The sequence below is a fragment of the Salvia splendens genome, chromosome 1 (genome assembly GCF_004379255.2).
Source record: "Salvia splendens isolate huo1 chromosome 1, SspV2, whole genome shotgun sequence".
Classification (NCBI taxonomy): domain Eukaryota; kingdom Viridiplantae; phylum Streptophyta; class Magnoliopsida; order Lamiales; family Lamiaceae; genus Salvia; species Salvia splendens.
The window spans coordinates 14556190-14626634 of NC_056032.1; the positions used below are offsets into that span (position 1 = coordinate 14556190).

The 70445-nt window shown below is 42.4% G+C and overlaps 7 protein-coding genes across 7 annotated transcripts; 5 read left to right on the forward strand and 2 right to left on the reverse strand.

The window, feature by feature from the left end:
- Positions 1 to 322: 322 nt before the first annotated feature.
- Positions 323 to 1559, forward strand: LOC121796630 (transmembrane protein 45A-like). Its single transcript, XM_042195440.1, has one exon. It carries the CDS (start codon positions 384 to 386, stop codon positions 1323 to 1325), a length of 942 nt encoding a protein of 313 aa, XP_042051374.1. The 5' UTR covers positions 323 to 383; the 3' UTR covers positions 1326 to 1559.
- Positions 1560 to 20634: 19075 nt separating this feature from the next.
- Positions 20635 to 26739, forward strand: LOC121743552 (E3 ubiquitin-protein ligase BRE1-like 2). Its single transcript, XM_042136882.1, has 19 exons — positions 20635 to 21054; positions 21570 to 21731; positions 21823 to 21910; positions 21987 to 22217; positions 22316 to 22483; positions 22664 to 22875; positions 22968 to 23051; positions 23131 to 23250; positions 23321 to 23507; positions 23586 to 23746; positions 24051 to 24122; positions 24210 to 24286; positions 24491 to 24685; positions 25212 to 25284; positions 25395 to 25481; positions 25595 to 25732; positions 25811 to 26013; positions 26128 to 26290; positions 26468 to 26739. The coding sequence occupies exons 1-19, from the start codon at positions 20938 to 20940 to the stop codon at positions 26597 to 26599; spliced, it is 2670 nt and encodes an 889-aa protein (XP_041992816.1). The 5' UTR covers positions 20635 to 20937; the 3' UTR covers positions 26600 to 26739.
- Positions 26740 to 27145: 406 nt separating this feature from the next.
- Positions 27146 to 31698, reverse strand: LOC121743560 (mucin-5AC-like). Its single transcript, XM_042136890.1, has 9 exons — positions 31542 to 31698; positions 30617 to 30916; positions 30133 to 30258; positions 30012 to 30051; positions 29829 to 29911; positions 29397 to 29474; positions 29243 to 29296; positions 29008 to 29139; positions 27146 to 28924 (listed from the first exon to the last, which is right to left on the reverse strand). The coding sequence occupies exons 2-9, from the start codon at positions 30908 to 30910 to the stop codon at positions 27362 to 27364; spliced, it is 2370 nt and encodes a 789-aa protein (XP_041992824.1). The 5' UTR covers positions 30911 to 30916; positions 31542 to 31698; the 3' UTR covers positions 27146 to 27361.
- A 9644-nt stretch (positions 31699 to 41342) lies between these two features.
- LOC121796479 lies at positions 41343 to 43266 on the forward strand. The gene is made up of 2 exons (XM_042195323.1): positions 41343 to 41854; positions 42967 to 43266. Exons 1-2 carry the CDS (start codon positions 41387 to 41389, stop codon positions 43009 to 43011), a joined length of 513 nt encoding a protein of 170 aa, XP_042051257.1. The 5' UTR covers positions 41343 to 41386; the 3' UTR covers positions 43012 to 43266.
- Positions 43267 to 45553: 2287 nt separating this feature from the next.
- Positions 45554 to 48939, reverse strand: LOC121743571 (F-box/kelch-repeat protein At1g55270-like). The gene is made up of 2 exons (XM_042136897.1): positions 48465 to 48939; positions 45554 to 47006 (listed from the first exon to the last, which is right to left on the reverse strand). Exons 1-2 carry the CDS (start codon positions 48531 to 48533, stop codon positions 45756 to 45758), a joined length of 1320 nt encoding a protein of 439 aa, XP_041992831.1. The 5' UTR covers positions 48534 to 48939; the 3' UTR covers positions 45554 to 45755.
- A 6002-nt stretch (positions 48940 to 54941) lies between these two features.
- Positions 54942 to 56285, forward strand: LOC121802234. The gene has a single exon (XM_042201889.1). The coding sequence runs from the start codon at positions 54942 to 54944 to the stop codon at positions 56283 to 56285; it is 1344 nt and encodes a 447-aa protein (XP_042057823.1).
- Positions 56286 to 59471: 3186 nt separating this feature from the next.
- LOC121802322 lies at positions 59472 to 61934 on the forward strand. The gene is made up of 4 exons (XM_042202006.1): positions 59472 to 59826; positions 59935 to 60010; positions 60959 to 61658; positions 61920 to 61934. The coding sequence occupies exons 1-4, from the start codon at positions 59472 to 59474 to the stop codon at positions 61932 to 61934; spliced, it is 1146 nt and encodes a 381-aa protein (XP_042057940.1).
- Positions 61935 to 70445: the final 8511 nt, after the last annotated feature.

Here is a 70445-nt window from a genome sequence, read left to right on the forward strand (position 1 = left end):
TGACTTTTTTCACAAGAATTTCCCTTCACGTACATACCACAACTCAAATAGGCATCGTCCACTAATGAAATATTCTAGAAATTTTATTTTACATCCAAACCTCATTTCATGTCACCCAAGACAGCTAGGACTGGTCCATGGTCTACTCTTGTTTTCCAAGCCTTAAACATTAGAAATTTGAGTTCCAATTTAATTAACTCTAAACAATTTCTAAATTCTACCCTTTTGGAACCCTCTAGACCTCACAAATTTTCAAATTTTTATGACAAAACCACATATAAAACTCCCCCCAATTCTAGTGTCCCTTTACATATCCCCACTCCCTCTCTCTCTAATACCAAACATCAAGAAAACATATCCATATCCCACCCAAATAAAAGCATATGGGCACTTTAGTTGGGCATGTGGCACCTGGATTTGGCTTCTTTATCATTGGATTATGGCACTTATTCAACCACATCAAGCTCCATGCCCTCCACCCCCAAAAATACACCTCCTCACCATGGTTCCCTACTTCAAAAATCAAGTATTTGGAGCTCTACTTGATCATGTTTGGAAGCTCCATGTCCATATCCATGGAGCTATTCATTGGGCCCGAGCGACACCAGCCTCTCGGGCCCGATGGAACCATCCCTTCCAACCATCTACACAATTTTGAACACTCAAACATATCCCTCACTTTCCTCGTCTACGCCTTGTTCTCAATCTTGGTCGACAAACTCGACCCCCCTGCCCGATACGGGCTCACCAACTTGCTTGGCGCAGCGGCGTTCGGGCAGCAACTCCTCCTCTTCCACCTCCACTCCACTGATCACATGGGGGTGGAGGGCCAATACCATTGGCTACTACAAATTGCAATATTTGTATCACTTGTCACAACTCTTTTAGCCATTAATCACCCTAATAGTTTCTTGAATAGTTTTGTGAGGTCGGTTAGTATATTAATTCAAGGCGTTTGGCTTATGGCTATGGGGTTCATGTTGTGGACCCCTACCCTAATTCCTAAGGGCTGTTTCATGAACTTGGAGGAAGGGCACCAAGTGGTCCGGTGCCACGGGGAAGAGACTCTTGAACGTGCTAAGTCGTTAGTGAACATTCAATTTAGTTGGTACGTTGTTGGGGTCATAATATTTTCCGTGACCATTTATTTGGTTATGGTCCGATTTTATTCAGAGAAAGTTGAGTACCAATCTCTATCAAAAACTGTGATGCACGATGAGGACGACGTGGAGGCGCAAAAGAAGGCGAATCGAGATAGCGTAGAGCAACGTAAGAGCTTCCTCCAAATTGGAGTGCCGTATGCTGCCATGGACATCGAAAGGTAGAAGTTGGACATTAAATAAGTTTGTTTGAAATAGATAATTTCGTGTGCAGATTATTTTTTAATTTTGAATTGATGTATTAAGCCCACAATAACGTTGGCTTAGTTGTGAAAATGTGTCAAGGGAAAGAAAATGGTGTGTGAAATCACATAAGGTTTGGTTATTTTAGTTTTCTCGATTTGTTTGTACTTTGTACATGTACAGTTCACAAAAACTAAAATAGTGTTTCTTTTTCAATTGTGTAGTAATTTTTAATAAGTGGAAAATATTTTTAATCATTTACACAAAAAAATAATCTAGACGTCAATTTTAATTTTATGTGATTTCTTTATATTTATCGGTCATTTAAATAGCCGTTGGGTTTCTTCCTAATCTCGTTTTGCTATTATTAACGCATATACAAGAAAGGAAACGTAAGAGGTATTAATCGTATTTATTATTAACAATTAATACGGCCAAAGAAATGAAAACTTATATAGTGTACTAGTAACTAGTAATTTATTCATTATCAGTAGCATAATAGCTTTGACTTTTGTCTCATAATGTCTTTACACAAACATAGTTTACAACGCCGGCCAACATTAATTACTGTTTATACATATATTTAAGGTATCTTGAGTTATAAAATACGATCATCTAATTAGTAATATCCATAAACACAAAATCGTTTACTCTACAAATTAAACAAGAGTATGCTGATTACTAATGTATATTACACTAAATTATGCGTAAAAGATTAATTAGGTACACGTAGCTAGGTAGCGATTAACTTTTTCTGATTATATATTGACGGCGGAAGGAGGTGGCGCCGCCGGATAGCTGCCACATCATTTAGTCATAAAAGATTTGTCAATACGAACTATATATGAAAGAAAGAGTAATTGATAAAATAGAATGAAATCTCTTCATCTTAATTTAATTGGATAATATAATCTGACGTATGCTCTTGCATAATTCTGGGTGATCATTAATCATAAATTAATGGATTGGTCCCTCACAATAAATGTTTATAGGGATGGATAATTAAGTTTATTAATTTAATTTAGTTTTAGCTATCTACTTGTTAATTAATCGTCCTTAAATTATTATTAATCTACAACTCGTCTTAGTTTCAAGTACTTTGTCTATATATTATTTCTAAATTATAGATTTATTATTTTTGTTTTGACAAATTATAAATATAGTATTTTTTTTCTGAAACAAAATAATGCTATTAGAGAACGAAAAATTATCTCATCTGAATTCTATAAATATTATAGCATGTAAATAAAATTGATGTGGTATACTCCTTCCGTCCAAAGTAGTAAAGTCATTTTGTCATTTTGGTACATTTCATAGTAGGCGTGGAGTTGTTGACATTTTTAGTAAAAGTCAACTAATTTCTTCTCACCTACTTTTTCTCTCTCTTATTTTATTCTCTATATTTTTTCCCATCTCCTAATTTATTATCTTTTTATTTAATACTATATTACACTTCTTTTCCTTAATCATGTGCCGAAAAGAAATATTTCCACTAACGGAGGGAGTATAATACTATCAGAATGCATATATACGCAAAATAATTTAAAAATGAAAATAAAAGGGACTTGTACGAAGACAAAAAATTAAGAATATATAGTGGAATCTTGAATCTAGCTATATTATACATTTGGGGTTTTGTTCTGTTGGGTTATCACAATAATTGTTTCGTTATAAGACCGTATGACATATTTTTATAAATAAGACGAATCAAAATTCGTGATTTCTGATGATCATATATGATCAAATGTTATGGAAATTTAAAATTAAATGGACAATTATATGTGATGTTGATAATCTGGTCAAATGAAATAACTTTAATTAATATGTTGCATAAAATCAACTAACTCATTTTCTAAGAAAGATTAAGCTGGATCATTTCTTATTTTATTTATTAATGTGCTCATCAAGCAAAGTGAAGGCTACAAGTTTAGTTAATTTATGAATTTTCATAAAAAAGATTCAACATAATCCCTTGGATAATAAGATAAGAGTTGGCATACTATGCCAAAGAAACTCCAGTACACGCTACATATATAAGATATGAAAACTACTTCATTGAAATCTATAGTATAATAATACTCTCTCCGTCCCTAAAGAATATGCACTTTGAGTTCAATACGTGTTTGATGGATCCGCGAATTTCTGATGTTAGTAAATGCTGGTAGAGAATAAAGACTACGACACAAAGAATTTACGTGGTTCGATTTACTGAAGTAAATCTACGTCCACGGGAAGAAGGGAGGGCAAGATTGTATTGCTTGATCTGGGATTACAGCTTACAACACAGACTTGCTATATGATTTTATCTCTAGAGAGCTTAACCTTTTTCTATCTGATCTAAGTTCTATTTATACCTTGAACTAAGGTCGTGGTTTGCAGCCCCACTAACAAGATCGTGGGTGAGCAATAACTGCTCAATAACTGCTTCGTACCACTAAATAGATCGTGGGTATAGCGGAGGTCGTGGAGACCTTTCATGAGTCCACTAACTCCTAGTTCGGTCGAATGCTGAGACCGAACTGCTGGACTTTACCGATCAGCTCTTGCCGATCTGAGAGGAGAGCTTGACCGGTCGGCTTTTACCGAGCTGTAGGCTGAGTCCGAACTCTTTGGTCGTGCCGAACTCTTTGGTGCCGAACAGATACTCTTTCTTGGGCTCTGGGCTGTCACTGTTATTGGGCTTGCCATTAGGGTTTAGTTCGTACCCCATCACTACCCCCCCCGAAAAGCGAAGTGAATCACTTCGGCGAGGTGAGTCACTTCGGCATTCTGGATAATGGTAAGGGGGAGGCTGACGTCAGGGGACGTGCCTTGCGCGTGCCTGCATTAAATGCGACAGTAAAATCCGGCCGTTGAATCCTGAAAAGGTGGGATTCGAAACAGCGCAACGATCTCGAAATCTTTCCCGAATCTGATAAATATGCTCTTTCTTCCTCATTTGAACACCTTTGCTGTTGCGTCTTCTATACTCTCTCTTTCTCGAGAAATTTTCTTCCGCTTTCAAGAGCTTCTTCAGACTTTCTTCACCTTCAAAAAGTAAGAAAAATGTCTTCTTCTTCTTCTTCGGAGTCGGGTAGCGTTAGGAGAGGCGGTAAGGGGTCTTCTGGCCGGAAAGAGTCCGGGGAGAAGACCGTAGAGTATTTCCATAGTATTTTGAGTAAGGATACTGTGGTATCCCTACCCGAAAAATACTTTTTTCCTGGGGGGAGGGCGGTGGTACCTGACGGTGATCATAGGGCTGACTCCCCGCCGGAGGGTTACGCCACCGTGTACGAGGCCTGCTTAGAATGCGGGCTTCGTTTCCCCCTCCCTTCTGCCTTTATAGATTTGCTAGATTTTTTTCAGCTTCCTTTAGGCCAGGTGACTCCGAACTCTTGGAGGCACTTGTCGGCCTTCGCTGCCGAACTCCGTAGGTTAGGAAGGGATTTGTCTTTGAAGGCGATCCTTAAATTCTTTCAATTTAAGAGGAAGGGGTCTTGGTTTTACTTGATCCCTGTACAGCCCTTTAGGGCCTTTTGTAAAACGAAGTGGCCGAAGTGGCAAAACCGCTTCTTCTATTATGATAGGACCGCGGCTCCTAGTTTTCCTTGGAGAGGGCCGAAGTCCGTTATCCGTCATCCTCGGCCTGAACCGTTGGACGAGCTCGATGGCGAGCTCAACAAGATTCCCATAGTTAGGAAACAATACACGGAGTCTGAGCTCGTCAAGGGCGACGTCGTGTTCGACATCTCGTCTTCGGACGAAGAGGCCGAGGGTGAGGATTTCTCTTTATCTTTATGCTCTACTGCTTTAACGAAGAAAATCTGACTTTGCTTTCTTGCTTTTTGGCAGTGTACATGCTGAATAAGGCTATCCGAAAGTCCCCCGAGCTTGTGGAGCCGGAGAGGCAGAGGGCCCCTAGCTCGGCGTCTGAAGCCGAGAAGAATCCGAAGAGGCAAAAAACCTCTTCTTCGGATCCGAAAGAGCCGGAGTCGTGCTCGGCTAAAGGGAAGGGGAAATTTCATGAGTCCCCAAGAGTGCCGGGGAAAGACCTGGTCATCTCCGAGGTGGTTGCCGACATCCCGGAACACGTCCCTGAGCCTTTTCAATGGCCGACGAATTTTGTGGAGGTAAGCTTTCTGACTTGGCTTCTTTTCTACATTTTTTGATGGCCATTCTGTTGAGTTTTTTCCTTGTTCATCTTCAGAGAGCCAAGCTCGTCTCCGTGGAGCTCTCCAAAGCATCCCACGACTACGAGGAGATGCAGAAGAAGATGCATCTTGCTCGTAGTCTGGCCGAACAGGCTGAGGCCAAATTTGAGAGGGCCCGAGCTGCTAGGATCTCGGCTCAGGATGAAGCCCGGTCAGCCAAAAACCAGCTCATCATCCTGCAAGAGCAGACGAAGCACCGGGAGGCTCAGAAGGAGGCTGCCGCCGTGGCTGCCCAGGGGGAGGCTCTCCGTGTTTACACGGAGAAACTCTTTTTGAGCAGCCAGTTCTCGGCCTTTGTCGGTAGTCTGGTAAGGCTAATTACCGATAAGGGCGAGCGGGGGGCCGACGTCGTGCTGCCTCTGTACAGCCGAGAGATAGCAGCTCGGCTTCAGAATCTGCCGCTCCTTGAGGAGCTCGCTTCATCCTCGGTCCTGCTTTCTGCAGACCGAGTCCGGAGTTGTCGAGCTGATCGGGACGAGAACCTGGAGGCTATCTTTGCCTCCGTGGGACCCGTTTCACCCGCTTCGACTTACAACGGAGAGGGTGAGGCCGAGCCGCTGGAGCTGGAGGCCGAAGTCGAGCGGGCCGGGCATCCGGAGAAGGAAGCCGATCAGGAGGCGGAGGCGAGGCCGGCAGGATGCGAGGCCGAGGCTGAGGTAGCTCAGGAGAAAGAAGCTGAACCAGACCAAGGAGCCGGAGACGAAGCTGGTGGAGTATGATTTCGTCTCCCTTCTCTTAGTCTAGTTTCTTCCTTGTAAAATGGCCTTGAAGCCCTCCTAGTGTAAAAAATTTTCCTTGCGAATGAAAAATTCTCTACACTTGTCTTCGTATAGCTTTTCGTACGCGCCTTTATTCCTGTTGTATTTTACTATCTGCTCGGTACAGCTGCCGAACTAATATAGCTGCTTTGTACTCAAGGAGATGGAGATACTTCACTGGAAACGGCTGTACTCTTCGGCTTTAGACGAAGCTGAGAAAAGAGCTATAGCCGATCAGACGAAGAATGACGAGCTTCTGGCTCGTTTAGTGAAGCTGGAGGCCGATAATAAGGACTTAGAGTCCGATAAGAAGGATCTGGAGGCCGAGCTGAATACGACCATTGCTGAGAGGACTGCGTACGAGGATTACATCCGTGTGCGCGGGGGAGTGACCATATCAGATGTTCAGAGTCGAGTTGACGAACTGTGGGAGGAATATCATGTACTCCGGAGGAACAATGCGCTGGAGAGCTCGGCTTGCCAACAAGTTGTGAAATCATTGCGGCGTTGGGCTTCTCGGTACGACATCATTCTTTCCCGGCGTCCCTCAATCGGGAGATTCCTTAGGCATTTCCCGCCAACAGATGCTCGCACTCCAGATCAAGCCTCTGGTTCCCTTGTTCAAAATCCGACTCCCAGTCAACAACGAACTCCGGAACAGCCGGAAACGTCAAGACGAGAACGGGCTCAGGAGCAACCGGAATCGTCAAGACAGGGACGGACTGAAATTCGCCGAGGAGTTGTGACTATGAGCGAGCAAGATCAGCAGATGCTTATTGCAGAGACTCTTCATCGCCGAGGTGTTAGGACTTCTCGGGCTCGGGGAAGAGGCGTTGGGTCGAGGATAGCATCTCGTCGACCTGCTTATTCTTCATCTGCTCGGAATAACCGAACTCGGCTTCCAGAGGATTTTGCAGATAGGTGGCTTAACTTCAGCAACCCTGGACAGTAGAATAGTCCTTTGTAATAGCGTAACTCCATTTTGTAGGGTAGCGGAGTTGTATGCCGAACAAGATTTGAAAAATGAAATTTTGTTTTCGCTTCTAACACTGTATTTACAGCTTAGCGAAAAAATTTCATCGTACTTGTCCTCGGTCTTATGAAGTAAACTTCTTTGACCGGACTTGGTCCTTGGTCTTATGAAGTAAACTTCTTTGACCGGACTTGGTCCTTGGTCTGATGAAATAAACATCTTTGACCGGACTCGTCTTTTGGTCTGATGAAATAAACATCTTTGACCGGACTCGTCTTTGGTCTGATGAAATAAACATCTTTGACCGGACTCGTCTTTGGTCTGATGAAATAAACATCTTTGACCGGACTCGTCTTTGGTCTGATGAAATAAACATCTTTGACCGGACTCGTCTTTGGTTTGATGAAATAAACATCTTTGACCGGACTTGGTTTGTGTTCTAATTTGGCGATTTTTGTCGCCGGGATCGAACTTTCCCTTGTCCTAATTCGGCGAGTTTTATCGCGTGGATCGGACTTTCCCAGTTAACCGAAGTGGTCTTATGCAGTAAACCTCTTTGACTAGACATGGTCGTCCCCGGTCTTATGAGGTAAACTTCTTTGACCGAACTTGGTCGTCCTAATTCGGCGAGGTTTATCGCGTGGATCGGACTTTCCCTTATTGCAGTTCGTTTCAGACGAAGTGCTTATTTCTTAAGCCGAATTGTGGTCTTGTATCTTCCTGAGAAGCTTGGACTCACAATCGTTGGCTTATTGCAGTTCGTTTCAGACGAAGTGCTTGTTAAGCTGAATTGCGGTCTTGTATCCTCCTTGGAAGCTTGGACTCACAATCGTTGGCTTATTGCAGTTCGTTTCAGACGGACTGCTTGTTAAGCTGAATTGTGGTCTTATATCCTCCTTAGAAGCTTGGACTCACAATAGTCTTTAATAATCGATCTAAAAAGGGGATCAGTCTTTAAAGAACGATATACCTTGGTACCATTTGTAAGAGACGACAAGCACATAGAGACAAAACACATAGAGAAAAAATGAAAAAGATGGAAGAAAAAAACTTTAAACTTTTTATAAAACGACAAGTAAAAGGTACAAGTAAAAAACAAACAAATAAAAACATATACCCCTATGACCGAACTAGACACGAGACGGACTGACCGGACCTTTGTCTCTTACAAGTGGAACTTCTTGAGGTTGGAGACGTGCCATGTTCGGGGTACTTGTTCTCCTGACCTGTGAGTCAATTTATAAGACCCTTTGCCGAGGACTTCTGACACCCGATATGGACCCTCCCATGTGGGTTCGAGTTTGCCCAGCTTTTCTGCTCGGCTTACTTCGTTGTTTCTCAAGACGAGATCTCCCACTTGAAATTGAAGCTTTTTCACCCTTTGGTTATAATACCGGGCTACTTGCTCCTTATACTTGGCTGCTTTTATGCACGCCAATTCTCTTCTTTCTTCGGCGAGATCTAGTTCTGCTCTCAGTCCGTCGTCATTCATTTCTGAGGAGAAATTTAGAGTTCGGGGACTGGGTACACCGATCTCCACCGGAATTACGGCTTCAGTGCCATACGCAAGACTATACGGAGTTTCACCATTGGAGGTTTTGGGTGTAGTTCGGTAGGACCATAGGACTTGAGGGAGATTTTCTACCCATTGTCCTTTGGCTTGTTCTAACCGAGCTTTTAACCCTTTCACCAGAATTCGGTTCGTTACTTCCGTTTGTCCGTTTGCTTGGGGATGGGAGACCGAAGTGAACCGCTGTTGAATGTTCAGCTCTTGGCACCAATTCTTGAACGTCTTGTCGGTGAACTGAGTCCCATTATCCGAGATGAGGATGTGGGGTATGCCAAATCGGCACACTATGTTCTTCCAGACGAAGTCCAATGCCTTTGAGCTCGTTATCGTAGCTAATGGTTCCGCCTCCACCCACTTCGTGAAGTAGTCCACGGCAACGATAAGGAATTTCATTTGCCGAGGAGCTTGAGGAAGTGGTCCCACTATGTCTATGCCCCATTGCATGAAAGGCCAAGGGCTTTGCATAGTGTATAGATCGGTCTGCGGCATCCTTGGGACATTTGCATGAATTTGGCACTTCGTACACTTCTTGACGAGCTGCACTGCCTCTTGTACCATGGTTGGCCAATAATATCCCCATCTCAGAACTTTTTTAGCTAAAGCTCTGGCTCCGATGTGGCTACCGCACGATCCTTCATGAACTTCTCTGAGGATGTAGTCCGTCTCTTCTGGTCCTACGCACCGCAATAACGGCTGGAGGTAAGACTTTCTAAAGAGGACTCCTTCATGAAGTTCGTACCGAAGTGCTCGGCACGTGATCTTCCGAGCTTCTCTCTTATCCTCGGGCAATTGTCCTTGATCCAGATACTGCAAGATCGGCGTCATCCAGTTCGGCGAGCTGGATACTGAATGTACCTCGGCTTCATCAATGCTTCGATGCATTAATTCTTCCGCCTTTGAGCTCGGATCTGAGGCCAACTTACTTAAGGTATCTGCTCGGCTATTTTCCGCTCTAGGAATGCGGATTATCCGAAAATAGGAGAAACTTCGGCTGATGCTTTGCGCTTTGTCCAAATACTTCTTCATTCTCTCGTCACGAGCTTCACTTGTACCCAACATGTGATTTACTATGACTTGTGAATCACAATGGACTTTGAGAGATTTGACGAGCAGACTTTGCGCTAACTGGAGTCCGGCCAGGAGGGCTTCGTACTCGGCTTCATTATTAGTAGTGGGGAATAGGAACCGAAGTGAGTAGGTTACCTCGTGTCCGTCGGGAGCGACAAGTAGAATACCAGCTCCACTTCCCATCTTGTTTGAAGCTCCATCTACGAATCCGCTCCAGCAGTCCGGCGGCTCTACTTCGGATTCCAAGGGCTGTGCTAGTTCGGCATTGGCAGAATTCTTCTGTTCGGCAATAACAGGAATTGCTTGATCGAACTTTGCTTCCGCAAGAAAATCTGCCAAGGCTTGTCCCTTGATGGCTTTCCGAGGTAGATATTCAATTGTGTGCTCTCCCAACTCTATAGCCCACTTGGCGATTCTGCCTGATGCTTCTGGTTTGGTCAACACTTGCCGAAGTGGCAGATCAGTTAAGACGCATACCTTGTGAGCATAGAAGTATGGCCGCAGTCTCCTTGCTGCATTTACTAGTGCCAGAGCAATCTTTTCCAGTGGTTGATACCTGGTTTCTGGACCTCTTAATGCTCGGCTTGTAAAATAGATGGGAAGCTGCTTTAGGCCTTCTTCTCGTACAAGCACCGCGCTGATGGTTTGATCCGATGCCGCTAAGTATAAGAATATTACTTCGGCTTCGGTTGGAGCAGAGAGAATAGGAAGCTCGGCTAGATAACTTTTGAGCTCGTCAAAGGCCTTTTTCTGCTCGGCTCCCCACTCGAACTTTGGTGCCTTTTTCAACACCTTGAAGAACGGCAGTTGCTTTTCGGCTGCTTGGGAAAGGAATCGATTCAGTGCGGCTAGACATCCGGTTAGCCTTTGCACGTCATGTATGGACTTCGGCATTGCCATGTTCTGAACGATTTGAACTTTTGAGGGGTTTGCCTTGAGTCCGTCCTTTGAAACCCAACAACCCAGAAACTTTCCCGAATCTACCAAAAAGGTACACTTTTGGGGATTAAGTTTGAGGTTGGCTTTCTTGAGCACGTTGAGAGTGGACTTGAGGTTGTGCTCGTACTCCGAAGTGCTTTTGCTTTTGACGACTATATCGTCAACATACACTTCGACCTCCTTTCCAATCAGGTGCCGAAAAAGCTTGTCTACCATCCTTTGATAAGTGGCTCCGGCATTCTTTAAACCGAATGGCATCTTTTTATAAGCGAAAATGCCGAAATCAGTAATGAAGGCCGTTTTTGAAGCGTCAATCTCATCCATTAAAACTTGATGGTATCCTTTGTACAGATCAAGAAAACAAAAAATTTCAAAGCCTATCAAAGCTTCTACTTTTTTATCTATGTTCGGAAGGGGATAGCAATCTTTGGGACAGTGCTTATTTAGATCGGTGAAATCTATGCACATCCGCCATCCTCCTTCCTTTTTCTTGATCATGACAGGATTGGCCACCCACGAAGGATACTTCACTTCGAATAACACATCCGCCTTCAATAATTGACGGACTTCGTCATGGATGACTTGACTTCGTTCTGCCGCAAAGAGTCTTTGCTTCTGTTTTATCGGCCGGACTGAAGGATCAATATTTAACCGATGAGTGATTACCTCGGGGGGCACTCCGGTCATGTCCAACGGAGACCATGCAAAGACGTCTTTATACTCCTTGAGGAGCTGGATGGTTTTTTCCCGAAGTAGGGGCGTTCCCGCGAAGCCGATCTTAACCGTTCTGGATGGATCGTCTTCGTACAGCTGAACTGTCATCGAGTTCGGCTCCGGTATGACTTCGGTCATCGCCTCTGACTCCGGCTGCTGTGATTGCTATGCTTGGTGGTGCCGATCTGACTGCTCGGCACTTCTAAGCGCAATTTGCAGACATTCCTTTGCTCTCTTTTGGTCACCTCGGATGACCGCTATCCCTCCTTTAGTAGGGATCTTGATGGTGAGGTGATAGGTGGAGCAAACGGCCCGAACTGTGTTGAGCCAGTCTCTTCCCAGGATGACGTTGTACGGGGACCGAGCTTTCACCACGAAAAACTCAATCATCGTACTGGAGCTAGTAGGCGCTTTCCCCACCGTGATCGGAAGGCTGATAATACCTTCAGGGCGGGTGTCCTCCTGGGTGAAGCTCTTCAGGGGAAGCGGAGCCGGACTGAGCCGAGCTGGGTCCACTTCTAGTTTGTCGAAGCACTCTTTAAAAAGAATGCTAACCGACGCTCCTGTATCCACAAACACCCTGTGGATCAGTTTGTTTGCCACTCCGGCTTGGATGACAATGGCGTCTTGGTGAGGAGAGATGGCCGGGACGGGATCAGCAGCCGAGAACGTAATCACTTCGTCCTGCTTCAGCCTTTTATGCGTTGGCTCCTCTCGATTGGAGCCTCTGCGTTCTGACTTTAGGGACGACTTGGTCTTCCCGGCAGGGAGCGCGTCAATAGTCTGGATTACTCCATCATATTGCGGCTCGTCATCGTCTTCGGGATCCGGCTGCCTTTTCGGATCCTGAGGAGCGCAGTTCGCACCACTCTGCTTTTTATTCTTCTTTGGCTGCTTGCTTCGGTATTTTTTCAATGTCCCTGCCTTCACAAGAACATCGATACCTGCAGCCAAGTTTCTGCACTCCTCAGTATCGTGACCGTGGTTTTGATGGTAGGAGCAGTAGCTATCCTGTGGTCGGCGCGCGGCTGATTTCGTCATCCGCTTTGGCTTTTCGAATAGGTCAGAGTGCAGTTCGAAAATTTCCGCTCTCGGCTTGTTCAGCGGTACGAACTGAGCGGGCGACTTCTCGGGATTGAGACGAGGTCCCAATCTGTCTTGCACCGGAGCCCTTTGAATTCTTTCAAATGGAGTCCGGCGAGGATGCCCCTGATCGCTATGATCGGGCTTCCTTCTGTCTCCTCGGGTCGATGAGCTGTCTAACGACCGTTTGCGACGGTCTGCCTCATCGGCCCGGGAGTACTGGTCCGCAATGTCCCACATTTCCTGAGCTGTCTGCGGACCGCACTCAACGAGCTTCCTGTAGAGAGCTCCGGGCAGGATTCCATTTTGGAATGCCGAGATGACAAGCAGATCGTTGAGATCGTCTACTTGCAGGCATTCCTTGTGGAATCTTGTCATAAAGTCGCTGATTTTTTCGTCGCGACCTTGACGAATGGAAAGCAGCTGAGCCGAAGTGATTCGGGCTTCCGCTTTCTGAAAGAACCTCCTGTGGAAGGCATCCATTAGATCTCGGTAAGATCTGATGCTGCCCTGGGGGAGGCTATCGAACCACCTTCTCGCGTTCCCGATGAGCAGCTCGGGAAACAGCTTGCACATGTGGACCTCGTTGAGACCCTGGTTCGCCATGTTATATTGATAGCGCCCCAAGAAATCGTGAGGGTCCACGAGCCCGTCGTAAGTCATCGACGGAGTTCGGTAGTTCTGTGGTAGGGGAGTTCGGGTGATGTCGTCCGAGAACGGAGTCTTCAGTGCTCCGTACACGGCGAATCCGATATCTCGTCGGTATGGAGGAGATTGAGTTCTCCTGTGATTCCGGTACCGAGGAGGAACTGGAACATGTGGGGGACGGGGATTCTTTCTCCTGGGAGATGCGACACTACTGCGGTAGTGACTTTCTTGTGCGGAGGGAGAAGGAGAATCCGTCGTTTTCGTCTCCGGCTGCTTTTGGCTTCTTCGCAGGAAGGTTAAGAATTCCTCCTGCTTCGCCGCCAAAAACTGCTTGACAGCCTCATTCAAATCGGGCTGCTGGGAAGACTCAGTGGGACGATTTTTGGAGCGGCTTGTTCCTTCGCCATGAGAACTGGTGGTGGATTTATCCCTAGGCTGTTTTCCAGACCTATGGGATGGATTGGCTTCCTCCCGGTTCTCACGGGCAGGAATACGGGTACTCTGCGATCTGGTATGCATTTTTTGGGTGGAAAGAATGGATCAAAAATTCGCTTTATCACAAATTTTGTTCTCTGTTTCCCACAGACGGCGCCAGTGATGGATCCGCGAATTTCTGATGTTAGTAAATGCTGGTAGAGAATAAAGACTACGACACAAAGAATTTACGTGGTTCGATTTACTGAAGTAAATCTACGTCCACGGGAAGAAGGGAGGGCAAGATTGTATTGCTTGATCTGGGATTACAGCTTACAACACAGACTTGCTATATGATTTTATCTCTAGAGAGCTTAACCTTTTTCTATCTGATCTAAGTTCTATTTATACCTTGAACTAAGGTCGTGGTTTGCAGCCCCACTAACAAGATCGTGGGTGAGCAATAACTGCTCAATAACTGCTTCGTACCACTAAATAGATCGTGGGTATAGCGGAGGTCGTGGAGACCTTTCATGAGTCCACTAACTCCTAGTTCGGTCGAATGCTGAGACCGAACTGCTGGACTTTACCGATCAGCTCTTGCCGATCTGAGAGGAGAGCTTGACCGGTCGGCTTTTACCGAGCTGTAGGCTGAGTCCGAACTCTTTGGTCGTGCCGAACTCTTTGGTGCCGAACAGATACTCTTTCTTGGGCTCTGGGCTGTCACTGTTATTGGGCTTGCCATTAGGGTTTAGTTCGTACCCCATCAGTGTTTTAATGCAAAATTTATAAAGTAAGAGAGAGGTAGAGAGAAAAAGTAATTAAAGTATTGTTAGTGGAGAATGAGTCACACCTTATTAGAGAGAAAATATTTTCCAAAATTAGAAAGTGCATATTCTTGTGGGACGGACTAAAAAGGAAAAAGTGCATATTCTTGTGGGACGGATGGAGTAGTAGTTATCGTGGACATGTATATATAGCTATATATAACAATGGGACTGTTATCAATACTAAACCAGTCTTAAATGTTAAATGTCGAACAACAACATTATAGATAACTCAGAGTTAATTATAATGAACTAATAACACACTTATGATGAAGTCTGGATTTTTAAATTACATCAGATGACAGTCATTGTTTTTAAACTTTTAATTTCTTATAATGAACTACAAATAAAATTGTAATGCACACTCCGCGTTATTTTATAATGATGTGTTTGGCGTTTAACGTTTAAAACTAGTTTGATATATAATAAACTCGATAATCTTATCATATGCAATATTATTGTACAATTCATTCGGGTTAATCTATACATAGTTGTTTTTACAAAAAAATTAAAACATTATATTGGTTATGATATGTGCTTGCTAAATAATTGCGTTTTTTTATTGTAATATCTCAGGTTGAATCTTAAATCAAATCTGAAATCAAACAATTCAATAGTATTCTACAAGCTTTTACATGAAACAAAGACAAATGGATTCTTACAATCATGGAACTAATTCTTATTCAAAGAACAATTAATATAGGTCAAAGAAAAAAATAATATTTTATTTTCTCGTAGAGGTCAATTCCATATTTTGTAACATGAATTTAGGCTATCTGTTTCTCTTCTTTTTATTCAACCACCTATAGTCGCTATAATCTACCTAAAAATGATTCAACCCTAGGTATGTGGTTTCGATTTGAATTCTGACATGTGAGTCTGTGTTGGTGAGACATTAATCATCTGTAACTTCAGGCTTCCTTGATATCTAGGTTTGGATAAGTTCAATTAATTAAAAACTATGTTAAATTATTTACTACTACTCCTTTTGTATCAAGCTTCTTGCATATTCCATTTTAAATTATCCCAAAGTAATTGTTCTGTTTTTTTATTTAGTAAAAACTTTATCCTCATTTTTTATTATTCTTTATTTTATAATTTTTTTTCTTATTTTATATTCTCTTCATTTAATTTTTAATCATTAATTTCTTAGATCTCATTTGCAAAAAAAATGTATCAACTAAGTTAAGACGGTGAAAATAGTATTAATATTGTTAAATAAGTGGAGCAAATAACTAAACACATTAGAATTAGGTTGTATTTGTATAAATGGAATATAATATTATTGATCATATTAGAATTTCAATTAATATAAATCAACAAATTAATTTGATGAATTAAATAAATCAACAAATTATGAAAATCATCGTAAGTCATCATGTGCTAGGTACTTATGCCATCTCCAATAATGGTAAACTAAAACTTAAAATGAAGAAGGCAATTAGCTCTAATGGTATTCTAAAATCAATCTCATATTTATTTTTATTAGTAAATATACCTATTTTTAGGTTTACACTAAAACAAACTCATAATATCACTTTTTAACAAATCTAATGACTAAAAAAATAATGAATGGAGAATATTCTTTTAAATTTGAGTTTAGTATAAATGGTTATAGTAAAATCACTACATTTACACTAAAATGAAATTGAATTTAGTATAAATGGTTGCAGATGCTTTTAGACAATCTCTAATGGTACTCTAAAATTCAAAATGGAGTGGCAATTAGCTCTGAGCTTCAGATGGTGCTCCAAAACCAATTTCATTTTAGATTTGTGAGTAAAATATTATTTTTAGATTTACAATCTAAATTACTTTTCAAATTTTAGGAATAAAAACTGTACATAAAGAATATTCTTTTAGTACAAATAATTAGAATAAAATCACTACTTTGTGACTTTTATACTAAAACGAGTTTCAGATTGAAGATAATGAATACTTAATTCGGTAATCTGAATAACAAGTGGTAGAGTTATGATAAATTTATTTCTCTTAAGTGAAAAATGACTATCAAATGTTATCTTATTGGTTAATATCAAAGCTTAAACTGATATTGGTAGTTGATATATTAGTATATGGAGTATATTCTTTTGATGCATTTCTAAGTAAAATTCTCGATATTAATGCATAGTTAAGTAAAGAAATAGTAATTGGAATTATGATAAACAAGGGAAAATTCCAAATAAAATATTAATGATGACCATATTATGATATGTTTCACATTTTTTATAATTGAATTATAAAATTTAATTATCACATCCTTCTCATCTTCGATGAAATATTAGATATAGTATATGGCAGTCAATTTTAAATACTCCCTATATCATACACCACATAAACATATAGATCGCTCTAAGAAAATCAACATTTCTACCATACTGTTTAAAACAGGTTGCCACGTCATTAAATAATTTGCCGAAAAGTAGATGGCGAAAATAATTGCGAAAATTACAAATTTTGATTTATAGTTCATTTTTTGAAAAGTTGAGAAATAAGGATTTGACAAGGTGTAGATATAAGAACATCAGCAATGGCACGGAATTCCCGTCGGAATTCCCCGCGGAATTCCCAAAAACACCTTCTTCCACGTCATACGGACTTCCTACTGCACTGCTACGTCATAAGAGCACCCGCAACGCGGGCCGTGGGCGTTCCGCGTTTCGTTCCTCCGGAACGAAACCGTAGCGGAACGCGTTGCGGCACTACGTTTCGTCACGGTTCCGTGCCCATGCCGTCCCGGGTTCCGTCGGCACGAGACGCGGCACGGTCTGTGCCGCCACGCGCTTCGGCGACGTGGCTCTCCCCGCGACGTGCGTGACGCCCACTCGCTGCCCCGCGAGTGGGCGTCGTCACGGTGACGCAATAATTCGATTTTTTTTTTAAAAATCAAATTTAAAAAAAATACTTTTATTTATAAAAATTGTTTTTATAATTAAAAACAATTTTTACAAATAAATGAATACAAGAAATTCGTAATATCCCATATATATTTGATGGACTTGCGAATTTATGAAACCATTCTTGGTTGTTTCTCTTTTATAGAGACAACCTTGAATGTTTTATGTTCCACTTTCGATGTGGGACAAACTCATTCTTGGTTGTTTCTCTTTTATAGAGACATCCTTGAATGTTTTATGTTCCACTTTCGATGTGGGACAAACTCATTCTTGGTTGTTTCTCTTTTATAGAGACATCCTTGAATGTTTTATGTTTAACTTTCGATGTGGGATAAAATCATTCTTGGTGGTTTCTCTTTTATAGAGACATCCTTGAATGTTTTATGTTTCACTTTCGATGTGGGACAACTCATTCTTGGTTGTTTCTCTTTTATAGATACAACCTTGAATGTTTTATGTTCCACTTTCGATGTGGGATAAAATCATTCTTGGTTGTTTCTCTTTTATAGAGACATCCTTGAATGTTTTATGTTTCACTTTCGATGTGGGACAAACTCATTCTTGGTTGTTTCTCTTTTATAGATACAACCTTGAATGTTTTATGTTCCACTTTCGATGTGGGATAAAATCATCCTTGGTTGTTTCTCTTTTATAGAGACATCCTTGAATGTTTTATGTTTCACTTTCGATGTGGGACAAACTCATTCTTGGTTGTTTCTCTTTTATAGATACAACCTTGAATGTTTTATGTTCCACTTTCGATGTGGGATAAAATCATCCTTGGTTGTTTCTCTTTTATAGAGACATCCTTGAATGATTTTGTCCCACATCGAAAGTGAAACATAAAACATTTAAGGATGTCTCTATAAAATTGTATTTTAAATTATGTCATTTTTTTTAGGATTTTAATTATGTCTTTTTTTATTTTTTTGAATTTTAAGTTGTATTTATATTTTATGTTGTAATGTTATTTTAATTTTAATGAAGTGTGTTTGTTTTAATTGAATTGGATTGGAAATAAAAATAAAAAATGAAATTGAATGAATAGTAATTTAAGGAACGGTTAAGGAACGGATAAGAAACGGAGGGTTGCAGGTTCCGTTCCTTAGTTAAGGAATGGAGTAAAAAAGTACAGTGGGGCCCTCAAATAGTGGTTTAAGGAACGAGATAGGAACGGTATAGGAACAGCGTTGTGGATGGCCTAAGGAATTCCCACTGCACAGTGGCGGACATCCCCAAGGACTTCCCACAATTAAAAAAATTCACAAATTCACAAATTAAACAATTTCCGGAAGTAAGAAATTTACGGAATTAAATAGTCTACACGAATACGGAGAAAATGCAACCACTTTATTTAAAAAAACATACTTCATTATAAAAAAAATACATAATTAATAAAAAATATTACATTATTAAAATAAAAACCGGCTTCTCACTCCTCGGATTCCCCGTCGTCGTCCCCCCCGACGCCACCCCCTCGTCGTCACCGTCCGAAATGTCTCCGAACCCCAAATCTCGCCGCATACTGTTGATGAGGAATTAAACGACCGCTTGTAATGGGGGTCGGTTGATTGGCGCCATTCAACCATTGCACGTAACAAGGTTTCATGTGCCGCGATGCGGGCGAATGAGGGGTTCTCGGGATCGTTTTGGGCGGGTGCTGCCTATTGGGCCTAGCGGATCCGCTGGTGCTTCCCCTCGCCATCCGCAACGCGGACTTTTGCCCAACCGGGCGACGGCGGCGGGCCGACGATGTGGGTGTCGGGAACTCTGCCTCGGCGGGTGGGAGTTCCGCGGAACCGGCACTGCTACTGTACTCTCCGGAGTAGCTGATCTTCGTCCGCTTCGGCCAGCCAGATTCAACACCCGCAGTGAACTTGGCCGAAGACTGCACCACAAGAAACACCGCCCAATATTTGAATTCCCCGAAGCCCAACTGAGTGTCGGGGAACTGCTGATGAGACAGGAGCTTCACATCCTCGGCAGACATGCCGCTGGTTGCCGAGCGGAGGTTGTTTGTGTAAATGCCGGCAAATCGGCTGAGCTGCCTCTTCAGCCGATCCCACTATTTCTGGCATTGCTCTCCGTTGTCAGACTTCCCCCATGGCGGTTTGAACTGGAGGTAGCTTTGGCTAATGCGCTATCACATCCGGTCTATGTGCTGGTTCGCCCTGACGTAAGGATCCTCCACTACACTGATCCACGCCTTTGCTAGCACGACGCACTCGTCCATGATCCAGACGGTCCTCCTGTTCCCGGTGGATCCCTCCCCCACCTCAGCGGGACACCCCGTCCCATGCCCCTCATTCGCCATGTCCCCCCTCCTCACTGTCGCCGGTGGTGCGTCGGTGGGAGAATCTCGGATCGGAGAAAGCCCCAACTCCTCGAGCGAGAACGTGTCATTGCTAGTGAACTGAGTCTCGAGAGGAGAACTTGTCGGGTTGTCCGTCGACAGTAAATCCATATAGGGCCGATAGACGTTGTCCACCGGCGATTGGGGAATCCCCTGCCTACTCCCCCCCGCAGCAACATGCGATCCCTGCATCATCCCGGGCATCATCATCCCCGACATTTGGGCCATCATTCCGGGCATCATTCCCGACATTCCGGGCACCATCCCCGGTATTCCGACACTCGCCCCGGGCATCTGGGGCATCATCCCATACCACTGCGGGTACATGTTGAGTACTCGGGCATCATTCCCGATGGAATTTGAGATTGGGGCATCATCCCCGGCATTCCGGCACTCATGCCGACGGGAAAATAAGGCGCCGATGACTCGCTAGTGGCGGAGGAATCGCTATCGTGGTGCTCCATTGTTCTTCAAAAGAAATGTATTTTTAGAAAGAAAGATACTCGCTAATACAAGTGGTGCGAATAAAATGAAGTTCAATGGGGCGTATTTATAGAAATTTTAAAAAAAACATTTAATGCAATAAACGGGAATTCCATGCGGACGTCCGTGGGAGTCAACGCAATGGCGGACGTCCGCCGCGGAATTCCGGTACGCCGGGACGGGCGCCATTGGTGATGCTCTATTGAGGAAAATGGGGACAAGATATAAAGTTTATATTTGTCACACTACCGTTGTTGGGCCTTAATAAATAAGTCTAACTACTTTGTTTTTATAAAGCCCAACTAATACCATGATCAGGATTCCGATTATCGTTTCACTAGACCCGACCCGACCCGCGACCCACGACTCCACCACCACCACTCTCTCTCTCTCTGCTAGTTTTACAAGCTCTTCAATTGGTATGGAATTCCGCCTAATATGAAGGCGCAGTCAATTAGCAATGAACAAAACGAATTTTGGTTAAGCCCTCTCTAGCATACAAAGTTATTAGGGTTACTGTTGATACTTGATACGGATTGCACCTACGAACAAATCACTACAAAACAGTGGGAGAAGGAGCTGAGGGACAAATTATAATTATTCAATCTAATGATTGGGGAAATCAGATATACTATACAGCAATTGCGTTGAGCAAGACTTGGACGGCGCTTGTTTAAATGGAACCAGAAGAAGAGCCGCACCAAAAGCGTCCTCGTCTCAACAATCACGACGTCTCCATTGCTCGCCACTCTGCTTCTCCTCCTCCTCCTCCTCCTCCAGATGAGGATAAACCTGTAAATTTCTCTATTACATTGATGTAGCGGTTTTTAATTGTGGTTAGGTATTAAGTGTTGGGGTTTTTATTGTTTGGTTTATATATGTAGGGTTCTTTGGTTTTGTTTTAACTGACATTTGATTTGATGTTGGTATGATAGTTTTTAAAGTTTGCTTTGTGATAAATTTGAACTTATTGGAATTGGAAGTCGGTATGATTGTGGTAATGCTGTTGTGGGAACACTGTAGTAGAATAAAAGATTAAATGTGCTGCTATTACATAAGGAATTTAATCTGTTGCTTGTATTCAGATTGTATTGTGTTTATGAGGAAACATATCTACTTACTGATTAGTACTAGCTCTTTATTTTTCGGATGGCTCTACAATGATTGCTCTGTTATGTTATGTACTTTGTGTGTGTATGCATAATATGTTCATTAATCAAGATTGGATATGCAATAGCCGCTGATAAAAATATGTAAGATGACTGTCTGTATTATAACCGGGAACGTAATCAAATTTATTCCCCGACAGGTAGATGCTGCAGTTCTTCAATACCAGAACCAGAAACTTGTACAACAGTTAGAAACACAGAAGCAAGAGTTGCATGATCTTGAATCCAATATAAAAGAATTAAAAGTGAAGCAGACTTCATATGATGACATTTTGATAAAAGTGAACCAGCTTTGGAACCAGGTGCTTAGCATGCCTCTTTCTTACTAATTTGTCTTAATTGTATGGCATGTAAATAGCTTCCTTTACCAGTGAAATGGATGACTTCGTGTAGTTGGTTGACGATATTATTTTACTTGGAGGACAAGCGGGAGCTGGCCTAAATGCTTTACAAAGTTTGGATCATTTAGAATCTTCTCGAGGTAAATTTTGGCCCTTGCTGAGTCTGGACTTTGCAAAGATACTTCGAACATATTAAATATAATGATATCATGTCAGGCTCTATTCCATCATGTGCTGCGGAGGACATATTTCTTTGTAGGTTAATACAAACAGATGCTATTGATGGAAGCCACAAGGATGGTTCTATTGGTTATGTTAAAAAATCTCTTGCATTGCGTCAGACTTCTACTAGGGAGTTGATGAAATTACTTCAAGATGCCATCGATTGTCAAAGCGTCAAACTCAAGGACATAGCTCAAACTCTGTTGGGGAATCCCTCCTCAGAAGGTTATGAATCTTTTCCTTTTTCAGATTTATGCATATATATACTCACAAAGCGCACAGATAATATCTGTAGCATATTTCAATAATATTGGCCTTTCCAGATGCTGTCGCCCAATTGCGTAAGCTTGATAATATAATGTTAGAGGAGTCCAGGAACCTCCATCAGATGGTTGATGTGCTTCACTCTAAACACAAACAGTATGCTGATGAGATTCAAGCTTGCATTGACAACTATTCACTTGATCAGTTGGAGATTAAACGCATTGCTGGTACACCTTATTATTGGCTTTCATAGCATTGGGTAGAAACTGTTATTTACAGCAATTTGTGGCCCAACTTTTTTGCATGTATAGATGTATATGTTACGCATTTATATTTAAGTCTGTCATGGTCAACTGTAATAGTTTTACGACTCTGTTCTAAGCATCATATTGATATTCTATTTGAAGGAGAGCTCGAAGAAAGCATGGGCGATCTTGAAGAAAGTAGAAGAAAACTAATTAGCCTGAAAATGCAAAAAGATGGGATTTCTGGGATGCACGTCCCAATTCCTGTTCCTGTAATAGTTCCTAATTTAGTGAACGGAACTGTCTCTCCTGAAAAGCCTGCTGATCGATCAAAGCGTTTAAGAGAACTTAAAGATTCAACTGAGGAGATAAAGGTTTTTATCAGTTGGCTAGTTCAGACACTTCTTCACCTGCACTGACCCTGTAACATACTTTCTGATGGATGTTATAAATGAAAATTATGTAGGTTCTGGCACAGGATCGCCTTTCTGAGCTTGAAGATGCACGTGATGACAACCTTATTTTGTCAAAGCAGCTGCAACATCTTCAGGTTCTATAAAGAGTTATCCGACCTATTAACAGATAAACTCTTTTGTAAGCAATCTAACTTGTCAACTTATTTTTTCTAGCATGAACTGAAGGAAGACAAGTATATTCACACTTCTAGGCCATATGCCTTATTGAACGATCAGTTTCAGCACTGGAATGCGGAGGCAGAGCGATATAAAATTTTGACAGAATCTTTGCAAGTAAGATATTTCCTATTTAACTGATAACATGGTCTATCTCTGTGGCGTTTACTAAATGTAAATATCGTAGGTTGAAAGGCCTTTCATCATGAGGAGGGAGAAAGACTTGATCTATAAGGGAGAGTCTATGGATTCAGCTAGGAGTGCTATTGGTTGTTCTGAGTCAAAGGTTGAAGAACTACAGAATCAACTGCAATCAATTGTTACTCAGAAGAATGAGATGGAGCTCAAAATGGAAGAAGCTCTGCAAGATTCAGGTTGGGTGCTACTGTTAAAAATATTACTGATGTCTTTGTGTCTAATCTCTAATCTGATACAGCTCATGTCATATTCAGGAAGAAAAGACATCAAAGAAGAGTTCCAGGTAATGGCTTCTGCTTTGACAAAAGAAATGGGGGTGATGGAAAGCCAGTTAAACAAGTGGAAAATAACAGCAGATGAGGCCATTTCCTTGCGTGAGAAAGCTCAATCACTCAGTGCCTTACTGGATGTAAAGGTGACTTTTTATGATCTTGATGTTCTTTTCTGCCTCAGATGTGGATTTTCTTTTCAAAATAAAACTCAATTTTGTTGTTTCTGTTTAGTTTGTGTGCTCAGCGGTTGCAAATTGCAACAACACTTGAAAAACCTTTGTTCCCTTGCTCACCTTGACATGTTGATTAACTTTCTGATGGTTTCATAATATTTTAAACCCTTCGTACTTCTGTGTTTCTATTCCCACAAGTTAATTGCTGTCTTTTCCAGTAAATTTTTTCAACAGTTTTCAGTTTTGAGCACTTCTTTTGTTTTGGTGCTTTCAGACTGCTGAATTGAAGAATTTGGTTGCTGAGTGTACTCGGCAAATGGATGACATCAAGTCTTTAAAGGATATAGTAAGCTTGATTGCCATTATCTAATCTTTTTCATATGTTGCCAATCTAAAAGCATACAGTTCTTAACTTCTGGAAGTGAATATGCAGGCTGAGAAAATGGAGAAGGATAAACAAGAGCTGGAAATTTACTTGGATATGTTGGGTCAACAAATTTATGATAACAGGTAAGTATATATATCCTCCCTAAGAAATTGAGTAATAAAATGGAAACGTCATAAAGGTCAAAAGCTTACTGAGCACGTGTCAGCAGCTTAACGCATAAATGTTCACGTCCATGTTTAGATGTCTTGGATAGATCTGAGGCATAATATCTTACTCTGCCTTTGGATTCAATCTCACGAGAAACTCTGTTTGAAACCTTTTGGAAGAAACTTGTCAGAGATTCAAGAATCAGAACATAGAGCTCTGTTGCAAGCTGAAAGTCTGAGGAATGCCCTAGAAGAAAATGGCTTGGAATTGAGAGTTAAAGCAGCTTATGAAGCTGAGGCAGCATGCCAACACAGACTTTCTGTTGCTGAAGCTGAAATGGCTGAATTAAGGACAGAATTAGATACTTCTGAGAGGTTCTTCCTGTTCTTACTTGTGTGCTTATTTAATTTGAATGATATCGTGCTTTCTTTATTTTTTGAATTAATGTTGATACAACCATGAAAATAATTTGTCACAAGGGCACACTTCAACTGCATATAGGCTGAGTCCCCTAAGAAAATGAACACAAAGCAAGTCAAAGCCTCTAAACTGAAAGGATTTAAAATAGAAAGTTTGTGTCTGCTGGATTACAACCTATTTATTTACTTCCCCTAGGTTCAAAGATAACCTAATAACGGATAACAATCCTAATGCTGACAGGGTGATTATAATCTAATCAGTGCAGGATTAAGCTAAGAAAGTAATTTGTGTCATATTTTAATGACCAACTGAGATACAATTGGACACTCAATGTAAAGCACGACCATAATAGGATGGGCAGAACAAGATCTAGATCTTCCTGTTTGTGCTATTAACTATGTTTCATTTAGATTGATTCCAGGCTATGCAAGTTCTGAGTCAATATGATTATTGAGGAGTATCTTGTTTGTTGACATACAGAGATGTCTTGGAACTCAAGGAAGCCATCAAGATCAAGGAAGGAGAGACTGCATCCTTTATATCTGAAATTGAGGTGATGCTATTTGCTGACTTAGTAACATAGATTATATGATAAATATCTTATCATTACACCTTCCTGGTATCCTTTTGGGGCTTCTGTTGATTATTAAAATCGGCCTACAGACTATTGGTCAAGCTTACGAAGATATGAATGCTCAGAACCAGCATTTGTTGACGCAACTGACTGGAAGGGATGAATATAACATAAAGGTCTTTTTTCTATTACCATATCAGTCTCTTCATTTGATGATTTCATAGCCTGCAACTTATTGTTGCTACATGGTGCAATCAAGTTTCTTTATCCTTAGTGGTTTGTTTTGCAGCTGGTGTCTGAGAGTGTTAAAGCAAGGCAATCACAAAACGCATTGCTCTCTGAGAAACAAGGGTTAGAAAAGCAACTTGAACAGCTTAATGGATCTCTTGAAGCCTTGAAGTCTAGAATAGCTCAAAGTGAGGAACAGGTTAGCTGGTTACATCTTTTAATCTCCGATCTTGTTTAATCTTCGATCACTCTCATTCATACCAGACAAACATTGCAGATGAAACTTCTCCACCAAGAAATTCTGAGTTCCATTCAGGATGACAAACACTTAGCAATGAACCTTGAAGCTGCAAAGTGGGAATTAGTTGACGCAGAGAAAGAACTGAAGATGCTGAAATCCACTATTTCGATTTTCGAGAAGGAACATGAGCAGATCCAGCAAAAAATAGATGATATTCAAACCGAACTAGACAATGAAAGGTAATTACCGATGTACACTATTTCTCTTGTAATGCTGAAAGGGTTTTTCATCATATTTACATTAACATGATATGTTTAGGAAACAGTAATATCTTATAAATCTTAATGTTGCAGAAGCGAGAGAGAGAAGCTTGATGAAGAAATGATAGAATTGAATAGAACAGTAGAGAAGCTGACTGCTGAAACCGGTGAGGCTGCAATACAGAAACTTCAAGACGAGATAAAAGACTGCAAGGCAATACTCAAGTGTGGAGTGTGTTTTGATCGGCCTAAGGAGGTATCGTTTATGTGCCCTTCTTGTGCCAATCTTCTCCTCTACAAACATATCAAATCAAACACGGGAAATATCTTAATTTTCCTTTTCTGTTTGAGAAATCATTACAGATGAAAATGTTATCATGAACCTGCATTCTTATTTGAGCAATGCTTAAAGATGTTTAGTTGATCATGGCAGGTTGTGATTGTGAAATGCTTCCATCTATTCTGCAACCAATGCATCCAGAGGAATCTAGAAATCCGTCACCGGAAGTGTCCTGGTTGTGGAACAGCATTCGGCCAGAACGACGTTCGATTTGTGAAGATTTAAAGTAATTCAGAATCTCTAGTTGTGGTCTTGGTTAGGGCACAGCCAAATATTCGGCCTGTAAATCATCCAACTCTGCGCGTGCATGCGTACATGTGTACTGTAAAAGTTTTCTATTATCTTAAAGCTCTTGGACTTGACCATATGTAATAGTAATAGTCCATATAACAGTTTTACATTAACAAAAAGCCACTAAGTATTTAAAGTTGGAGAAAATAAATTATAATTATATTAAGATAACGATAAGATACAAACCTAGTTTGGGCTTTCAATTTTTATTTATTAACAGTTAATTAGAGATGCTATGTGTTAAGGGAACTAGCTGAATTTCTCTTCCTCGATGTTTCTACTAAATGGGGGGTATTAAAAAGCACATTTGAGGAAAGAATATTCAACTAATTATCTGTGTTTCTTTAACTTTACCCCTACAGCTGATTTTTCACTCTATATTTGCCCTTTTAAGAAGTCATTCTGCCATGAGTCAAGATTTCAAAGCAATAGATTAAAAAGCAGTGAGCTCATGGTCTGCTTAGTACAAGAACTTTCCAATTAGAATAAACGAGCACGAGCATAATTGTTGTATATACTCTTCTTTTTATCTATGCAGCTTGTGTTAAATTGTCAGCAATACAGAACCTGCAATTACAAAAACCTAGTTTTTTTTTCTTCTCTCTAAATCCACGACGGTACAAAAGAATCTCACAAGATTTGTAGACAAACAAATCTTAAAATATAACAATTCACTAATCTCTCTCGATATATAGCTCATTTAACTCCCACAGAAGCCATGAGGTCCTCATACTCTGGATCACTCTCACTGGGCATCCTTGCTCCATTACTACCCATTTGAGAGTTGAAAGGAACAGCAGTCGGAGCAAAAGGATCATATACTTGATGGCTAGGAAACGGCCTTCTTGGAGGGTTTCCAAAATGCTGATGTGGAGTCGGGAACCTTGGTGGGCGAGCAAGATGGTTTTCCAGCCTAGGTGGAAAAGGACCGAGAGTGTTACTGATGGGATGTGGAGCAAAGTTCCTCGGTGGCATATTTGGGACTCTGGCATTATGACCTGGCATCATCTGATGTCTAGGTGGAACGGGAACTGCAGTGTTTCCAGCAAAGTTGGTAGGAGTATGTGGCCTAGGTTGATTCATCTGATGACTAGCAGGAGGCCTTGGAAAACCATGCATGGGAGAGAGATTCATGTTGTTCAACATAGGCCTCATATGTGGAGAGTGAGGTGGTAAAGATGTCTGGCCTGCTTGAACTGGATGTCTTATATTCTGTGGAACAGATTGATTGGTTTGCCAAACCTGAGAAACTGCACTGGGCGGGCGGTGAGGCTGAAAAGTAAAATCACCAGAACTCGGTTGCTGAGGTCTTGGAATTGTCCCCGGAACAGGTCTTATGGAATCAATATTTGCAGCATTACCCGGATAAGAATTGGGCATTCCAGGCTGTGGGAGTGATCCTGAAGATTGCGTCGGGAAAGGCATAGGTGCAGATCCCGGTACAGCATTTGAGGGTGGTGGACGCATTGCCATTTGGGGCATAGCAGGCTGTAGAGATCCCATTGATGAAGGTGTGGATTCAGGTCCTGCTGATGGAAGCATGGGAGAGAAGCCTAGTGATTGTTGGTTAGCTACTGGCCTGGATGATTGGGCTCCAGTAGATAGAGGCGAAATCATTTCATTGGGGTGATTCACTGGTGGTCCTTGCATAACGTTGGCTGGACCTTGTGATGCTGAAGTGCTCACTTGTGAAGGTAACCACCTGGAGGATTCACTAGCAGAGAAAGGTGGCCTGGATGTTAGTGGAAGGTTGTGGGGAGGTCCGGGCCACCCGGTTGATGGGGGTGCCTGGTGCATGTATGGTGGCTGAGGTCCACCAGTTTGAGCATGTGAGGGTGGCTGTTGCATGTAGGAGGACTGAGTTCCAGATGTAGGGACTGAAGGATTTTGCGGGACCGGACTAAAACTTGCAGGTATGACTGGTCGTGGACCAAACAATGTGGGCACGTTTGAGTGATTTAAGGGCGAGGAAGATACCTGGCCAGTGTTATTGAGAAATGCTGCAGAAGCATTTGAAGGGTTGACAAATCCAGAGTGCCGATAAGTTGGAGCTTGAGTTGGACCTACAGGAAACCAGGTTTGAGGATATTGTGGAAACTGGCCTTGAGGAAGTGGTAAAGAACCAGGAAACAGCTGAGGCGTTCCTTGGTTCGTCAGCGCAGGTGTTGCAGTAGAAGTCAGCATGCTCTGAGTTTGATTAGTATTCGTATTATCAGCAAGAGCTACAGTTGATGTTGTTGAAGAAGACACCGGATTCATCTAGATACAAGATAATACTAGCATCAGCATAATGTCAAAAACTGTCAAATATGCTGTCTTCAGATTCAATAGTCAAAACATACCGAAACTGAGGTGATTAACAGTTCAATTAAAGCCACCGCAGAATCAACTTTCTCATGTGTGTCTGCTGCTATGTTTACATACATATCTTCATAAGCATTGTCTATTTCTTTTTCATTAGAAGTAATTTCAACCTACAGCAGTACAGTTAAAAATATGAGCCAAGTGTAAAGTTTGTGCTTAGGGGAGAATATATACTGAAAGCATGATAGACAAAGTCTGTCTCTAGTCTATTACCGGTCCTCCTGTATCCACCTTTGTGCCATAAACTTGAATTATGGTTCCTGTTTCCTGGTTTATAGTTCCAAAGCAAGAAAACAGTTTGTTACATAGACTCGACAGTTGTTCCTTGTGACACAGCATAACATAAAGAGGAACGAAGAGAACATACCTTCTCCAGTCGCTTTTGAGTATCACTTAACGGGCCAAATACTAAACCAATGAAATTGTAACTAGGATGTTCTTTTATCTGCAGACAGATTAATATGGGGCATTATTAAGAAGTTATAACTTCATTTCTTATTCATAATCATAGAGAAATTGCAAAAATATGATTGCAAAGGGAAATTATTAAAGATCAGCAAACCACCCAGCTTCCGACCTCTGCTCCAAATAGGATTCTTTTGCTAAGCCATTGCTTTATTAATTGTTTTAAGATGCAAAAATTATTTTGTGTTAATTTTTTTTCTGATTAATGTTACATAAACACATATAACTGGATGTTTTTCCCTCAATAACCAATCAGAGGTCTTCAAATGTACTACCAAAAAGAAACCATAAATAACAAAAAGAAGTAAAGTACGTATATAGATTTTACACTCACGGGAATTGTAACTTTAGCCTCTTTCAGCAGAGGTTTGTAATCTGTAGGAGGTTTGAATGCTGGATTTAATTTGAGTATTTCACCTGGAAACATAATATGTCAATTGTCAAATATAGAAAAGGAAGTTAAAAAGAGACTACAATGGAGTAACAGCACCCATTCATGTTCATTTCTTCTTCATACCTATAATTTCACGCTTTTCAAGTTCCAGCTGTTCCGATTCCTGCCATACAATTCTGATAGTGTAAGCATCATGAAAGCTAAGGAATAAGAGTAAAGCAAGGCAGCTTTGGAAATCAACTACCTCACGGCTTAGCTGATGATCTGATGTCTTCCAATGGTGAGATTCTGATGTAGCAAATGAATCTTCACTATGCTCAAGTTCCAGCACCCCAAAAGTCAGTAATTGAGATATTTGATCAATCCTAGTCTGTCCAAAATTTGTACCGCCGCAAAGGCAGAGCAATATTATCACTTAGAGACACCTGGCTGTGAAGTTGATGCGAGCCACTCACAAAAAAGACACTGACATTTTTGCACCCAGTGCGGAAAGGAACTTCTTATATTGAAAAGATCAATTAACTCCCCATATTTTGGGGCAATAGTCCCTCCAACCTAAGCGCCTAAGCTATTAACATTAACCCCACTTACTAAGAACTCCAGAAAAATCAGAATCAGGACTCAAGAAAATAACGAGAAGATGCATTAATTAAGTTGTGCACAAATCTTTGACGAGAAGTAGTGAAGTAGTGAAAATTTATCTAACATGGAAGGATAATTCTACATACCTGATATGCCAAGGCTCTCCCTTTCCTGACAGTGGTATCCATGGTTAGATCAGGCCCCCATTTGGTTTTCCTCTGAACCTTCTTACTAGCTTCCTCATTGATCATATCAGCATCTCTCTTTTTAGATCCTCTAAACACAGGAACCAAAGAACCTGATAGCTTGTTTTTTGGAATAACAAATCCTGATCTTTTTGCAAACATAGACGTCTTTGGGCCGCTTGTCGATGCAGTGGGTGGAGGAGCTGTTACAGTCGTCTGAATATCTGTAGAAGCATGCCCAACCTCTGTGACCATTTTGCTCTGCGAGCATGCCTCAACCATTAGTCGTAAATCATGTGTAAAAAGAGTTGGTACATGTTTTTGTAAGCTATCTTCACAAATTGGGACTGCAATCCAACTATTGACTAACACAAGGAAGGCAGTAATGTTAATGTCACAGGTAGACTCCAACATTGAACTGAACTGCTTCAAAAATACATCAACAGATTCATCAAGAATTGAAAGACAAACTCAAGATGTCAGTTATTTCCATTTACACCCAATCCATTGAAAATTCGTGCAATGCCACGTTAAGTTACAGAAAGTTCACGCAGTCTGTGTAAAGTTGCTATAATCAAATGCTAAGATATTCCCCGAGGAACATTGGCATCCGAAACAAAAAAATCCTAGAAATTCAAATAATTGAATCCAAATGAGCAGTTAACAAAAATACGTGACAGTTCAATCAAGAAATGAATCCCTCGAATTCAAATTAACAAATACTCCTACTTTCTTTCTCAATTACTTCAAACCCGATCAGAAAAGCAAACCCTCACTCGTTTCCAATCTCTCTGCTCATTTCTCCACCAAAATCATTCCGGAAAAAGAAACAGATAAATACAACAAGTTCACTAAACATTGAATCTAGGTATTCACGTAGCCGTACCTGCAGAGGCGTGATTGGCACCCAGAGGCGTTTAGGAATAGTGTGTAAATTGGTTATCAGCTAACAAGGGTTCAATGCTCGGCAGTGAAAAGAGTGAATATTTGCTTGTTTTGGGGTTTTAGGGATTACTCTTACCTTTTCCTCTTATGTTTATTTTTATCTATAGTTTCCTACTGCATTATGCTTTTCAAATTTTGCTAGCATCAAATAAACTATCCTATTCCTCACACATATTTGCAGGGGATGATTTGGATTTCAATTTTATTTAAGAATTATTATAACTCTAGGGGATGCATTTGGATAACAATTTTATACAGAGTACTGATGGGGTACGTACTAAACAAAGCCCAATAGCAGTGGGCCCATCAGCCCAAAACCCAAGGAAGAGTATCAGTTCGGCATTACCAAAGAGTTCGGCCCCAGCCTACAGCTCGGTAAAAGCCGACCAATCAAGCTCTACTCTCAGATCGGCAAAAGCTGCTCGGCAATAGTTCAGCAGTTCGGTCTCATTATTCGACCGAACTGGGAGATAGTGGTGTCAACTCATGCAGGATCTCATGCAGGATAGCAGACCAAACAAAGAGATAGTGGACCCATGCAGGATCTCATGACCTCCACGACATCCACAACCTAGTCAGTAGTGATGTAAGCCACGACCTAGTTAGTGGTGATGTAAGCCACGACCTAGTTAGTGGTGATGCAAGCCACGATCTTAGTTCAATGTATAAATAGAACTTAGATCAGATAGACTAAGGAGAAAAAAGCTCTCTAGACATCAAATAGCATATAGCAAGTCTGTATTTGTAAGCTGGTAAACCAGATCAAGCAATACAATCTTGCCCTCCTTTCTTCCCGTGGACGTAGATTTACCTCAGTAAATCGAACCACGTAATTCCTTGTGTCGTGATCTATATTTATTACCTGCATTTACTACCATCAAAAATTCGCCCAACCATCACTGGCGCCGTCTGTGGGAAACAGAGAACCAAATCTGTGATAAAAGCGAGTTTTTGATCCTCTTCCACCAAAAAAATGCATACCAGATCACATAATACCCGTGCTTCCGTCCGTGATAACCATGAGGAAGCTAGTCCAGCCCGCAGGTCTGGAAAACAGCCTCGGGAGAAATCTACTTCCAGTTCTCACGGAGAAGGAACAAGCCGCTCAAAGACTCATCGCACCGAGTCTTCCCAGCAGCCCGATTTGAACGAGGCTGTCAAGTTGTTTTTGGCCGAGAAGCAGGAAGAGTTCTTAATTTTCCTGCAAAAGGGCCAAAAGCCGGAGACGAAAACGGTGGATTCTCCCTCCTCATCCAGACATGAAAGTCACTACCGCAGTAGTGCCGTGTCTTCCAGGAAGAAGAATCCTCAACCCCGACATGTTCCTGTTCCTCCTCGGTACCGGAATCACAGGAGAACTCCATCTCCTCCATACCGAAGAGATGTCGGGTTCGCCATGTACGGAGCATTGAAGACTCCGTTCTCGGACGATATCACCCGAACTCCCTTGCCACAGAACTACCGAACTCCGTCGATGACTTATGACGGGTTAGTGAATCCTCATGACTTCCTGGGACGCTATCAGTATAACATGGCGAACCAGGGTCTCAATGAGGTCCATATGTGCAAGCTGTTTCCCGAGCTGCTTATCGGGAACGCAAGAAGGTGGTTCGATAGCCTCCCCCAAGGCAGCATTAGATCTTACCGAGATCTAATGGATGCTTTCCACAGGAGGTTCTTTCAGAAAGCGGAAGCCCGAATCACTTCGGCTCAGCTGCTTTCTATACGTCAAGGTCGCGACGAAAAGATCAGCAACTTTATGACGAGATTCCACAAGGAATGCCTACAAGTAGATGATCTCAATGATCTACTTGTCATTTCGGCATTCCAAAATGGAATCCTGCCCGGAGCTCTCTACAGAAAGCTCGTGGAATGCAGTCCGCAAACAGCTCAAGAGATGTGGGACATTGCGGACCAGTTCTCCCGTGCCGATGAGGCAGACCGTCGCAAACGGTCTTTAGACAGCTCATCCCGAGGAGACAGGAGGAAGCCCGATCATAGCGATCAGGGACATCCTCGCCGAACTCCTTTTGGCGATCAGGGACATCCTCGCCGAACTCCTTTTGGCGATCAGGGACATCCTCGCCGAACTCCTTTTGAAAGGATTCAAAGGACTCCGGTGCAAGACCGATTGGGGCCACGTCTCAATCCTGAGAAGCCGCCCGCTCAGCTCGGTTAGAACAAGCCAAAGGACAATGGGTAGAAAATCTCCCTCAAGTCCTATGGTCCTACCGAACTACACCCAAAACCTCCAACGGTGAAACTCCGTACAGTCTGGTGTACGGCACTGAAGCCGTGATTCCGGTTGAGATCGGCGTACCCAGTCCCCGAACTCTAAATTTCTCCTCAGAAATGAATGATGACGGACTGAGAGCCGAACTAGATCTGGCCGAAGAAAGAAGAGAATTGGCCTGCATAAAAGCAGCCAAGTACAAGGAGCAAGTAGCCCGGTATTATAACCAAAGGGTGAAAAAGCTGCAATTTCAAGTGGGAGATCTCGTCTTGAGAAACAACGAAGTAAGCCGAGCAGAAAAGCTGGGCAAACTCGAACCCACATGGGAAGGTCCATATCGGGTGTCAGAAGTCCTCGGCAAAGGGTCTTATAAATTGACTCACATGTCAGGAGAACAAGTACCCCGAACATGGTACATTTCCAACCTCAAGAAGTTCCATTTGTAAGAGACAGTCCGGTCAGTCAGTCTTGTGTCTAGTTCGGTCCTAGGGGTATGTGCTTTCTTTGTTTTTTACTTGTTTTTCATGTTTGTCTATGTGCGTTTTGTTTGTCTATGTGCGTTTTGTCTGTCTATGTGCGTGTCGTCTCTTACAAATGTTACTGAGGTATCTTGTTCTTCGAAGGCTGATCCCCTTTTTAGAACATATATAAGCCAACGATTGTGAGTCCAAGCTTCTAAGGAGGATACAAGACCACAATTCAGCTTAAGAACAAGCAGTTCGTCTGAAACGAACTGCAACAAAGGGAAAGTCCGATCCACGCGATAAAACTCGCCGAATTAGGACAAGGGAAAGTCCGATCCACGCGATAAAACTCGCCGAATTAGGACAAGGGAAAGTCCGATCCCCAAATTAGGACAAGGGAAAGTCCGATCCGAGCGATAAAACTCGTCAAATTAGGACACAAGCTTAGCCCGGTCAAAGAAATTTACTTCATAAGACCAAAGACGAGTCCGGTCAAAGAAGTTTACTTCATAAGACCAAAGACGAGTCCGGTCAAAGAAGTTTATTTCATAAGACCAAAGACGAGTCCGGTCAAAGAAGTTTATTTCATAAGACCGAGGACCAAGTCCGGTCAAAGAAGTTTACTTCATAAGACCAAAGACGAGTCCGGTCAAAGAAGTTTATTTCATAAGACCGAGGACCAAGTCCGGTCAAAGAAATTTACTTCATAAGACCAAAGACGAGTCCGGTCAAAGAAGCTTACTTCATAAGACCGAGGACGAGTCCGGTCAAAGAAGTTTATTTCATAAGACCGAGGACCAAGTCCGGTCAAAGAAGTTTACTTCATAAGACTAAAGACGAGTCCGGTCAAAGAAGCTTACTTCATAAGACCGAGGACGAGTCCGGTCAAAGAAATTTACTTCATAAGACCGAGGACGAGCACGATGAAATTTTTTCGCTGAGCTGTAAATACGCAGTGATAGAAGCGAAATGAAAATTTCATTTATTAAATCTTGTTCGGCATATAATTCTGCTGCCCTACGAGAAGGCGTTACGCTATTACAAAGGACTATTCTACTGTCCACGGTTGCTAAAGTTGAGCCACCTATTCAAAAAATCCTCGTGAAGCCGAGTTCGGGCGTTCCGGGCAGCTGAAGAATAAGCAGGTCGACGAGATGCTCTGATCGACCTACCGCCTCTTCCTTGAGTCCGGGAAGTTCTGGCACCTCGGCGGCGAAGAGTCTCTTCACGAAGCATTTGTTGATCTTGCTCACTCATAATCACAGCTCCTCTACGAACTTCAGTCCGTCCTTGTCTTGACGTTTCCGGTTGCTCCTGAGTCCGTTCTCGTCTTGACGTTTCCGGTTGCTCCTGAGTTCGTTGCTGATTTGGAGTAGGATTTTGAGCAAGTGGATCAGAGGTTTGAGCTGGAGTGTGAGCATCTGTTGGCGGGAAATGCCTAAGGAATCTCTCGATTGAGGGACGCCGGGAAAGAATGATGTCGTACCGAGAAGCCCAGCGCCGCAATGATTTCACGACTTGTTGGCAAGCCAAGCTCTCCAGCGCATTGTTCCTCCGGAGTACATGATATTCCTCCCACAGTTCGTCAACTCGTTCCTGAACTTCAGAGATGGTTATTCCCCCGCGCCTGCAGATGAAATCCTCATACGCAGTCCACTCAGCGACGGCAGTATTCAGCTCGGCCTCCAGATCTTTCTTTTCGGACTCTAAGTCCTTATTGTCGGCCTCCAGCTTCACTAAACAAGCCAAGAGTTCGTCATTCTTCATCTGGTCAGCTATGGCTTTTTTCTCAGCTTCGTCTAAAGCGGAAGAGTACAGCCGCTTCCAGTGAAGTACCTCCAGCTCCTTAAGAGTTAAGAATACAAAGCAGCTACGTCAGTTCGGCATTTCAGTTTACTGAGCAGGTAGTAAACCACAACAGGAGTAAAAGAGAGTACGAAAAGCTATACGAAGACACAAGTGTAGAAAGAAGAATTTTTTCATTCATAAGAAAAAAATTTTTACACAAGGAGGGCTTCAAGGCCATTTTACAACAAGGAAGAAACTAAACTAAGAGAAGGGAGACGAAATCATACTCCGCCAGCTTCGTCTCCGGCTCCTCGGTGAGGTTCAGCTTCCTTCTCCTTATCTGCCTCAGCTTCAGCCTCGGCCTCCCTGCTCCCCCCAGCCTGCTCGGTGCCCCCATCACCGATCTGCAGCACCTCTCGCTCGGCATGCCCGTCTCCGGTCTGCTGATCAAGCTGCTCGGTCCCACCCTCTCCGTGGAAAATTGGAGCGGGTGAAACTGGCCCTAAGGAGGCAAAGATAGCCTCCATATTCTCGTCCCGGTCAGCTCGGCAACTACGAACTCGGTCAGCAGAAAGCAAGACCGAGGACGAAGCAAGCTCCTCAAGGAGCGGCAGACTCTGGAGACGAGCTGCTATCTCTCGGCCGTACAGCGGCAGGACGACTTCGGGCCCCTGCTCGGCATTATCGGTCATCAGTTTCAGCAGATCACCGACAAAGGCCGAAAATTGATTGCTCAGAAAGAGTTTCTCCGCGAAAGCACGGAGAACCTCCCCTTGGGCAACCACGGCGGCAGCATCCCTCCGTTTCGTCTGCTCTCGCTGGATGACGAGCTGGTTTTTGGCAAACTGGGCTTCATCCTGGGCCGAGATCCTAGCAGCTCTGGCCTTCTCAAAGTCTGCCTTAGCCTGTTCGGCCTGGTGACGAGCAGCCACCAACTTCCTCTGCATCTCAGCATAATCGTTGGACGCTTTGGAGAGTTCAACGGCGACGAGCTTGGAGAGCATATCGTTCCTCTGAAAATGGAAAAAGGAAAAAGTCAACCGAGAGGCCACAAAAAATACAGGAAAAAAGCAAGGCCAGAAAATCAAGAAGAGAATTCACCTCGGCGAAGTCCGTGGGCCATAAAAAGGGCTCACAGATATGTTCCGAAGGAGGCGCCAAGACCACGTCTTTCTCTGGCGCTCTTGGGGGTTTCTGAATCCTCCCCTTCCCCCTTGCCGAAGTCGACTCCGGCTTCTTTGGATCCGAAGAGGTCTTTTGCCTCTTCGGATTCTTCTCGGCATCAGACGCCGAGCTGCTGGTTTTCGGCCTCTCCGGTTCCTTAGATTCGGAGGATTCGCGACCGAGCTTGTTTAGCAAGTTCACTGCCAAAAAGCAAGAAAACAAGGTTAGTTTTCGTCGTCAAGGCAGTAATGCATAAAAAAGAAATCCTCACCCTCAGCCTCTTCGTCCGAAGACGAGGAGTCGAACACGAAGTCGCCCTTGACGAGCTCAGACTCCAGGTACTGCTTCCTAATCATAGGAATCTTATTGAGCTCGCCCTCGAGCTCGTCCAACGGTTCTAACCGAGGATGAGGAATCACGGACTTCGGCCCTCTCCAGGGAAAGTCCGAAGCCGAAGTCCTATTATAAAAAAAGAAACGATTTTGCCATTTCGGCCATTTGGTTTTACAAAAGGCTCTAAAGGGCTGTAAAGGGATCAAGTAAAACCAAGATCCCTTCCTCTTAAACTGGAAGAAATTAAGGATTGCCCTCAGAGACAGATCCTTATCTAGCCTACGCAGTTCGGCAGCAAAGGCCGATAAGTGCCTCCAAGAGTTCGGAGTCACCTGACCTAAAGGGAGTTGAAAAAAATCAAGCAGCTCTACAAAGGCAGGGGGAAGAGGGAAACGAAGCCCGCATTCCAAGCCGGCTTCATAAACGGTGGCGTAACCCTCCGGCGGCGAGTCAGCCCTATGAAGGTCGTCGGGAATCGCAACCTTCCCCCCAGGAAAAAAATATTTTTCGCGTAGGGATATCACAGTATCCTTACTCAAGATGCTGTGAAAATACTCTACGGTCTTCTCCCCGGATTCTTTCTGGATAGAAGACCCCTTATCCCCTTTCCTACCGCTACCTGACTCAGAAGAAGAAGAAGAAGACATAGTTCTTACTCTTTGAAAGTCTGAAGAAATTCTGAAGAAATTCTTGAAAGCGGAAGGAAATTTTTACGCAAAAGAGAGAGAATGCAGAAGAAGCAATAGCAAAAGTGTTCAAATGATGAAGAAAGGACGTATTTATCAGATTCGGAGAAGATTTCAAAATCATCGCACCGTTTCGAATCCCACCTTTTCAGGATTCAACGGCCGGATTTTACTGTCGCATTTAATGCAGTCACGCGCAAGGCACGTCCCCTAACGTCAGCCTCCCCCGTACCTTTATCCAGAATGCCGAAGTGACTCGCTTCGCCGAAGTGATTCACTTCGCTTTTCGGGGGGGGGTAGTGATGGGGTACGTACTAAACAAAGCCCAATAGCAGTGGGCCCATCAGCCCAAAACCCAAGGAAGAGTATCAGTTCGGCATTACCAAAGAGTTCGGCCCCAGCCTACAGCTCGGTAAAAGCCGACCAATCAAGCTCTACTCTCAGATCGGCAAAAGCTGCTCGGCAATAGTTCAGCAGTTCGGTCTCATTATTCGACCGAACTGGGAGATAGTGGTGTCAACTCATGCAGGATCTCATGCAGGATAGCAGACCAAACAAAGAGATAGTGGACCCATGCAGGATCTCATGACCTCCACGACATCCACAACCTAGTCAGTAGTGATGTAAGCCACGACCTAGTTAGTGGTGATGTAAGCCACGACCTAGTTAGTGGTGATGCAAGCCACGATCTTAGTTCAATGTATAAATAGAACTTAGATCAGATAGACTAAGGAGAAAAAAGCTCTCTAGACATCAAATATCATATAGCAAGTCTGTATTTGTAAGCTGGTAAACCAGATCAAGCAATACAATCTTGCCCTCCTTTCTTCCCGTGGACGTAGATTTACCTCAGTAAATCGAACCACGTAATTCCTTGTGTCGTGATCTATATTTATTACCTGCATTTACTACCATCAAAAATTCGCCCAACCATCAAGTACTAATAAAATATGTTATTTATTTGGAATCATTGTAAATTTCGCAAATGATTTTGATAACAATTTTATTCTAATAAAAAAGTTATTCATTAGAATGATACTCCATCCATCCATGAATTTTAAGAAATGTAATTAAAAGTGAGCTGAAAAATGAGTGGAGAGTGAATACTATTTTTATATATTAATTTTATAATAAAATGTGAAATTAGAATGCGTTAATAGAATATGAGGTCGCACTACTAAAAATAGTAAAAATTGAAAAGTGACAAATTTTATGGAACATACTAAAATTGAAAAATGTGACAAAAAAATATTTTAAAAAATTGGAAGGATAAAGAGCTTCACATTCAAGAATCAAGATTTTAAATTGGTTGTGTGACTTGTTGTGACACAACTAACGAAAGCCCAAATCCAATATATTCTGGGCCCAAATGAGCCAATATGTAGTAGGAGCAATATCCAAATTACTCCACAGGCCGAAGAAGTCCCCAATTTTCCAGGACCAAACAAATTATTAGCCATACACATTTGAGTAGTCAATGAATTGACATTTGTTTATACACATTCGAAACCATTAGTATTTAATAATATAAACAAAAATTGAAATTGTCGATCACGAAAGTGCAATAATTTCGTCAGAGAAGAAAAGGGGCAGGTTACACACAATCAACTTTAACATAAATGTCAAAACAACACATTTTCCACGAAGTTTCTCGTTCTCTCACAATAGTCGTTATATGATCTTATTTAATTTACGCCATTCGAATAGAAACTGTACAATATGTGTTTTGTGTCCAAGGAAAAAATGCAAATGATATGTCAAAGTCCAACGTTAACGTAGTTGAAACAACGCTAGGCCCCTCAATTAATCTCCATCTAAAAAAAATAAACGAATTCTATGTTAAAAAATACTCACTCCAATAAGATAGTCACATTTTCAATTTTAGTTTACCCATAAAAGATTATTATATTTCTTTTTTTTAGAAAAAAATTTCTCTCACATTAATATAAATGTAAAATTTTCTCTCATTCACTTTATACACAAAACAATATTTTCTAAAATCTCGTATCATTACCAAAGTATGTCATCTAGTACTATTATGGAACGGAAAGAGTAGTAATTACACCTACTCCATCTGTCCCACTTTAGAAGTCTCATTTACTTTCTCTCTTATTTTATCATTTATCCACTTTAATTATTTATTATTATTTTTATAAAATGAGTGTAGAAAAGTAAATGAGGCTCCTAAAATGGGACAGAGGGAGTATCATTTAAAAACTAGATCGTGTATAACTATGTACTACAACTATATCCTTCTATTATGTCAAAGTAACCAAAAATTGCTAAACTCAATCTTTAAAAAAAAACTCTTACTATTATTTTTAGAATATTTGTTTAAGAAACATCTTTCCATCAAATATAAATAGATGGAACCCTTCTTCACATGAGTTGTTGAATATTGAGTAGGGAATAAATTAAGAGTAATTTTCCATTTTCAATAATTAGACTAATTAATGAGAACGGACCATAATAAAATGATAAAATTATTTTTAATGGACAAATACAGTATATATTTTATGAAAAAATAATTTAAATTAAAATAAATATGTAAATTTAAAATTTTGAAATATCTTTTAAAAAATACACTATAAAAATTGTTAACTTCAACTAACCGTTAGTTAAGCACTTTCCATCTAAAAAGAAATACTATATGTTTGATATTATATAATTAAAATTTATAAAAAAAAATCGGCCAAAAAATCATGTACTGTATTTGATACTTAGGGTTATTTTCGTCACAAAATTTCAAAAATACTACTCATCGTCCTAATTATACTACCTCCATCTCACTACAAGTGAGGCGTTCTAAATCGGACGTTGTTTTGCAAAAATGATAAATAGTAATTAGAGTAGAGATAACTAAAGTAAGTAAGATAATAATGTATATATTACTCTCTTTTATATTATTTTCTTTCTTAATTTACTTTTTATCTATTTTAATTATTTTTTTTATTTTTTTTTCACTTTAATTATTTATTACTATCACTAAAATAACTGCATCACGTGGGACCTATTGAAATAATATAAAAATAGTCATCTGTCCCGATGTATTAATATTTTAAATTAGACTATACTACTAGAGTAGAGCACAGAAGCGAAAGTCTACACTCTACAATCCATGGCGTCGAAGATGAAGCTCCTCTCTCTCCTCCTCCTCCTCCCACTCTGCGCTTCATCCCCTACCGATCCACCAGCTCCGAAGCCCACGGTCTACGAAATCCTGCCCAAATTCAGCCTCCCCAGCGGCCTTCTACCTGATTCCGTCGTCAACTACACTCTCTCAGACGACGGTCAATTCGAGGTCTATTTGGAGAATCCGTGCTACATACAGTTCGATTACCTGGTCTATTACGAACAGAAGATCACCGGCAAGCTCAGTATCGGTTCGATCACCAATTTGAAGGGAATTCAGGTGCAGAGATTCTACTTCTTCTGGTTCGATGTCGATGAGATTAAGGTTGACTTGCCGCCTTCCGGAAGCATCTACTTCACCGTCGGGATTATCAACAAGGAGCTCGAGCTTGACCAGTTCTTGACTGTTCGCTCCTGCACAGATAAAGCCGTGACTTCGACGCCGGTTGTTGAGGTACAATGTTGTTCCGTCGTTTCCTTTAATCAGGGTTTTGAATTTTGGGGCTTCTGATTTCTTGATTGTTTAATTGCTCCTATGTTATGAATTCGGATGCTGTAGACTGATTTGAGAGGATTGTAGCGTGTAGGGCTACTTCTCATATTTCACGATCACTAAATTGATGATAAAACGAACCAAGTTAAAACCACTTAAAAGAGTGCTGGTTTGTGCGATCGATGTTTGTTTTGGATATAATGTTATTTGCTGTAGTAATCATTATGCCAAGAAAGTGTTTTGGAAAGTTGGAGAACGTTTTTAACTTTATTTATTGCCCCAAATTGATATGGAACTATTGTTCATCAATGTGGTGATAAGGAGTTGCTGTTTTACTTGTGTTTTTTGTTTTTACCTTCAATAGATTAATGAAGATGATTTTGTATTACGAGTTGATCTTTTCTAAAGTAAGAAACTACTATGTTCTAATACCGAGGAGTTTAAGATGTAGAAGAACATCATGAATGTTTAGCGAGTGGAACTTGTAGATCTAGAGATGTATGAGACGTGGAAGATATCTTGATTCTTATAGTTGAATCAATTGTTTCGTTTGGGCGATAGTTTAAACTGCTGCAGGCTCTGTATTTTGTAGATAGCTAGGTACGTTGAGGAATTTTTGGGTTCTTATGGTTGGTGTGAGAGTCACTCATGTAGTCGAGTTGTAGCATTAGACGTCGTGCAAAGAAAGATTCAAACTTAGCATGCATGTATTCACCAAATAAGCTGCTGCATTAATGCAAATTCAAGATTTCATGCATTTTAGTATCACAAGGTACCGATGCTAGATAGACTCAGCATTGAGCAACCAATGTCAACTCTAGTAAGAAATGCTGTCTCTCAGTGTTCTTTATATTTGACAAATTTTTTAGTCAATGAATTTTTCGTGTAAGGATACAATGTCAGCAGCTCCGGGATCACACCCACTTGGCTGATGGTTTTGGCTCGACATAAGTTTTACACTTTCTCAAATCTGTTACAGAACCCAAAAAATGTTTTAGTGCAAATTTTGAGATGCTAACATGTTAGAGATTCAACTTTGTCATAGCAATTGCTAAGTTGTCTGTTTCTTGCAGATGCCAACTTCAGTTGATGACATCCCGATGCTTGTAACCGAATAGCCAACTGAAAGTAAACTCCATATATATGATGATTCTGCAATGCAGTCCTTTTCCACTAAGCTCATGCAGTGTAACTATGTAGTTTAGTATAAATAGCTAAAAGCTCAAGCTGTCTCTCTTTTATACGAGGAAGCAGGGAGGTCCTGTTTTATGGACTATATTAAACTTATGTCTGAATCTCAGATCTGAGTATCAGATGGAGAACCTTGTACTGTTTTATGACTGAAGGAAATCTAGAATAATACTATTATCCTACATTGAGCTTGGTATGCATATATACTTGATATGGCTGTGAAATTAAATAATGAATCAATATTGTGTCATTGTGTGCTATAGTTTAGCATTCCTTTTTCCTTACATTTTTGTGGCAAACATAGAAAGATACACTTTGAATCTGTAATACGCTATGCTGTAAAATGTGTGAGTGAATTTATCACTACACACATCAATTGATTTAATCAAGTGAGCCATAAACTAATAAGGCAAGACCAATAGAAGTTGGAATGAATGTTAATCTTTTAATAAGGGCATCCGCAGTGGTGCGGATGTCCAGGCGGAATTCCCCGCGGATTTTCTAAAAACACCTCCTGCTACGTCATAAGGACTTCCCACTGCTCTGCCACGTCATACGGAATTCCCACTGCACAGTGGCGGACTTCTCCTGCGGAATTCCCGACGGAATTCTCACATTAAAAAAGATCACAAATTCACAAATTAAACAATTTCCGGAAGTAAACAATTTACGTAATTAAAATTTCGACGAAAATAAGGAAAAAATTCCATTAAAATAAGAAAAGTACATTTCACCAAATAAAAAAAATACATTTCAATAATTAAAAACTACATCAACGACGACCCCTACGCTGCCACACTTCTTCAATAATATCGTTCTGGAGTCGAACGAGGGCTTGTTTTTGGCCCATGTCGGCAAATGCACGGACTCGATCGACGTCGTCATGGGGAATCCCCATGCGTACATTGCTAGTGGCCACGCCGTGGCTTGGCCCGCAGCATCAGCATCAGCATCATCATTGGCCCAATCGGTCAGTGTTGGACCTTCATCTTCGACGATCATGTTGTGCATGATAATACATGCGTACATGATGTCGGCGATGCTGTCAACGTACCACAGCCGTGATGGACCCTTCACTGCCGCTCATCGAGCCTGGAGCACACCAAATGCCCGCTCTACATCCTTGCGCGCTGCCTCCTGACGTTGCGCAAAGTATACCTTCTTCGCATCCGTTGGGCATCTGATCGTCTTCACAAAGACGGGCCACATCGGGTATATCTCATCCTCCAAATAATAGCCCATGTTGTGATGGTTGCCGTTGGCGACGAAGTTGACGGCCGGACCGACGCCCATGCACTGGTCGTTGAAAAGGGGCGACGACTGGAGGACGTTGATGTCGTTGTTCGACCCGGCTACTCCAAAATAGGCATGCCATATCCACAACCGGTAGTCAGCTACCGCTTCAAGGATCATCGTGGGATTCTTGGCCTTGAAACCAGTAGTGTAGATCCCTTTCCATGCAGCGGGGCAGTTCTTCCATTTCCAGTGCATACAATCTATGCTGCCCAGCATCCCCGGGAAGCCGTGCTGAGACCCGTGCATATCCAGCAGAGTCTGACAATCTTTGGGGGTAGGCTTCCGAAGATACCTATCCCTGAATATCTCCCTAACGCCCTGACAAAAATACTTCAGGCAGTCGCGGACTGTTGACTCGCCGATGTGGAGGTACTCGTCGAACATGTCCGCCGCACCTCCGCACGCCAACTGTCTGAGTGCGACAGTGCACTTCTGAATCGGCGTGTGGCCGGGTTTACCCGTTGCATCCTCCCGCACCCTGAAAAACCCGTATCGACGCTCCAAAGCGCCAACGATATGCAGAAACAGCGGCCGCTGCATCCTAAACCGTCGCCGGAATAGGGTCTCCCCAAACCGCGGCTCTGGCGCAAAGTAGTCCTCATACAACCGACGGTGGGCAGCGAGGTGGTCGCGGGGTACTATGGTGTGACGGTGGATGGGTCGAGGCACCGCCGGCGCCGAGGCCGATTGTTCCTCCCTCGCCGCGGCCTCCCGCACATGTGCACAAATCGGAGCCATTACGTCTTCAGGATGGCCACTACCACTACCACTACCACTACCACTATCAGCCATTACTATTATATAAAAGAAATTTAGAGAGAGAGAAACTTGTTAAAACAAGTGGTGCGAAATGAAACGAAGTTCAACGAGCGGTATATATAGACATTACAAAAAAAACGAAATACAGTGGACGTCCGCGCGGAATTCCGCGGGAGTCGACGCAATGGCGGACGTCCTCGCAGAATTCCCGTGGAATACCGCTTAACGCCGCAGACCTGCGACGTCCTCGGGCGAATTCCGTATCCGTGGCGGGTATGCCTAATGGCGGACGTCCGCGACGGAATTCCGGGATGTCCGTGAGAATTCCGCGCGGAAGTCCGCCATTGCGGATACTCTAAGAGAAGAGTTTTGTACGAGAGTTCTCAAAATCCCACATATGAAAAATCATGAAACTAAAATTGAACTTTAATCGACTATTAATTTAAGGGAAAAAATATGCACACAGATAATACGAGAAATAAAAATAATTTTTTTGTTCTTTTTTGTTTTGCCTTGAAGATCAAGATTGAGGACCTCAAAATCGAAGGCCAACCCAAATATTTTGCTCTTTTACAATAATGGGAAGGGGATTGGGTTGAATATGTAGGTAGTTGAGTCACGCTTGAAGCACCTGACAATGCACAATATGGCTCTTCAATCCACTTCTCCCAGCTATGCTCGACCACAGATTCGTGAACAGATTCCTAAAATGGCCTTTACTCGCTATGTTTTCCCATATCTGAGGATTGCTCTCAACTCGTTTGTCGGGGCTCGACACGTCTACTATGCTGATGCTCATGTTGTTCCGGATGATGCACAGCTTCCCGTTCAGGGCCACCAGGGCTGCAGCCTCCAGGGCCCGAGAGTTCCCCAGGTGGAGCTTGCTGTCGATGAATCTATTCCACGTGTCCGAACCCTCGTCATACACTCTCAGCTTGCACCCGTCGTGGCAGTCCAGAGCGTAGAGCTTCCCGTTCAGGGAGATGCTCGGGTTGCGCCAGCCAGCTATCATCCCGTCGTTTATTGGACTCCACGCGTTGGATTCCGGTATATAGGCCTCACTCAGAACCTCCCTGTGGGATCCAAGCCCCTTTAGAAACCATTTCCCATCATACACAACCCCAATGAATGGCACCATTGCTGTGCTCATGTCAGCAATGAAGCTCCACCGGTTCCGGTTCGGATCATATACCTCCGCGGATCGCAAAGTTCTTTGAATCCCTTCACATTCGCCTCCGGCCACGTACAGACAGTTGTTGATGACACACGAGCCAAAGAAGTGCCTTCTCCGGAGCATGTCCGGTGCCCGATGCCATTTATTTGTCCGAGCACTGTAAAATATAACTCGTCTCATCGATCCCTTTAGCGGGTCTTTCCCACCGAATAAGTAAAGGTGACAGCCACTAAGCACAGCACAGCCGAATCCAAGGGCCCCGCTGTACTCTGATGGGACGGGCGGAAGGGGCTGCCAGAGTTGGTAGGTTGGATCGAAGGCATGCCACGAGATTCGCCCATCGCGGTCCCTTTTCATTACGTATACCCATTCTTCTGCCATACCGAGACTCTTCCTAAGAGAGTAGAAGAAATTCCCAGCTAGAAGCTTGAACCACCGTTTGCAAACTAGACGAAGTTTATTATGTTCCACACGAGGGACTCGAATCAGACAAGCAATCGCAAGATCATCAGGCAGTCCTGGTAGAAGTGGTGGCTGTACCCTGTTCCTCTCCCGACGAGAGTTCTTTGTCTTGTGTGCATGAGGATTGATATCTGGTTGGATGCATATCTTAGAACCCGGGACAAATTTTCTTGCCCCAACAACTGTTTTTAACCCCGAATCCACCTTGCAGTAACATGATACAGAATCAACCTGCAAAATTTCCAACCTTAGTTGCTAAACAAAATTATTTTGAGGAAAGACGTGGCATTTGCATACTTCACATGGTCTGTAAGTTAGACTAGGAACTGTACTTTACCAGGCTATACTAAACAAACACAAAGACGATACCTATTAGACTCTGCAGAACAATCACTACCATACATTATGCACCACAACGAACACTTTGAAAAGTACTAATATATTCTTCTCTTATAAATTCTGTCAATGTACAGATTTAAAAGGCGCCACACTAACTCCACTCCAGATAGATACATCAGCAGTAGCATAGATTAGAAAATAAGGGATTAATTTTAAAATATGATTCAGCCAGTTGTCATTAGCTATATGATTCAAAGACATGGAAAAAATTACACTCTTCCTGCAAAGCTATAGCCAAATAAATTCAGGCAACAGCTAAAGATTCACATGAATGGTGAAACGACTCCACCATTCACCATCAAGGATAACTTCAACTGTAACCAAATTGGGCAAAAATTATATGAAGAATAAGATCCAACTAATACAAAAGTCCAATTACTCTTAACACAAAAGCATCAATAACTTTCAAACTCATTACTCTCTTCAACAAAAATTTCATCTAAGATGCCTTCTATTCAATATCCTGTCTCTAATGTGCCTTCAAGCTTAAATTCTCATGCAATACTGTGGCAGTAAACCACAAATGTCCAAACGTGTTTTCAATCATAAACCGAAGTTAGATCCCTTGATTTAGGCATGCTCATAAACCACAAATTCTCAAGCTTAAATGACTTTTAATCAATAACCATGATTTAGGCATGCTCATTCTTAAATACACCTAACATATGTAACAGGAATTCTACTAGTAAGCTCTTATCAAGATAACTCTCAATTCTCACAAACATAGGGAAAGAAAATAAAACCACCGTCTTTCAATATGTATGCTCTTTGTAGTTTCTGACAAAGTTAATACTTCCAAATGAGTAGTGTAAATGATGCTTTCATCAAGCTGTGAATGGATCGAGTAGCATTAATTTAGCTATATCTCCCTTATCCACCATTGATTTCTTTGATTTTGTTAAACAAGATTATACACAAAAATTACCACACCATAACAGTTCCAGAATCAACACCATAACAAAAATGACCACACACACACACACACATTTCAGCCATGGAGAATGCATCAAGACAATCCATCTTGTAATGAGTAACAGCAACTCTCCTAACCAAATCAATGGTGAGTCAAGTCAAACTAATTAGAATTCATACTTCACAAAATCCAGGTGGGAATCTAGGAAAATCATCAAAACTCTCAAACAAAACAACATGACAAATTTCAGAAAAATGAAAAACGCAGATGCATATAAATCAAGAGATAGCACACAACCAAAAAATTCATTTGGGCATCATCGGAAACACGTGAAATTGAAGAAATGAAAGAGCTCAAAAAGATTCTGTGAGGCTCACCAATGGAGGTTGAACTCTGAAAACCCTTAGCCCATTAGGAGATCTCTCAATTGTTTGGTCCATAGACATATAAAAAATGCAGTCTCATACATATATATGAAAAATGACAAGAATCTCAGATCAAGAACCCAGAAAGCCAAAATCTTGAAATCTGAACAATTCAGCAGTTGGTGGTGAGAAGCTCTTGAGTACCAAACATATGGAGATGGGAAAAAGGGAAGAATCACTCAAGCCCTAAAATTAACTCCTTTCAGGGGGACCCATTTGAGCTCTGAAATGCAAACAAGAAACCAAACAGCAAAATTAAACAAAACAGCAAAATTTATGCTTGGGAGTTGGGACTTTTGTTGGGGCATCTATCTCCTCTACACAGCTCAGCTCAGATACACACGTAACTGACATATACATACACAAAAACACTATGTTTTTTCGCTTCTCTGACCAAAAAGGCTAAATTGAAGATTACAGCTGGACCCATTGTCTGTAGTGTCAACGCACCGATGTTTACTTTGCAGATTTTAAGTTTTTTTTTTTTTATTTTTTCATAATTTTATTTTGAAATTGTTCAGTTTTTTTACGATCAGTGCATTTAATTTAACAGGCCAATTGTGTAGTATTTGGACTTTTTTCTTCATCTTCGTCTTTATTAGTGTTACTATTCTAAAAATAAAAATATAGCAGTTGCAGGTACTTTTTAAGATTAAGTTGTAATTAAGGTTAAAATAAATTTGATTCAGTTACATTAAAGGAAATTATTGTTGTGATTCTGTAATTAATGCTGTCAGCAACGCGGTAAGTGGGATGTATTAGTATTATGAAACGAGTTTCTTAGAGCATCTCCAATACCTGGATGTCCCACTCGGATATCCACTATCACTTTCCAAAAACACCTTCTACCACGTCACTAGGACTTCCCATCCCACTGCCACGTCACTAGGACTTCCCCTGCACAATCCGCCCTTCTCATCGCCCTTCCCACTAGGACTTCCCGCAAAAAAAAAATTCACAAATTCACAAATAAAACAATTTACGTTTACGGAAATAAAATTTCAACACGAATACGAACGGGAAAAATTTACGTATATATAGAGTTTTTTTTTTAAAAAAAAATTAAATACCGGACGTCCGACCCACGCCACAATGGCGGACGTCCACCCGCCCGTCGCCCGCACATCCGAGGACATCTGACGTCCTTACGGGACGTCCGTATCCGACTTGCCACGCCACAATGACGGACGTCCCGATCGCCCGTCGCGGATGTCCGATCGGACGTCCGCCATTGGAGATGCTCTTATGCTCTACAACTAATGCTGGGTAATTAAAAGGTCAAGATAAGGAGAACCCAATTTTAAAGCTGGAATGAGATTGATATTAAGTATAAAGAATCTATTATAAGTGTAAATAATGTGCACTTTGATTAATGGGTTGGTGTGAACTGTGTCTGTGAGTCAAGATGAAAAACTCAAATCAAAATAATGGTGAATATCCTTGAATGTATCTTTTTAATTTTCTAATAATAATATTATAATCAAACTTTTATTGGCCTTGAATATGTATATTTCTAACGTGTATTCAACTTCGGATAATAAATATACTGACTAACAAATATTGCACATCAGCCGCAAACGCAGCGTGGAAGGTATAATTTTGTTTTATTTTTTCTGGATTTATTTCTATAAAATAACTATTCCCAATTCATATTTTTCATTCAATTCCATTCTATTTATTTTTGTCTAATTAATTTTTTTCTAATCCAATTAAAATATACGAATAATTGATAAAATAATATAATTTGTGGTTGTGGCATGACTGTCTATTGGGCTAGACAAATTTTTGTGATTGTGAAAGTGTTTTTGTGGCTATGGACAAATTTTTATGATTGTGGCGTAGCTGTTCCGTGGCTGCTGTTCCGTGGCTGTTGAGCACCACGGTGGACACTCTAATCTAACCCCAATAAGGCAACATCGATGAGACAGACCTCCCTTAATCCACCTTCACTACATCTACCTAAATAAAGGCACCAACTAGTAAAATTCAAAATATCAAGTGTTTTTAATCATGTTATTATTTTTTGATCTAACCCCAATAAGGCAACATCGATGAGACAGACTGCCCTTAATCCACCTTCACTACATCTACCTAAATAAAGGCACCAACTAGTAAAATTCAAAATATCAAGTGTTTTTAATCATGTTATTATTTTTTGCGGAAAATTAGAAAGAAATTACGACGAAAGTTAAAAGAAAATGAAATATTAGTATTTATTTCATTAAGATATTTTCTTATAAATACTCAAACTTAAACTAAATTATAATTTTGCATGTTAGTTTTAAAATTTATGTGAAATTATACTACCTCCTTATTGACCAATTTCTGTAACATAATCGGACATCAATCAAAACAAAGTCTAAACCAATTATACGATGTTATATTAAATTAAATATTTTCTTTTACTGTATTTAGGAGGGTTCAGAGAAAATGGATAGGGAAAAACAAATGGTTTAGGGCTCTCTAAATATATATATATATATAGATGTATTCATTTCCTTTTTATATCTTTTGTTCTATTGTTCTTTTTAATCTCGACCATTCATTCTGAAGATCTAACGGCCCCAAATAATGCCAACTTATGTTAAATTAAATCATTAAAAATTGTGAAAAGGCTAGTTTAGGGAATTGACGCCGGTGGTTGTTATGGAAAATCCCATAATTTTCTCTTCCAAACTCAGCGGTTATTTTGATTGCAGATCACGTTCAATTTGTGGTTTCTTCCCAAAGATTTTGCGTCTGCACTCCACAAATTTCATCGCGCCTATACCTCCTCCTCGTCGCCGCGGTGCTGTTCATCTACATCCATGTTTAACCCTATTTACTTGCATTTCGCTGCTTTATAATTTCCCCCCTCAATGAATTAAATATATTTCTGTAATACTGCAATCAGAATTGCTTAATTGTGGGTGATCCTAAACGAACAGCCAACATATATGGAGTCGTGATATTGTTGAGCAAAATTATGGGATCTCTTCTTTTTAGTGATTGACTTAGCTTATCATAACTGGATTTTCTTACTGATGGCTACTGCAGATGGAGTAAAGGTGTGATTTTGCTGTGCAACTATCTGAATTATATTATGAATTGGCATGAGCCATTTTCTTCCTCAACACATACAATCTGAGTGATCTTGTTAATTCTGTTTTTCTCCTTTTCATTTTTTCATTTTCATTTTTCATTTTTTCATTTTCATTTTTCATTTTTCATTTTTCGTCGCGCGGTTAATCTGAATGTACATATTGTGTAGTATAATGCGTAGTTTTAGTTTCTGTAATGCATTATTTGTGATATGTAATGAACATTTATCATGCCCCGTTTAATTTAAGTTGTGCCGTGTTTCGATGTTTGGCGCACGTTTCTTGTTTTCCCTAAGGGTTTAACAAGCCCAGGGGCTAGGGTTTAGTATGTTCTAAGTCTAAAAAACATTGTCCAAATACACGAGCTGCAGTAATTCATCTCGGGTTGCACATGCATAGCGCGTAGGCATTTTTTTAAAACAGATATACATAATGTACATATTGTGTAGTATAATGCGTAGTTTTAGTTTCTGTAATGCATTATTTGTGATATGAAATGAACATTTATTCTGCCCCGTTTAATTTAAGTTGTGTCGTGTTTCGATGTTTGGCGCACGTTTCTTATTTTCCCTAAGGGTTTAACAAGCCCAGGGGCTAGGGTTTAGTATGTTCTAAGTCTAAAAAACGTTGTCCAAATACACGAGCTGCAGTAATTCATCTCGGGTTGCACATGTGATAAGGCTCATTTCATGCATCGGTTTAAGGATAAAATGTATGCTACTTGATTGGTTTATCGCGCAAAACAAGTGTTAAATGTGCAGAAATGGCACTTGACCAAGGCAGCAAGGCCGAACTGATCAAGCTAGTACAAAAGGCGATAAAAGGCCAAGAATCGGGGGAGTTGATCAAGGGGGAGTGGTCAAGCAGTTAGGCGGGGATCGCTAGCTTCTAGAAAAAGAACACGTGAGGAAATGAGCTGGATATGGTGCACCATTCTGTTATCAAGTACGACGTTCTAGAAGGGGACACGTGCTAGCTTATGAGACGCAAGGACGGAGCTGAGTCATGAATTTGTTACTCAAAAGCGCCGTCATTCTAGAAGAAAGGCACGTAGCAATCAGTGAGTCGCTCATTCTCAGCATGAGCGAATATTCCCTGTCAAGATCGTTATCCAGCTGGAGGCCGAATCGAGCTTATAAATAGAGGGTGTGCCATCACAAGAGGGGAATCAGATCTTTTACATTCTGTCTAGTTTAGCTTAGTTTAGTTCTCTAGCTTAGTCCAGTTCTCTAGAATAGCTTAGCTTAGATAAAGTAGTGCGTAGTTAAAAAGGGCAATCAAAGAAGCGCTGCAGAATACTTGTTTTCTGTTAGCGTTATCTTAAGTTTCCCGCTGAGATTCTTCTCAGTTTTTACCGCTTTCTTAGTTTCCGAAGCGTTAGCTTAGTTTAAATTTCACGATGTACTCAATTTAATTTAATCAAAGTTATTTTCGTTTTCATCCTCGCATTTACTTTTCCGCTGTTACCTGCAATTCACTTGATCCAGTAGTTAAAGTTCCGTTGATCAAGCTAGCTAGTTTAATTCTGCCTAGAGTAAAAACAGTAGTTAAAAACTCATAAGTTAAAGCGTGGCAGAAGCCAACCCCCCTGTTCACTACTCACACACTCGACACACCAACTTCTCTGTGGGATCGACCCCGAACTTTCCGCTTTACTGTTAAAGTAGTGCAAAATTGAGAGTTTATAATTACTTTGGTAAGGAAGAAAGAGCGAGAGCAAGACTGCAGTGATTAAGTGGCAACGACATTTGCTAACTGATCCGACCGGTTCGGTTATCATTCCATATAACTTGATCGGCATTCTAATCGCGTTTTCGTCTCTTTCCAAGCCCCTTCCAAAATGGCGCCGTTGCCGGGGAAGCATGGTGTTACTTTATGTTTGTGCGTAGTGCGTAGGTGTATATAGTCTTATTTCCTTGTTTTCTCATTTTGTTTTTCACTGTTGATGAGAAGGTCCCAACGCGGTGGACACTGGAATCATTTCTTTCTATACAGAGAGACTAACGCTCATTGGAGAGTCCAGGAAGCCGGAGTTGTCACCACTCGTTACAGAGCCACATTAGAAGCAGCAGCAGCCGCCGAGCAAAATACACAACCTCCACCACCTGAACAAGCACGAGCAAAGATGGCCCTCGCCGACAATGACTCTGGAATCGGTTCTCTACACGCTCACGATGACAGGGAGCCCACACATGCCATTGCCGCCACTCTTGGGATGCGGACCATCGCGATCAAGTCAGGAGTGCTGGCCGTTTTATCCTACTTCTACGGTCTTTCGAAGGAGTGCCCGTACGCTTTTCTGGAAGAATTCTGCCGATACTGTGACATTCAGCCCGTGCCGGCTGGATCCACATCCGAAGATTACAGGCTTAAGGCTATTCCCTTCGTTTTGAAGGGCGATGCGGGTGTCTGGCTGTTAAGGCTGCCAGAAGGATCCATCAGAACCTAGGCCGAGTTCCGCATGATATTTCTCGATCGCTTTTTTCCAGCATCGAAGACAAGTGCCCTGAAAAGGGAGATTACAGAGGCCAGACAGGAGTATGACGAGCCCCTCGGCCAGTACTGGGACAGATTCCAAGGGTTGCTTCAAGCATGCCCCAACCACAAGCTGGGGGAGCGGGAGATCTACTCGATCTTCTATGGCGGACTCACAGTAGACATCAAAAATGATCTCAATCTCGCAGCCCAAGGGGATTTCTCAAAAACCCCTTTTAGCCAAGCAAAGAATATTCTGGAGAGGCTAATTGAAGCCAAACGGTCGTACGAAACATCTCAAGGGCAGTACAGACGAGGGGTAGTACACGCAGCAGAGGCGCGCAATGATGAAAAGTTGGAAGCTCGATTTGAGCAAATGGAAAAGAAGCTGCTGGAGGCAGTAGAGAGAGCCAAGCCGCATCCACCACCTGCACCAAAAGAACCACAGTATGTGTCGCAGTCGTCACCACCAGAAGAGCATCACTACTACTACTGCGAGTTTCCCCCAGAGGCAGAGCCGCAGGCCCAAGTGAATGCTGTTGGCCACTGGAACGCAAATGGCAACTGGATCCAGGGGAAGCAGAGAGAAGCTCCATGGAGGGACCACCCCAATTTTCGATGGACTGATCAGAATCAAGGCCAACAGCTCCAGTTATTAACCCAACAAGTACAACCCTCTGAAGGGCAACCCAACTGGCCCGCACAGATCCAGGATAAACCAAACTCTGGAGGAAACAAAATACAGAACGTACCTCAAGGAAACTAGTCCAGTGGAGGACAACCCAACTGGTCAAGCAAACAACCGGAGGAAAACTGGGGGTACAGACAGCAAGGCCCTCAGTTTAGTAACCAGGGAAGGCAGCCGAACAACCAGATGGTCACGTACATCCCACCACACCTACGGGGAAATCAGCACCCTGGACATCAACAGTACAACCAGCCGCGATATCAGCAAGAACACTACGGGCAATCTGACTACCCGCAGCCCAACTATAGTGGGGGACCGACGAATCAAAGATACAACCAACACCCCAACGAAGGCCACGGAGATATGTTGGTACCGCACCATCCAAATGATGCGATGCGGGAAATCAAGGAGGCTCAGAAAGAGCAGCGGGCGGCGTTGGAGATGCTGACAAAACAACTCTCTCAAGTTGCAGTATCGCTGGGCGAATTGAAGGGAAATGAAGCCACTATGCAACCACCTGGTCGTGAGAATATTAGTGAAGTATCCCTGAGGTCGGGGAAAGTCTACCAAGGCCCCTGCCATCCTGCAATATCTCCAGCAACTGGTTCCGGACAAAGCCGTAAAAAAGAAGGAGAATTTAGTAGAGTGGATCAAGTGAAAGAAAAGGGCAAGGAGAAGGTGGGAGGTGTAGCCTCGGAAGAAAGTCAGAAAGAGGAAACTGAAAGGGTTAAGCCTTATCCGTACCGTGGAATGGTGACAAGGAAAAGGGATGCCACAATCGATGTGGCAAGTATGTTCAAGGACGTGGATGTGAAGGTACCGCTCTTGACGGCGTTAAAAATTCCCCCGATCAGTAAGTTCATTAAAGACTACCTGGCAGGGAAGGTCAATGAGGAAGGGAGACTAATTATAGATGAGAACGTCTCTGCCATAATCCAGAGAAGGGACCTCCCCTCCAAGAAAAATGATCCTAGAATGTTCACACTCCCTATTTCTATCGGAGACATCCAGGTGGAGCACGCTATGTGCGACTTAGGAGCATCAATCAACGTTATGACATACTCCATCTATCGGAAGTTAGGAGCGGCGGCCAAGCTCGTCGACACTGACATAATGATACAGTTGGCCGACAGATCGTGCATTCACCCAGAAGGAATTCTGGAAGACGTGATTTTTAAGGTGAATAACTTTCTATACCCAGCTGATTTTTTTGTGATCAAGATGACGAAACCCGCAACAAAGGAGTCAAGTGGAGTCCTTTTGGGAAGGTCATTCTTATCCACAGCCAGCGCAGTCATCGACGTCCGCCAAGGGACGATGAAGCTGAGTTTTAATGGAGAACAACTTACATTCGAAATTGATAAAGCTGTGAGGAAGCCACAAGACAACGAGAGCATTCAAACAGTAGACGCTATCAGCCCTCGGAAACAAAAGTATCAGAAAAAAAATCCTTCAAAGAACCACCCTCTGGTTCCGCTGAAGGTGAACATCTCAAGAGAGAGGCAGCGGAATGGTTTGATACGACGATGACTGGAGAAATGGATGATCAGGATATCAAAAGAACAACGATGGATTTCTGCAAACCAACACGACCAGCAAAGACAGAAGAGATCACTCAATCAGAAAGAGTCGAAAAACCACCTGACCAAGCTGGCCAGTTAAGAAGAGAGCTAGAAGAGAACTCCGCGCCTACGAGGCAACTATTGCCCTTATCGGCAGTTACCTTCAAAGACTTGTTCGATCAGAGGTATCACAAGCCAGTCAAACCAAATTTTCAAGAACAAGAAGGGCAACTGATGGAGGGACTGGGGCTCGGTAAAAAAGGTGGTCAAGTGGAAAACAACAAATCTGTGCGTACATCTAACACCCCACCTCGATCGACAACACAGACTCGACCCCACTCTGAGATTGGAAGAGTTCATGATGGGGAAAGAAAAGTTACTCTTCCAGTGGCAACCTAAGCTGACAACCAAAAGGCGAAATGCGAGCTGGGCAAACCCTCGCACAATCAAGGCAATCCGCACGCAGGTGGTGAAACTCCCATACTCTACCAACCAGGAGGAGGTCAGAACCTTTTTGGGACGCGCTGGGATCTGTAGAAGATTCATCAAGAATTTCGTAAAAATAGCCCAACCCCTGACGAAACTTCTCCATGACAACATGAAGATTGAATTCTGTGATGCCTGCAAGGCTGCGTTCTCATTTCTGAAGGACCGATGGATAAGATCTCCAATAATACGCGCCCCTGCCTGGAATCACCCCCTTGAAGTGATATGCGATGCTAACGATTATGCTATGGGGGCAGTATTAGGTCAGAAGATCGAAGGAAAAAGTTACGATTTCTTTTACGCCTCTAAAATCCTGAATCAGGCACAAAGGAACTACGATATGACCGAAAAGGAGATGCTATCTGTAGTCTTCGCATTTGAGACGTTCAGACCGTACCTGCTGGGGTCCAAAGTGATGGTCTATACAGACCATACGACTATCAAATATCTCTTGGTAAAAAAAGAATCAAAGCCGCGGTTCATCAGATGGGTGCTTCTTCTACAGGAATTTGACTGGGAAGCAGTGGATAAGAAAGGATGTGAGAACAGAGGGGCGGAACACCAGAGCCAAACTCTACAAGAAGATAACGGTGAAGCCATGACAAACGTTTTCCATGAAAAGCACCTGCACCTGTCCGAGTCAACACCTGAAAGACAGTGGATCTACCAGGAAGGGAGAATTGATCAAGCCGAACAAGGAAACAGAGGACGGAAAGAGCCATTGTTGGCAGATATGGCCGACTACTTGGTGGCGAGCAAGTTGACAGAAAAGGACGGAATGGAGGCGTTTGTAGTGGACGATGATAAGGCTAATTTCATGCATTGGTTAAGGGGTTAAATTCACACGTTTGTGGGGTCTAACACATGTTTTAAGCCAGGTATGTAGAAGGTTTTCGCCAGATCCAGGAAAAGAGAAGGACATTTGCTTGGTCCAAGGAACTGGCAGATAAGTGAGCAATTTGAAGAAAAACTGCAAGACGGAGGAAATCAAGATACTGAAGGATAGAATGGAGATTTCTACGAAGGCTTCTAGAAGATTATGTCCGCACCTATATAAGGGAGAAAACATGCAATCTGGAGGGGAGGCTGGGTGGAGACCTCATTAACAGATCGTAGCTCATAGCTCACTCACTTCTACACACTTGGGTATTCATGAGGGAATCGTAGGGTAGTTCTGGGTTATAGTTTGCTAGACAGTAGTTAGGTAACACCGTCCTCAAGGAGGGCGAAGATACAATTTAAACGCTTTCATTTTTAGTTTCCTGTCATGGATTTCGCCGAGCTTCGCCGAGTTCTGAAGGATGTACTTCTCATGGATGATTTCACTATGTATGGGAATTCTTTTGACTCCTGTCTAGCAAGTTTGGATATAGTATTGAGGAGGTGCTAGGAAAAGCATTTGGTCTTAAATTTCGAGAAATGCTACTTTATGGTCCCTGAAGGAATTGTCCTAGGACATGTAGTTTCAGAGAGGGGTATACAGGTAGACCAAGCGAATGTTGATGTGATCTCAAAATTGCCTTACCCTACGAATCAGAAAGAAGTTAGAGGATTCCTAGGGCATGCAGGTTTCTACAGAAGATTCATTAAGGATTTTGCGAGGATTGCCCAACCACTCACCCATTTGTTGCATAATGAAGTTGATATCGTTTTCGATGAGGGGTGCAAGGAAGCTTTTCAGCTACTGAATGATAAACTAGTCTCTGCCCCTATTATCAGAGCGCCAGACTGGGGTTTACTGTTTGAAATAATGTGCGACGCAAGTGATTACGCAGTGGGGGCAGTACTAGGTCAAAGAATCGATGGGAAAAGCTATGTGATTTTTTATGCATCGAAAACACTCAATCAAGCCCAGAAGAACTATGACACCACAGAAAAGGAAATGCTGGCGGTAGTATACTCGTTTGAGAAGTTTCGCCCGTACTTGCTGGGGTCGAGGGTGATAGTCTTCACTGACCACGCGGCTATCAAGTACTTGTTGGCGAAGAAAGAATCCAAGCCAAGATTAATCCGTTGGATGTTACTTTTGCAGGAATTTGATTGGGAAGTTCGAGACAAAAAGGGGACAGAAAACAAAGTGGCTGATCACTTGAGCAGGATTTTCCAAGGAGAGACGGATGAAGCTATACCTGATGCATTCCCGGAGGAGCATCTGTACTGTATAGGAACATTTCCTAGACCCATCTGTTGGGAAATGGTGATGACATTAACAGGTCCAGGAGATTCTGAAAAAGAGAAGTGTCAATTGAGCGTTGAGCCGTGGTTCACAGACCTAGCAAACTACTTGGTCACGGGAGAGGTACCAAGTTCTCAATCAATCACCCGAGCCCAGAAGATGAAACTGAAAAGTGAAGCCAAGTATTATTTTTGGGACGACCCATATTTATGGAGAATGGGAGTCGACCAAGTAATTAGGAGGTGTATTCCAGAATGGGAACAGATGGATGTGCTTAATCATTGCCATGCCCTAGCTTGTGGAGGTCACTTTGGACCAAGGAAGACATCGAGGAAGGTGTTAGATAGTGGTTTTTATTGGCCTACATTACACAAGGATGCCTTCGAATTCTGCCAGAATTGTGAGAGATGTCAGCAGACAGGGGGAATTTTCAAAAGAGACGAAATGCCATAGGTCCCAGTAATCGTCTGCGAAATCTTTGACGTCTGGGGAATGGATTTCATGGGACCGTTTCCATCCTCATATGGGAACACGTATATCCTTGTGGCGGTAGATTATGTGTCGAAATGGATAGAGGCCAAGGATACCACCTCTTGTGAATCCGGTGAGGTGGCAAAATTTCTTAAGTCTAACATTTTTAACAGGTATGGTGTGCCTATGGCTGTTATTTCGGATCAAGGAACACACTTCCAAAACCGAATGATAGAAGCTCTAATGAAAAAATATGGAGTCCATCACAGGCTGTCTACACCTTATCATCCTCAGTCAAATGGGCAGGCGGAAATATCAAATAGAGAGATCAAGGCAATACTAGATAAGACGGTGAATCCGTCAAGGAAAGACTGGAGTAAGAGGCTTGACGACGCACTATGGGCCTACATGACAGCCTATAAAACGCCTATTGGGATGTCACCCTACAGGCTAGTGTTTGGCAAGATGTGCCATTAGCCTGTAGGTATGGAACACGGGGCATATTGGGCGGTCAAGGAAATTAACATGAACCCTCAGGCGTGTGAAGAAGAGAGGAAACTGTAGCTTCAAGAATTGGAGGAATTAAAGCTTGAGTCCGCAATGTGGTACAAAGAGAAGACGAAGCTATGGCATGACAAAAACCTCCGGGTCAAGGAACTTCACGTTGGTCAGAAAGTTCTCCTTTTCCAATCCAGACTCAAGCTGCTACCAGGAAAGCTAAAATCCAAATGGATTGGGCAGTACACTATTGTTGGCCTCGAACGAATGGAGCAGTGGAGATCTAGGGAGGTGCCTCAAACTCTACTCCCTTTCTTGTTAATGGTCATCGGGTGAAGGTTTTTAGGGATAATTCTGAGTTGTGTGTAGTGGAGGAAATGCCACTACGCGCACTCTCCATTATCGCCTAATCAGTTTAGCAAGCAGTGTTCTCGATGAATTCCTGGGTCAGGTAAATTGGGATGCTTTTTTATATATCTATTCACTGAACCAGGGAATCTCGAGAGTGCTAAATTGAATGTGTAAATAGTTTAATCGTTTTTTTTCTTTTCTAATTGAAAATCCCAAACAAATGAAAAAAATATTAATCTTCCAAAAATATTTTCGAAACACCAGACTTTTCAGGGAAAATGTTTTGTCCCTTTTTGAATCCTCGACCTGGGAGTCTGGCATTTCATTTTCTTTTGTTTTTGCATAAGTATGGTGTCGCAGAGAGTATCGTTTACATGGGGCAGAGAGATTTTTGTTTGAGAGGGAAGTGATACAGTTTCGAAATTCAAATATTACTTTATGGGAAGGCGAACGGTTGCTTACATCATGCCTACAACCGCCTGCACAACCGTACGCGCCCTTACCCATTTTTACTTATTTTGTCCCTTACACTTTATTTTTTCAAAACAAACAAATTCCCTCTGACAAAAATCCCCAAATCTTCTCTCTCGCGATACCTAGCCCTCACTAACCCTAACCCTAACCCGTAATTTCTTTCAAAGTCTTTGAGAAATTTTCAGATTCAGGCCATGGAGAACACATCAAATGCAGGAAACCCCACCGGATCTGCCGATTCCGAAGGAGGTTTGTTTCTACGAAGTCGGCAGGTTGGAGCTCCAAGTCAAGATAGAGCAGGATGTTGGTGAGTCGAAGGCAAGCATGGAAGTGGAGGAGATGAAAGCAGAAGTGAGTGCGATGCACAAACAATTGGGTGAATTCAGAAAGGTGATGGGTGTGATGAGCAATGAACTCGGTGACATAAGGAAAGAAATGGCCGGGATACGAACAGAACTCGGGGGAGTTAGAGAAGATATGCATGCCCTCAAGGGGCACGTCACAGTCATGGTGGGGAAGTCATCTACGAAAAATGATCGGATGGCGGAGGCTGTCCAGTTAATGATGATGATGACCAAATGGCTGAAGGAGAACTTCTCCGAGCCCCAGGCGAAACTGACTACTGGACCCAGCAAGGTGTCCACCCAGCCAGGGCCAGGAAGTTCATCTCCACAGCATCCCCCACCCGCGTCTAAACCTCTGCTAGCCCCGTCGGCTTCAAAGACCCTGACTGTAAAGAAGACATTGACCAAGCAACCGAGTGAGGAAGTGAAGGAGAAGCCGGATTCGCCGGCAAGAAAGAAAGCAAAAGTAACCCGCCCATACGTTCCACCGCAGGTTGGCTCCCGAGGGAGCCAAACCCCGAAATGCAGCCCTCTTGACCAAGTAACTTTACTTTTAGTTTTTCTCTTTCTTTCATTTTATGTTTATATATTTGTTGTTTGTGTCTGTGTTTTCTTTTTCCCAGCATGCCGTATTCTGTATATATTTTCTTGTGATTATGTCTTCTCCCACTTAGCCTAATTTTTGGTCTAAGTGTGAAAAGTTTGTGTTTTTTCTGGCATGTTTTGGTTGTTCTTCTGTTGTGCCTTCTCCCACTTAGCCCGTTGCTCGGTCTAAGTGTGAGAAGTTTGTTTGCTTTTTCAGGATTGTTGTTCCTGAAGTTTTTTTTATTATTTGTTGAGTTTTGTTTGTACTTCCCTGTTTCCCCCTTCACTGGGATTGCTTGGGGACAAGCTTGAGTGAAGTGGAAGGGGGAGGGAGTCGTACATTTGTGTTCTTATGTGATTAGGTGCCTTTAGATTTAGGTTTAGTTTCTTTATGTGTGTCACATGAGCTAGTGAATATAATAAGGCAAGATCCCCTTAGTGAGAGCAATTGAAGATAGGATGCATATAAACTTTGAGGCCTTTTTCCTTAATAAGCTGAATTCGGTTTGAATGAAGTAAGGACGATAGGGTATGCCTTAGATGACCTAGTTGTGAAGCACCACCATAAATGTGAGTTATAAGCCTATACATTGTTAGCTAACTTGTATAAAAGGGGCCACCACTTGATGCTTAGGGAGAAGAGTGATAAAAAAAAGGGTTCTGGAGGTATAAGCTGGACGAAGTCCAGGAAATAGAGGTATAAGCTAGACGAAGTCCAGGGGAAAATATAAAAAGGGGGAAGAGAAAAAGGAGAAAAATTACCTAAGGGCAGGAAGCAACAGTAACTTGACCCAGGAAGTTAAAAAGAAAGGAGAGTAATAAGAAGGAGAAACTCTCATAACCCAACGCATCAGTGGTGTAACATTGACTTAAGAGTGATTCGATCCTAACATCCCTGGTGAGGAATGAGTGATCGAGTGAATCTAACAAATGGGAAATCAATAGGCTATCTTGACGAACTGACAGACCGATTAGGTAGAAGAAGGAAAAGGGAGGATTTGGAGATTGTAGACAAATCGGATAGGCCTTAAGCTTGTGGGGACGGCTGCTTAAAAGTTGAAGCTAGTTCATGCCTTTGTGTTTTCTCTGTGTTTTCTTTAAGAATTGTTTTCTCTTTTTGAGTCTGTTAGTGTTTCTAGGTCTAGGAGTTTTGTTTTGTTTGTGTCTATAGAGTCAGTCAAGGATGACCATGCATTGAAATTCGCCTTATTTCTATTTTTTTTGTTTTCATACTTGAGGACAAGTATGGATTAAGTGTGAGCAGTTTGATAAGGCGAATTTCATGCATTGGTTAAGGGGTTAAATTCACACGTTTGTGGGGTCTAACAAATGTTTTAAGCCAGGTACGTAGAAGGTTTTCGCCAGATCCAGGAAAAGAGAAGGACATTTGCATGGTCCAAGGAACTGGTGGATAAGTGAGCAATTTGAAGAAAAATTGCAAGACAGAGGAAATCAAGATGCTGAAGGGTAGAGTGGAGATTTCTACGAAGGCTTCTAGAAGATTATGTCCGCACCTATATAAGGGAGAAAGCATGCAATCTGGAGGGGAGGCTGGGTGGAGACCTCATTAACAGATCGTAGCTCATAGCTCACTCACTTCTACACACTTGGGTATTCATGAGGGAATCGTAGGGTAGTTCTGGGTTATAGTTTGCTAGACAGTAGTTGGGTAACACCGTCCTCAAGGAGGGCGAAGATACAATTTAAACGCTTTCATTTTTAGTTTCCTGTCATGGATTTCGCCGAGCTTCGCCGTTCGAAGTTCGGCCCTGTTTGCGGTTGAATTGCTTTTGGTTATTAAATTTCTGTTTTCCGTAATTTCTCTGCTTATGTCGATTTCGATTATGGATGTTTATTATTCTGAGTTTGTTGTGATTGCTGAGTTGGATGTTTGAACTTCGTATTGGTTGCTGAGTTTGGGTGAAATCATTGGAATCTGGTGTTGATCGGAGTAGATCTTGTTGAATCGGGAACTATGGAGCTGATTTTGGTTGTTATTGGGTTCGGACTGCTTGGATCCGGAGTGGATTGAGCATCCGACGTTGGATCTGAAACAGAGTGATCGAGATTTATGCCTAGCTTTCGTGCTTTCATTTCATTCCGTCTAGTATCTGTAGATCTGTTTTATTTCCGGTTGTTTGCAAGTTTCCAACGTCCGAATTTCTATATTTTGTTTGAATCTAGATACGTGCTCTGTTTTCTTCATGTTTGAGTTTGATTCAGCTCCTAAGATACATGCCGCTGTTAGTTAAATGCTTTGTTAGTTAGTTGCAGCTTTAATTTCGTACGTTCTGTTTCTGGAATATGGTCACCACTGTTTACCTGCTTTCTGTTTAGAGATATTAGGAAGTCGTTTGCTCGGTCTAGTAAGCTAGTTAGTTATTTTGTTGCCACAAGGTTGTTCGATGGCAGCATGATGTTTACAGTTTCCTATGTCTATAGGTTAATTTCGTGCCTAAGTCTAGTGGTAGTTAAACCTCAACCCAAATTTGCGTGGCAGCAGCCATTTTCTAATCCAAAGTTCCTTAGATGCTCTCATACGTATCCATCTTCGTGGGATCGACCCCTACTTCTCTATACTAGTCTATAGTATAACGGGTTGAGGGATCTTTGAACGCGAGAAGTGTGTGTCCAACGACTGAGCCTTCTATATTCTCTTGAGTTCCTAGACCAAGTGATCTAGTGGATTCATTGGATTTAGTGGCTCGACCTAGAACAATAGAACACGAACACATGTATATCAGCTTCCGCGCGCTTCAAATGGCGCCGTTGCCGGGGATGGATGGTGTAATTTGTGATTGTGATTAGAGGATTTTGGCGTACATAGTTTTGATTTTTCTTTCTTTTCCTTTATTTTCAGTTTATGAACAGAGGCTCACGGTTTGGACATAGTAACTCGTCTGGGTGGAAGAACGATCAGTTTATTTGGCAGGTCAAGGACACAACATCTACGGTCACCACCAGATCGGGATTATCTACTGGAGATCCGTTTCCGTTTGGTTCGGAAAGTGATGAGGATTGGAACTCGTCAGGAAGGGAGCATCATAAATCGTCTTCAGAAACAAGTACAGAGGAGGAAGAAATAGGGGACATGGCAAACTTAGTCGATCCAGATCCGGAAATCGGTTCGCTCACTGTCCATCTAGATGGAGAGCCAGCTCAAGCCATAGTGATGAATCCGCGACAGAGGTCCATTGAGATCAAGACGAACGTGCTTGATATCCTACCCACATTCTCTGGACGTAGGAATGAGTGCCCGTACGAGTTCTTGAACGAATTCTGCAAATTGTGTAGCATTCAGAAGAGGCCAAATGATGCAACAGAGGAGGACTATCGCCTGGGTGCGGTTCCTTTTGCCTTGAAGGGGGAAGCCAACACATGGTTATTAAGGTTACCCCCGGATTCTATCCGCACATGGAGGGATTTCAAACTGGAGTTCCTTGATTACTTTTTCTCTTCCAACAAAACAAATGCTCTGAAGAAAGAAATAGTGGAGTGCAAGCAGGACTACGATGAGTCGTTGAGTCAATATTGGTCGCGGTTCAAAGGGTTGTTGGATGCGTGCCCAAATCACAGGATGATAGAGGCAGAGACCTATTATCTATTCTATGAAAGTGCAAACCCTGAGTCAAAGGATTTAATGAACTCCTCGAGAGGGGAAATTTTACAAGGAAGAAGGGAAGCGATGCAAGAGAGATCCTGGGGAAATTGATAGATGCCAAGAAGGCATACGATAACCTAAGGAATTTTGTGAATAGATGATCAGTGAATGCGATGACGGAGCAAGATGATGAGAAGGTAGAGGCAAGGATCGACAGGCTTGAGATAGCACTGTTGAACGCAATCGAGAAGACCAAACTACCAACCTCACAAGCGAAGGAAAAACCTCCGGGTCTAGGAGATAGTCAACTTCAGCAATATTATGGACCTCAGGAAGGAGAGTACCAGGCCCAAGCTAATGCGATGGGGAGTTGGAATCCCGATGGAAGTTGGAATCCAGGGAGACAAAAAGACGCACCCTGGAGGAACCATCCCAATTTTAGATGGTCGGGCAACGAACAGAGCCAGCCAGCACCACAACAGAGTATCCAGTTTGCACCTCAGTCCGAGAGGTAGGGTAACTGGTCTGGAAGGAGTCAAGAGGGGCAGGGCAACTGGAATAATCGGAACCAGGGAGATCATCCGAATTGGGGGAATAGGAACCAAAATCATCAAGGGAACTCTTATGTACCACCGCACCAAAAGAATTTCCAAACCAACTACCAAGGGCCAGGAAATCAGTACAACAATAGTTCAGGAGCTCAAGGAAACCTTCGCCAGAATCAAGCGAGTGGTTCGAATCCAAGTGCAGGCCCAGGGCCCAGTCAGCCAAATTCAAAAACACCAAGGAATCTGGATGAAATGGTGCATGACCTCGTCAGTTCTCAACAGCATATGCAGAACAACTTGCAATCGAACAATGACGTAGTCCACAAGCTTCAGGATGCTCAGCAGGAGCAAAAGGCGGCAATGGATATGTTGGCAAAACAACTGTCTCAGATAGCAACTTCCTTGAGCGAGATGCGAGGGAATCAAGGCAAGATTCCCGCCTCAGTAAGGATGCCTGATAGAGCTAACATTAGTCTAATTACTTTAAGATCCGGGAAGGGGTATGAAGGTCCAGAGATGAGGACGAATGAGGAGACAAGCCCCGCGGGAAGCAAGGAAGGAAAGGGTACAACCTCTAGACCCAGGCACTTAAAGGGAAGCAGTTCCGGGATAGAAGATGACCTTCAGGAATGAGATTTGGGGAGGCCATTACCAAGTAAGGTAAAACCATTTTTCCTACACCCAGAGCCGGAAATGGAAAATGAAGTAGTGAGGAAGGAGTCAGACGGACCTGCAGCTAGAGGATCTACAAGTGCAGAGAAACAAGTGAAACCGTTTCCACACTGAGGAGAAGTTAAGAGGAAGAAGGATGAACCGGTGGATTTTATGGATATCTTCGGAAAGTTGGAGATCAACTTACCATTCTTACAAGCTTTAAAGCTACCGGTCTTCAGCAAATTCATTAAGGAGTTTATAGCTGGAAAGACGAGGCCCAGCGGGAAGATTCTGATTGGAGAAAATGTATCAGCAGTGATTCAGAAGCGGAGAATGCCCTCCAAGTGCACTGACCCAGGTATGTTTACCTTGCCTATTTCAATCGGTGATGTCAGAATTGAGCATGACATGTGTGATTTAGGGGCATTGATAAATGTTTTACCGCTTTCCATTTACAAGAAGTTGGTAGGAGTAGGGATGGTCGATACAAAAGTGGTAATTCAATTGGCAGATAGGTCGTGTACCTGTCCAGGGGGAGTCTTAGAAAATGTTAACGTCAAGGTGCATAATTTTCTGTATCCTGCCGATTTCCATGTTATCAGAATGAGTGACAATGAGTCGGCTGAGTCTAGTGGTGTACTTCTAGGGAGACCTTTTCTCCGTACAGCCAAGACCGTAATTGATGTTTTTGATGGAACTATATGCCTTGACTACAATGGGGAAAAATATACCTTTAGCATCGATGAAGCAATGAAGAAGCCTCTTGATGAAGAAAATTTGCATGCTATCGATGTTATTAACCCCCTGGTCCAGGAATATCTTGAGACAGAATTAATGCAGGAACAAATTGAAAATTCAGAGATGAGTTACTCTATCGACAGAGAAGTGGCTGGATGGTGTGAAGCGATGAACACAAGTGAATTATCAGATGAGGAGCTAGCGAAAGCAATCTTCGAATTCTGTACAAATCCAGGAGTAGCTAAGTCAAGGAAGACACCCCATGTGGCGAGCATGGAGGCTCCTTCTAGGTCAAGAAAAGAAATGATATCTGATGGAACAGAGAAAAATCCTTTGCCCCAGGAGGCGAGTACCCTGAAGAAAGAACTGAAGGTGCTCCCACCAGGCCTTAAGTATGCTTATCTAGAAGAGAATGGGACTTTTCCCGTTATCATCAACAGCAACTTGACCAAGGAACAGGAGGAAGAATTGCTGAATGTGATCAGAAGAAACAAGAAAGCTATAGGATGGACTCTCTCCGATCTGGTAGGAATTAGTCCGGATCTTTGTATGCATCATATATGGTTGGAAGAGGGAGCGAAAGCCTACAGGGACCCACAGCGTAAGCTTAATCCGAGCATGAGAGAGGAAGTTCTGAAGGATGTTTTGAAGCTGCTATCCGTAGGCATCATCTATTCCATACCCGATAGTGAGTGGGTCAACCCAGTTCACATGGTACCAAAAAAATCAGGGATTCAGGTAGTCAAGAACGATAAGAATGAATTGGTTCCCACTTGACTTGTTACTGGGTAGAGGATGTGCATCGATTATAGAAAGCTGAACGAAGCAACTAGGAAAGATCGTTTCCCGCTCCCATTCATTGATCAGATGTTAGAAAGGTTGGCGGGAAAGCAATATTTTTGTTTCCTTGACGAATACAGTGGATACTTCCAGATCTACGTAGATCCTGAAGATCAAGAGAAGACTACATTTACGTGTCCTTTTGGCACGTATGCTTATAGAAGAATGCCGTTCGGTCTATGCAATGCGCCAGACACTTTTCAACGGTGTATGATGAGTATCTTCTCGGATTTATTGGAGGATTGTATCAAAATTCTCATGGATGATTTCACTGTGTATGGGAATTCTTTTGACTCCTGTCTAGCAAGTTTGGATATAGTATTGAGGAGGTGCCAGGAAAAGCATTTGGTCTTAAATTTCAAGAAATGCCACTTTATGGTCCCTGAAGGAATTGTCCTAGGACATGTAGTTTCAGAGAGAGGTATACAGGTAGACCAAGCGAATGTTGATGTGATCTCAAAATTGCCTTACCCTACGAATCAGAAAGAAGTTAGAGGATTCCTAGGGCATGCAGGTTTCTACAGAAGATTCATTAAGGATTTTGCGAGGATTGCCCAACCACTCACCCATTTGTTGCATAATGAAGTTGATTTCGTTTTCGATGAGGGGTGCAAGGAAGCTTTTCAGCTACTGAATGATAAACTAGTCTCTGCCCCTATTATCAGAGCGCCAGACTGGAGTTTACTGTTTGAAATAATGTGCGACGCAAGTGATTACGCAGTGGGGGCAGTACTAGGTCAAAGAATCGATGGGAAAAGCTATGTGATTTTTTATGCATCGAAAACACTCAATCAAGCCCAGAAGAACTATGACACCACAGAAAAGGAAATGCTGGCGGTAGTATACTCGTTTGAGAAGTTTCGCCCGTACTTGCTGGGGTCGAGGGTCATAGTCTTCACTGACCACGCGGCTATCAAGTACTTGTTGGCGAAGAAAGAATCCAAGCCAAGATTAATCCGTTGGATGTTACTTTTGCAGGAATTTGATTGGGAAGTTCGAGACAAAAAGGGGACAGAAAACAAAGTGGCTGATCACTTGAGCAGGATTTTCCAAGGAGAGACGGATGAAGCTATACCTGATGCATTCCCGGAGGAGCATCTGTACTGTATAGGAACATTTCCTAGACCCATCTGTTGGGAAATGGTGATGACATTAACAGGTCCAGGAGATTCTGAAAAAGGGAAGTGTCAATTGAGCGTTGAGCCGTGGTTCACAGACCTAGCAAACTACTTGGTCATGGGAGAGGTACCAAGTTCTCAATCAATCACCCGAGCCCAGAAGATGAAACTGAAAAGTGAAGCCAAGTATTATTTTTGGGACGACCCATATATATGGAGAATGAGAGTCGACCAAGTAATTAGGAGGTGTATTCCAGAATGGGAACAGATGGATGTGCTTAATCATTGCCATGCCCTAGCTTGTGGAGGTCACTTTGGACCAAGGAAGACATCGAGGAAGGTGTTAGATAGTGGTTTTTATTGGCCTACATTACACAAGGATGCCTTCGAATTCTGCCAGAATTGTGAGAGATGTCAGCAGACAGGGGGAATTTCCAAAAGAGACGAAATGCCATAGGTCCCAGTAATCGTCTGCGAAATCTTTGACGTCTGGGGAATGGATTTCATGGGACCGTTTCCATCCTCATATGGGAACACGTATATCCTTGTGGCGGTAAATTATGTGTCGAAATGGATAGAGGCCAAGGATACCACCTCTTGTGAATCCGGTGAGGTGGCAAAATTTCTTAAGTCTAACATTTTTAACAGGTATGGTGTGCCTATGGCTGTTATTTCGGATCAAGGAACACACTTCCAAAACCGAATGATAGAAGCTCTAATGAAAAAATATGGAGTCCATCACAGGCTGTCTACACCTTATCATCCTTAGTCAAATGGGCAGGCGGAAATATCAAATAGAGAGATCAAGGCAATACTAGAGAAGACGGTGAATCCGTCAAGGAAAGACTGGAGTAAGAGGCTTGACGACGCACTATGGGCCTACATGACAGCCTATAAAACGCCTATTGGGATGCCACCCTATAGGCTAGTGTTTGGCAAGATGTGCCATTTGCCTGTAGGTATGGAACACGGGGCATATTGGGCAGTCAAGGAAATTAACATGAACCCTCAGGCGTGTGAAGAAGAGAGGAAACTGCAGCTTCAAGAATTGGAGGAATTAAGGCTTGAGTCCGCAATGTGGTACAAAGAGAAGACGAAGCTATGGCATGACAAAAACCTCCGGGTCAAGGAACTTCACGTTGGTCAGAAAGTTCTCCTTTTCCAATCCAGACTCAAGCTGCTACCAGGAAAGCTAAAATCCAAATGGATTGGGCAGTACACTATTGTTGGCCTCGAACGAATGG

Coding starts and splice junctions, on each gene's coding strand:
- LOC121743571 (XM_042136897.1), bottom strand. CDS start 48,533: ATGTCTATGGACCAAACAATTGAGAGATCTCCTAATGGGCTAAGGGTT. Junction 47,007..48,464: donor TCAGAGTTCAACCTCCATTG/GTGAGCCTCACA, acceptor GAAATTTTGCAG/GTTGATTCTGTATCATGTTA.
- LOC121796479 (XM_042195323.1), top strand. CDS start 41,387: ATGGCGTCGAAGATGAAGCTCCTCTCTCTCCTCCTCCTCCTCCCACTC. Junction 41,855..42,966: donor CTTCGACGCCGGTTGTTGAG/GTACAATGTTGT, acceptor TGTTTCTTGCAG/ATGCCAACTTCAGTTGATGA.
- LOC121796630 (XM_042195440.1), top strand. CDS start 384: ATGGGCACTTTAGTTGGGCATGTGGCACCTGGATTTGGCTTCTTTATC.
- LOC121743560 (XM_042136890.1), bottom strand. CDS start 30,910: ATGGTCACAGAGGTTGGGCATGCTTCTACAGATATTCAGACGACTGTA. Junction 29,912..30,011: donor TGAAAAGCGTGAAATTATAG/GTATGAAGAAGA, acceptor TTATGTTTCCAG/GTGAAATACTCAAATTAAAT. Junction 28,925..29,007: donor TGTTAATCACCTCAGTTTCG/GTATGTTTTGAC, acceptor TCTTGTATCTAG/ATGAATCCGGTGTCTTCTTC.
- LOC121743552 (XM_042136882.1), top strand. CDS start 20,938: ATGGAACCAGAAGAAGAGCCGCACCAAAAGCGTCCTCGTCTCAACAAT. Junction 22,218..22,315: donor GGGGAATCCCTCCTCAGAAG/GTTATGAATCTT, acceptor TGGCCTTTCCAG/ATGCTGTCGCCCAATTGCGT. Junction 26,014..26,127: donor ACCGAACTAGACAATGAAAG/GTAATTACCGAT, acceptor TTAATGTTGCAG/AAGCGAGAGAGAGAAGCTTG.
- LOC121802234 (XM_042201889.1), top strand. CDS start 54,942: ATGGTCACGTACATCCCACCACACCTACGGGGAAATCAGCACCCTGGA.
- LOC121802322 (XM_042202006.1), top strand. CDS start 59,472: ATGGATTTCATGGGACCGTTTCCATCCTCATATGGGAACACGTATATC. Junction 59,827..59,934: donor TCCGTCAAGGAAAGACTGGA/GTAAGAGGCTTG, acceptor ATTAGCCTGTAG/GTATGGAACACGGGGCATAT. Junction 60,011..60,958: donor TGTGAAGAAGAGAGGAAACT/GTAGCTTCAAGA, acceptor AGAAATTTTCAG/ATTCAGGCCATGGAGAACAC.